This window comes from Chelmon rostratus, chromosome 20 (assembly GCF_017976325.1).
Source record: "Chelmon rostratus isolate fCheRos1 chromosome 20, fCheRos1.pri, whole genome shotgun sequence".
In the NCBI taxonomy this organism is placed as follows: Eukaryota; Metazoa; Chordata; class Actinopteri; order Chaetodontiformes; family Chaetodontidae; genus Chelmon; species Chelmon rostratus.
In genome coordinates this window covers 16,517,571-16,589,659 of record NC_055677.1, presented here as the reverse complement: position 1 = coordinate 16,589,659, position 72,089 = coordinate 16,517,571, and the positions used below count along the sequence as shown (strand labels likewise).

The 72,089-nt window shown below is 43.6% G+C and overlaps 1 protein-coding gene across 7 annotated transcripts; it reads left to right on the top strand.

Annotated features, from left to right (window-relative positions):
* Positions 1–17,140: 17,140 nt before the first annotated feature.
* Positions 17,141–37,577, top strand: pfkpa (phosphofructokinase, platelet a). 7 transcript variants are annotated; one of them, XM_041960927.1, is made up of 24 exons: positions 17,308–17,369; positions 18,975–19,062; positions 20,396–20,469; positions 21,249–21,326; positions 21,649–21,838; positions 22,395–22,560; positions 23,095–23,139; positions 23,260–23,368; positions 24,132–24,227; positions 25,020–25,112; positions 25,850–25,975; positions 26,639–26,703; positions 26,999–27,068; positions 28,040–28,186; positions 29,513–29,583; positions 29,780–29,867; positions 31,983–32,135; positions 33,281–33,445; positions 33,644–33,705; positions 34,067–34,178; positions 34,701–34,800; positions 35,182–35,187; positions 35,798–35,903; positions 36,727–37,577. In XM_041960927.1, the coding sequence occupies exons 3-24, from the start codon at positions 20,398–20,400 to the stop codon at positions 36,881–36,883; spliced, it is 2,277 nt and encodes a 758-aa protein (XP_041816861.1). In that variant the 5' UTR covers positions 17,308–17,369; positions 18,975–19,062; positions 20,396–20,397; the 3' UTR covers positions 36,884–37,577. The 7 variants fall into 7 exon arrangements, with proteins under 7 accessions (XP_041816857.1, XP_041816858.1, XP_041816859.1 ...); XM_041960923.1 differs by lacking the exon at positions 18,975–19,062 and having other exon boundaries at positions 17,141–17,369; XM_041960924.1 differs by lacking the exons at positions 18,975–19,062; positions 31,983–32,135 and adding an exon at positions 30,717–30,869 and having other exon boundaries at positions 17,141–17,369.
* Positions 37,578–72,089: the final 34,512 nt, after the last annotated feature.

Below are 72,089 nucleotides of genomic sequence, written 5' to 3'. Positions count from 1 at the left end.
CAGCAGGCTATGCATTAATGGTCACAGTGACCTTCGTTTATGTGATTTATAATGCACGTCCCTGCAGTCGTTTTTTTATGTTATTGACGATGAAAATCTAATATTGAAGTAATCATCTGCATCACTTTCTCATGAATCAATGTTTGTGTGATGATCTTTTAGATGACCCGGACATCTTTCTCAAAAGAAGCTCGTGACAAATGTGGTGACTTTTGACTTTTCCGTTTTCAGTGTGTTGACCTCATGCGTTTGGACACAGCACATTATGCTGTATGCTTCTGTTTGTCCGCCACAGAGATGTCTTACAAAGTCTTACAGGTTGGTTGAACGTACAGTGCAGACATTTGTATTAAGTCCAATATTCTTGTGTGTGTATTATTTGCATGATTAGTTTACAAAACCAACATGTATTCACATGTTAACTCTTTGTTTTATTTATACTATAATTTATTGTGCACTCTGTTGGGGTTGAGCGTCATTTAAAGGCATAAATCCCTGCAGGGGTCCACGGCAGCAACCAGTCGGCTGCAACACATCTACTGTCGCTGTTAACAGCAGTATGACAGTGCCGTTACACCACAGGACAAAACCAAGAAGGGAATGACAGAGTTGGGAAGCATGAAACCACAGGCGAGGACCGGGAGCGTGTGATACTGGCGGCCTTATGTGTGTCTCTCTCATTTCTTTGTTCCTGAAGCTGCTTCACAGGGATCCGAAGGATAAGCAGTGCTGCCATACAGCGGCAAGGAGAAACTGTAGGCTGGATGTCATTTCCCCGCAATATGCAGGTGGAGAGAGTGGGACGGACAAGAGGACTGGTCTAATGAGGGAGATACTGGGGTGAGTGAAGGAGGTCGACGCCAGAACCGACACCTGCCCTCCAACACACAGAATGTAGAGTGTTACCAGTCGTAAAGCCAACTAACTATGATGCTGCAGACTGCAGAATGTAACTTACAAAGCTGGAAGTAAAGACACACTTGCACGAGCGGTGTGAATGCAGCGTTGGGATCGTAGCGTTTCCCATCTAGAGCATGAATGTATAGCATGCGATCATACAACACTTCTAGTGACTTGCAACAGGCATGGTGTTGGAAACACGCTTGGAATAAATGGGTGAAGACATGCTGTTAGCGCGAGCGGTGAAAACACCTTGTACGAACAGAGGAGGAGGAAAAAAAAGGACCAATTTGCAGAAAATTGGTAGAGAACCCGAGAAAAAGAGGTCACAGAGCCGCCCACGCTGATTGACTGACTTCAGAGAAGACACACCGCAGCGTCTTTGGCTGCTTAACTCCAAAGACGGAGCCAAAAGAAGACACACACAGACACACAGAAAAACAGATTGTGTGGATTACCACTACTTTGCTGCTACATTACCACTCAAAAAGCCACTGAGACCAGAAAACCCTCTGCAGGGGCACCCCGGTGCAGAAAGTTCTGCAGCACGGAGTGTGTACACCGGGATGATGGCGTCCTTCCCTCTTCTATATCTGAGGACCTAAAGACTGCTGTCCCTGGCTAATAATTGCTGACACACCAAAGCCAACATAGCCCAGCGAGCCTTTAATAGTTTTCATTTTTCTTCCTTACAGGAAGGCCTCTAAGGTGCCATCATGAATGATCAGCACACAGCCGCCACTGCAGCTCCCTGTGCAGGCTGCACACACACACATGCACACGCTCCCTCTCTGATCCTATAGCCATCCCAGACATCTCCCAGCTCTCTGGCCATTACTCCCTCTGTGTCTTCCTCACCTCTCATCTTCACCCCATACAGACAATTTATAGAAAAGATTTTCCTGCCCACACCTTTCATCACAGGGCCTATTTTCATCACAGAGCCCATTTCACAACATTAATAGTCTCTCTCTCCCACCAAAACCATCAAAACATTAATTCATAAACTATTTCGGGGGCGTAATTCATCAGGTCAGGGCAGAGGATTTTGCACAAACATAAAGACAGGACGGTGGCTGTTATTTTACACTGACCTGAGCTCCTCGAGCTCCTCAGCAGTGGTTACAAAATGACCATTATTTAGTCCGAAAGCCTAAAAAGTAATGAATAGAATGAATCACTGGAAAACTATGAACCCACAAGGCTGAAATAATCCACCTGAGTGGAAATGTCTGCGAGGGATTGTGCGCTCTAATGTTTGGCCGCGTGAGTCATTAGTGGAGTGGTATGCATGGGTGGAGAAGAAGCAGAGCATGGAGTCTCAGCAGCGGCATGTATTCCCCTCATCACTACTTGGTGCCCAGTGTGGAGGCAACCTGAAGCACTTCCCGGCAACGTCACCATCTGATGTTAGACCTATTATTACCCTGACTCCAAATCCTTTCACTGTAGTGAGTTATTAGCATCATCTGTATCTCTATTGTGAGACGTCTGCTGTACAGACGGAACATTAAACACAGTTATCTTGGTGGAAACTGCCTATCTTGACTTCGAAATGTGTACAGCGGTCCCTGAACTCCATGTCCTCTGGCGTCTGAATACATGCAGTGCTATCGGAAACTGCAAAACTTCGTACAGGAAATAATCTGAATGATTATTCACTTAGCTCATTCAAAGTAAGTTTACAAAGACACAACAGCAAATTAGCATACTTCCCAGCATGCACGTTTGGCGATAAAGTCTGCAGGGACCTTTTCTCTTGCTGTTTGTCCTTTAATACATGTTGAATTAAATATGCCCTGTTGAGTCTTCTTGTAAACAAAGTTGTTTACATCAGTGTTTCTCACCAAATGCATTGTGCGTAGGCTTGTCCTTATGACAAAAGTACAGAATACATTCCCTTCTCTATAAATCACTTGATTTAGAACATCTGGAGTAATTGTTTACAGCCATGTTTGCTGGCTAACATTTTTATTACCTTTGTTTGTACTTTACTATGTGTCATGGTGAACTAGTGCCACCCGCTGTTGATCAGCAGAATAGCACGAAACTGGTGGCAGGAACGCGTCCTCGTGCACCCACTCCGCTCCATAGCGCCGCTAGTGGTCAAAACCTCCACGTGATGCCTTTAAGTTGTGGTCTATAGTGATGAAGTAAGTGCTGGCCATGGTGAAGGCTAGTAACTGCTTAAACTGATAACCCTGTGTGCTTCTAATGGTAGTCAGTGGGAGCTTGTTTCCTCAGTTGGTTTTTTAGAAAAAACTCCATAATTCCATAAAAAGTTGGATTCTCACTAGCTAATGTCTCCTTGTGTGTGTTTGGGAAGTTATTATTCAGTTAAGACGACAGACTGACAGCTGTTTCAACCTGTAAATCTGAACTAAAGTCCAGCCTCTACCCGGTTACTAAACGTCCCTTCAGAAGACGATGTATGACCAACAGACGCTAAATACACCTGCTTCTGCAGTCCACTGTTTGATCTCACCCTCTTTTCCCCATATTCCCATCCCAAAATTTAACCATCCATGAGAAAGAGACTCATGTGAGTTTGTCTCCCTTCTGTTTCTGCTTTACTGCACTTTGTTTATCTGCCTCGCTGCTCTGTTGCTGTTGTCACGTCTGCGCCAATCAAAGAAGTTTCCCACTTTCCCCGCAGCTTTACACTCAAACAGCTCTGTTCCTAAACTTCTGACTCACTATCGCTATCAATCAAACATCTCCGACTGTCAGCTGTGAGGAACGTTTGATTGTTCGCGACGACAATTTGCATCTTGTTTGTCATGATTGCTTTGCATCAATTTTCCGCCCTCCAACCCTCCCAGAGCGCCGCCACTGACGTACTCCCCCCGTCGGCCCCAGTTATGTGTCTCCTTTCGGGCTTTCCTGAGCTCGCGCTGCCGCCGCTGCCGGCTCTGTCTGCTCGTGTGCTGGGGCTCCATCTGTCAGACGAGGGCAGGCTGGGAGACAAACACCAATCTTTTTCAACACTGCACGTTGGGCTTGTTTGGCTGTTTGTTGCCGGGAGGCTTCATGTCTGGCTGGAACAGAGCAGGGTGTGGGGTAAAGACGAATCAGCACTGAACGCTGAGATTACTTTGGTTTTTATGACATATTGTGCTGTTTCCAGACCGACACACACCTGCTGGTGTCAGCGCGTCAAAACAACCACAACGGCAGCTCATCTAAGCGAAGTCTGCGAACAAGCGCACGAAAACGGTGACTGAGTCGGCCTCGTGCTCTGTCAGCCGTGGTCCAACTAATGGGACAGGCAGCAGTGCACCTATGATAATTGCTCAGATGAAGTTTGACGTCGCTCTACATTCTCAGAAACCCATCTCGGAGAATACTGGGGCGTTTCATGCCGGAGCACATACTCCTCCGTGATTGATCACTCTGCTTAGAATTTCCTAATTTCCAATCCACTGGGGGACTTAACTGGAAGTAGCCATTTTTCCTGAGCACCGACCAGCTTCCTTTTATTTCTGCACAGGGCTAAATGGGAAGAATCTTCCAGGTCATTAAGCAGACTTTCTGTGTCATAAAAGTTTGGTGGCAGGGTCTCTCTCTCCCTCTCTCCCTCTCAGCAGCAGCATGGAAGTGTCTGTTTGATCTGCAGGCTGCAGGTTAATAGAAATCAGCCTGCTCATCAGCAATAGTGGATTGAACTTAACCACCCACCTCCGCCCTGTCAATTCACATTTGGAAAAAACCCGCTAACAATGGCTGTAGTCTCATTTCCCTCTGTCAGGTAATCAGTATTTCACTATAATCCTTTTAGGAGTAAAATTACAATGACCTGTCCCTGGTTGCTGGACCAGGATGAGGAGCTGGATATTGGGAGTTCCAGCCTATGCTGCTGATGTATAGATACTAGCCGATCGCAATCAGTTTTCTGGGATTTAAGGAAAAAAGGACGTTTTGGGAAGATGCTTATTTACTTTTTTGTTGAGAGTTACAAGAGAAGATCAACACTACCCTCGCGCGTGCGATAAATATGAAGGTAGCGTGAGCGAGATCCTCCGTTACGGATGGTGTGCCGTATTTATGCCCTCTACAGGGTGTCGCTGTGGCAGCTAGATTGAGTCACAGTGTGCGGCAAATCACGCCAACTCCTCCCTGTGACGAGATAGTGAACTGGGCAGACTGGGCTGGTGCCCAACGGGCCTCAAGGTGTTTTTCCACAAAAAAAACACAGATTGAACAGGCAGCGTGGAGGAGAGAATGAATCACATAAACTCACAGCACGCACACTTCTTATTGTGTTCCAGTGACTGTTCAGCCTGTTTTTCAGGTTGGGACGCCTGTAGAATGTACGGAAGCCATGTTTTTTTAAAATAAAGTTCATCATTTTGTTATCTTAAGGAAATGAGATAATCAACCCATTATCACAGAAAAACAGAAGGCTGTTTCCTCTTATTATGATGATTTTTAGAGGTCAGGAGTGACATGCTAGCATAGATGGCGCCGAAAAATGCCAGATCAAGGACAAGCCCACCCGTTACTGATCAGCACACGACAAGTCAACTAGCCGAAATATCTGTCTTTAGGAAAAGTCTCTTCACTGAGTGTGGGTGTGAGCTAATTTCATTTGAGTACACTGACATGAAATTCGCCATAAATTGGCAGATCAAAGTCCGGGATCACGGTCACCAGGCGTGTGAGGTACTGTTTGGGTCACTTTGGGACGAGGTTGAAAGCCTCACAGTAAACCAGATGGCCTTAATAATGTCTTTACCACCGCCATTATAACAGGCTTTATCTGAGCAGCTGCTGGCTGAAGCAGAGGAAATAACGTTTTCTTGATAATTCTCGAAAAATGTGTTTTGTTAACTTGAGATAACAAAACAATAACTTGAGATCTCGAGATGACGGATTAAAAAAAAAGAAAAAAAACAAAACAGGGCCTTTCTCGATTTCCATAAGAATGAACTGAGAACCACGATAACCAAGAAAACGTCCAGGTCTGTCACGTGGACAGATCAGCCTAGTCTGTTACTACGTATTTATGGTGAAGTACATGTACATGTGTATATGCATCGAAATAACTGCATATATATATATATATATATATATATATATATATATAGTAGTATGTGTGTGTAGTATGAAATGACTGCAACTTACATTTCATTGTGCAACATTGTGTTATAAGATGACAAATAAATGACCTTCATTCCTTGCTTTATTTATTTTTACCTTGATCGCCAGGCTACCGCTAACTGTCTTCTTCATGCTAAGCTAAACTAGTCTCTTACTGGCTCAGGCTTCGCACTGAAGGTGCCCAACAAACAGCGGTATTGATCGTCTCATCTCACCCTCTGCAAGAAAGCGTATAAGCGTATTTCCCAAAATGTCAAACTCTTTCTTCACGCTGTATTCAATAGGATGTGATTAAGGCTGTTTTCACGCTGTGCGCAGCCCTTCATGCACGACTCCTGCACAATTCCTGCTCATAACTGGCTCCTTTTGGATGTGTGCTCATATCTATTATAAGATATAACACTTTCTTTGTAACCAATACGAACAGACGCCATTGTCAGAAAGTACACAGAGCCAATAATAAAAAGTGCCAGATTCATTTTTGTACCTGTGCTTCTTCTGCCTGTTTGAAGACTTTTCAATCATGCTTTGCGCTCACAACTTTTGACTGAATTTAGGCGCCTTTTCAAGTACCAGTCAAGTCTTCTGTTTGGTTTTCATTCTTGGGGATTAAACACAAATCTGAAGTCGCTCATTTGCATGTCCCAGAATCTGATTTTATGCCACATCTTCAAGTGATTCAGGAGTTGAGAAAGGGCTCACTGTGCGCAGCTTTTTGTTGTTCACAGTGATAAGGAAGCATCAGATCTGTGTCAAATGTGAGGAAAAAAATTGGGACACGGTCTTGGCTGTAGTGTCAGTTTATCTGAGACCTTAACAGCCTCCCCGCTCTCTGACTGGCAATCCATCACTGAGAACACATGAAGACCAAGAATATCAGTCTCTTACTTGCTTTAATGTGTTGCTTGATGGAGTGATGGAGCGGCGCTGGGTTTGTTCAGGCTGTGGAGAAAAAGAGTGAGTGTAAACAAAGAGGGGATGTGATAGGTAGCAGATTTACTGACCTTAACACCATTAACTGATTAATTGAAATAAATGAAAGATGCTTTTAGGATGGAGGAGAATAAGACAGAGGGGGCACAAGGACCACTGTATGTTGGCATGTTATAATCAGGTGCTGATTACAGACCTCACCGCTGATTGAGAGACTTCAATCAGCTAACTGAATACATCTCCATAAGCAGCCAGGTGAAGGAACTTTCAATCATCGTTTAATCATTAATTAATAGTGATGAGGAGAGATGCAACGCCATAGTACCTCACTTCAGCTACTGGGTGAAAAACAAAAAGGAGTAACTGTCTGCGCGGCAGCGTGAATTATGAAGAGGTTAAAAATATCTCCAGAGTTTGGAATCTGAAGCAAAAAGTTGAGTGGAGGAATTTGAACTTTTTCTTCTTCGCTTCTCGTTTCCCATTTTAAGTGTTCGGATACGTCTGCGAGCTGCTGAATTAAAACTCGGCCGAAATGGCAAAGAGGAGGGGAACGTGTTTGCTTAACGGCGTATATTCACTCTGAAGGGAAGCGGGAGCCCGGATCGGCCCTGCACGGAATGGATCGCATATCTTTTATTTTCTTGTTTATCGTCTTTTCTTCTACATCAGTGTTTCAGAGCAGCTCCACAGGGGATTTTTTTTGGGGGGGGTGAGCCAATGTAATTGTCCTCCTGTACACTGAAAACAATCAATAAAGAAAAATCTCGCTCATTACCTCACTCATTAGCGATTTGAACTTAAAATGTCTCAGTATTTACATTAAACCTTTTCACAGCAGACACTCTACAGTGTCATAGCTGGCGGTAAATACTCAAAGCAGCCATCTAACATGAGGTTTTACACACATCTAGCACATCTGGCAGATAGTGTTCAGTATATTTAAACAGCAGGTTTTTCATACATGCTAACATAATTAAGATCTGATCAGTACAGTTGTTATGCAGTAGACAAAAAGCGGTAATTTCATATCTAACTATGCTAATGCTAGTTTTTTTAATGCTAATGTTAGCTTTTTTAAAAAAATGTTAATGTTAGCTTTTTTAAGCTGACATTACTGGTGTTAGGTACTTTTATCCAATGCTGCTGATGGTTTGGGATCTACTCGTGCTGCATTTGTCACTACCTGCAAGCGCTAACTTGATGCAGTCTGGGTTAGCATTATCACCGCTAGTTAGCTGCCCGGCATTCCACGTGTCACGTTAGCTAGCTAGTGCCGACGCATGTCCGACGCAGTGCGGCACGCGAGGAAAAGGCTTGTTCACGTACCTGTAAGCAGGAATCAGACTGATTTCTGACAGGCTGTTATAAAAGTTTCCTACGCCTGCTGTGTTTGACCCTGAAATGAAACAGAGCCCTTGTTAGCAGTATTAGCTCCACCTGTGCTTCTCCTGCTGTGACAAGCTAAAATGTCTGTTGTTGAAAACTGTGCCAGTAAATCTAAAACTACTGTATGCATTTCATCGTCCAACCTCTACGTCCTGGAAACAGTTTTATGGACAAACCTAATAAATGCATTAGTGTATTTTATAAAGAAAAAAAAACATGCAGCTGATTTCACAGTTGTAAACTTCGATTTGCTTCCTGTAGGCCTACTGTAACACAAGCCCTTTACTCACAGCAGCTGGGTGAAATTATCATTGTAGTCTAACAGTATTAAAATTACAGTGATGATTTATTCCACCTCCACATCATAAATCAGTACCAAATGAAATACTCTGAAGCGATGTCTTCTGTTTTTCTATTGGCTGTGATTTTCTTCATTCTCACGAATTGTCAGCAGAGAGCAAAATAACAGTCTCTGTACATGTTATACAATCACCACTTAAACACAAACTGTGGTATTGATTAGCGCCTGTGTTTTCTGGGTCAGAGTGTGACCCCAAAGAACATGGCTGAATCTGCCTTTTGGAATATCTTGGGTTGGGGTTGCATTTTAGGAATGAATTTAACCCTGTCCAGAATTATAACACAGAGAACATGAACCCAGGCCTGAATCATGCCAGTGGCCAGCTTTGAGCTTTAGTAAAGGTTGTTATTGCCAACAATAGGCATGGAACAAAGTAATGAAACTGAGTTATTATACATGGAGATGGACAACAACATGTTTGTGTCTGGAATATAAGTAGTTAAATGTGTGTGTGTGAGTGTGTGTGAGTGACACGTTGCAGGGAAGCAGACAGGAACACCAGGTGCTGACAAGCAGAGAACTGTGATTGTTCCAGAAGCTTCTCCAACAAGAAGTCACAGCAGATGCTGGAGATGACAGAGCGGCCTGGGAGCGCAGTGACAGACTTCGGCGCACGTCAAGTCCCAGCTGCAGCACACTGCACCCGACGTCGTGTCTGCAAGCTGTGCCGCTCAGCACCAGGCGAGCACAAATCTGTACTGACTGCCCAGCAGAGTCCTTGCTGAGAACTTCTTGTACCTAAAGACGCCCTCCAGAAGTGTTGAAAACATATGAAAAATACTCTGCTCTGAAGAATAATTCTGTTTGATGTGATTTTCAGCAAAAAAGTTCAATTACCTTGATAGAAATAATTGAAATTACATCTAGTTTTTCTCCCTTATTAGAAAAAAGGCAGACTCTATAAACATGCAAATATAGTTAATTTCAAAGGTTTATCTGCTGGACACAAGATGTCTCCTACTTCACCGAAAGGTCCGTCATCAGTGTGTGTGCACTGGTTCTTTCAAGCTTCCGACTGGCTTTCAGACTGGTGATGTCACAAAATCCCAGAGGGACGTATACATGAACATAAAAGCAGCTTCCTAGTGAAACTCTGCAGAGGTGAAACATCTAAGTGAAGTAAGAGTGTGTAAAAACACATTTTCAAGTGGAGCGGGCCTTGAAATAAAAGCTTTTCTTGTTTTCATGCAAACCTGTAGATTTAGATTTACTTTCTTTTTCATCCTTATTTGTGTAATTACATTTCTAATCAAGTTCGACACAGAGTGTATCTAATAAACGGAAAAGCCATCAAAAACATGTTTTTTTTTATCTTTAAGATCAAAAAACACTTCTGGGATTTGGAGGAATCGGTAATCTGTAACCTTCAATGAGGTTATACTACTCTCTAGTGGTTATATGACGCTATTGCAGCAACACAGAAGTGCAGTCACACTATAATCTGCACTGAAAACCTTTATGCCTTTCACATAATTTCTTCATATATCCCACAAATTACCATTTTTTGCCACCAAAAAATATAATTTCAAATATATTTGAGCTCTACAGAATGCCATGACTGCCCTAAAATATACTTTTCATCACTGTGGAGTGAAAATATTGAGATTTTACTCAAATAAAGAAGTCATCTGAAATTCATCAGTGAATTTTCCCTGTTTTCCTTCAACTGCACTTGTGCGAACCTTGAAGGAAGCGAGGCTGCATTCGGCATCCGGCAGCTTCGCCCATTATCGTGTCCTAATAGCTTGCTCAATGGTGCAGTGTGTTATGTGGGTTCACTGGTCAACCAAGACACACGCCATTAGCCCAAGCAAACGTTGCCTTGCAATGCTACACAAAGCACACCTTATTTGTATCACATTAGCTCTTTGATGTGGCATAGCATATTATATCAACAGCTGCAATTTATCAAACAATTTTGGCAGTGATTTGCTTCACTGCCAGCACCACAGCCGCAGCAACGCCACCGCCACCCATCTCCACTTCTTGCCTCTGTTCTTCTACGAGAAGCTGCAGCGGCAAATAAATTAAACATGTGTCATTGAGCATGCTAAATGGCTTGCAACACATAATCATCTAAATAATTATGAGGCTGCCATTAAAGTGAGCTAGATGGATGACACATGAGGCGTTATGGAAAAACTGGAGGTAATGGTGCAAGATTTGATGTGGAAGAAAGGGGAGATGTGGGGGGATAAAAAGGAAACGCAGTTTTCTGTGCGATTCCTTCCGTCAGTCCTTTCTTCTTGCCGTTAAAATCCCAGACTCAAAGTGCTGAGGGACAATAGGGTGATTAGCCCAATCAGAAAAAGCAGTGAGGGATTGTGGGTAGGCTGTGGCACCGCTCACAGCCGTCTTTTTGTCCTCCCACATTTCATTAATCAGCAACCTGAGGCCCGCCGAAATCAGTTCAGCAGATTGGCAGCTCGCTCATTTGTTCCCATGTGGCAATCAGAGAGGAGAAAGGAATCAGTTCACAACCTTTTTGCCATTACCTGACATTATAAACCATCTCTTTGTATTCTTTTTGTTACTTTTCTCGTCATTTTTTTTTTCCTTCACTGCGATTCGCTGCTGAAAATATGTACGTCTCGGATGCCAAACGTGACCCCTATTAACCCACAGACAAGCTATTTTTTGTGCCTGTTGGAAACGATGCTCTCAACTCAATCAGCCTGACAGAGGACAAAAAGAAATCAAACCTAAGTAATGCTTATTTTTAATAATCAACACGGTTAAATACACATGTGCAGTACGCAGCTCCCTGCATTTAAAATCAGATGAAAATACAGTTTACCATTCGGCATCTCAAATTACACTGTTTTAATGAGCCTCATGTATCAGCCTAAATGATGCATCACGTCAGCAGACATGCACGACAAGCACAGTGATATTCTGCTCGTGGAGGATATTGTTCACGGCTCTTCACTTTTTACACGCCATTAAGTCACAATGTCTGTGCGGTGTGTACTTGGCATGATCCCGCTTTGATGCAGGAGACAGAAAAACTGAACATGGTCTAGACTGAAGAAGATGACGAACACAAACAAAGTGTCACCATTTCATCTTCTTCGTTTAGACTTTAACAGAACAAAAGCCAATGAGGGCAAGGATTACAGAACTGCTTGCAGCAATCATTTGATTTTATTAGCAGTATAATTGTTTTAGGTAACACAGCCTGCAAATTATAGTTTAATTACTCACTACATATGGTGTATCAATATATGACTTACTGGGGAGCTATTAGAGAAATATGACAGCAGGGGGAGAGGTAGGGAGAGAATAATTGTCAGTATGCTACATAAATAGTTTCAAAATAAAGATTATTTTAATTTTTTTAAAGCTTCCTGTTGAAATAAATGTCTAAAATTATTTGATGTGTTTTTGCTTTGGACAACAAGCCCTTTGGCGCTTTAAGACTAATTTCATTGTGGGAAAGGCCAACCTCCCAAAACATACAGACATTATTTCAGTACTTTTATATGGAATATTCTGGTGTCATATGTTGTTAATTTCGGCAGCTTCAAACTCACTGATTGTACTGCTTTTGTCATTTCAAGCATGCTGAGGCTGGGTATCTTTCCTTCCCCTTATAGACATGTTTAATGACTGCCTCTGTCCTGACATGATAGCACATAAGAATCCAGTTAAATTAGTTAGTTCAGGACAGGACTCCTCTGTTATGGGAATATCACTAAAGCCGAGCCACCTACAACTTGGTGGTGGACTTCCTCTGTGTTAATGGTGAGACTACTGGCAAAAGTGGGTATAGATTAGAAAATAGATGTTACTGCGAAAACATAAATTGCTCAACATAACATTTGTTATGTTCTTTATCAATATCTTTGAAATCCCTGAGTAACTCCTTAATAATCGAAAGGGTACAATAATAGTATTTCTAGTTAATAAGATGGGAAAATGGGTAAAGACGGTAAATGTTTAAAAAAAGTTCTGATATAATTATATATGTATGAATATACAGTATATAAATATCGTTAGAATATGCACTTTGGGAATTATATTGTTAGTAGTTCATACAGAGTACTTACAGTATTTAGATGATTGTTTCAGGATAACAAAACATTAAGCTAAGCCTGGGAAGAAGCATGTCCCTCTATATGAAATCATTATGTGTACGCTTTATAAATAATTATTACATGCTGGAGACCAGTCATGTAGTTTTGGGCTCTAATATTGGATCTAAAACTGACGTTAGAGTAGATCATAGAGCAGCTCGTTTGTCCTGTCACATCATTAGATCATAAACAGCTATGAAGGTGAAAACACATACCACTCAGAAACAACCGATATTGTGCTTAACCAATGTTATATTGGATAATAGTAACAACGGTAATTTATCATTTATCCATTAACATGTTTTTTCAGTGGTACTGATGAGCAGTTTGAAAAACTTCTGTGCTTGACATTAACTCGCGCTCTGTGGTTCAGCTATGAGGCAGCAGTTCTTCTCCTGGGATGGATAAAGATTGAGCTTCCTCCCTTAAGGACACAACTTCTGCTAAAACCTTATCCCAACAAAAAGGGCCAATCTGAATGACAGCCTCCAGCCAATAAACAAACAATCAATGTGAGCCTGTATTGCACAAACCCGCTCAAATTGGGACCAGATTTCCTCTGGGACACAGCTCGCAACTGAGCAGCGCAATAAGTTTCTGGTGTAAAATTACAAGCAGGAAATGTGATTTGACAGAGAGTGAGGTCGTCCTTAAGGGATGGATCAACTCTGAGATGTTCGATGGTGTCATGGGATGGTGGGTGACCTCTGCTGGCAGGGATGGGATACAATCAGCCTCACCGGTTTCACTAATGTATGACAATTTAGTAGGATTAGATGCTATACTGGTATTTCTGTTGCTGATCAGCATCATTCAGCATGTTAGTGGCAAGGCTGCATGGATGGTCACTCAATCCACCACAACTATTGGATGCATTTTCATGAAATTTAATGCAATTAAAATATAATACATTCATGGCCACATTCTTGACCTTTCCTCCAGCGCCACCACAAGGTTGAGGTTAAGTCTGAAATATCTGGACAACTGTTAGATAGATTATGAAGTTAATGAGACGTTCATGTTCCCCTTTAGGATGAATTGTGATACCTTCTGTGATCCTTCGACTTTTCATTACAGGCCTGTGAAAACAGTTCCCATCGGCCTCAGCTGTTCTTCATGTTTAAAGCTAGTTAGCAAATGCTAGCATGCAAACATGCTAAACTAACACCTGCTAAACATTAGCATGTTAGCTTTTTCACTGTGGACATGTTAGAAGGCTGACGTCTGCGTTGGTTCATAGCACGTCTGCAGCACAATCCCTGAGCTGCTAGCCTGCCTGCAGACTCTCATTGACTCATCATTAACACGGCACATTTGATTCATTTGTTTACTGCTCAGTCCTCCACATCAATGAATGGGAATGATTGAGAGGCGTCTTCAGCCTGTCAGAAACACCGCTCTTGAAACAATTCATTCAACAGAAACTTTATGGAATGAAAAAGGTCCATTTTAAAGATGAATTTCAGCAGAAAACGCTGCCTATTAGCAATTAGTGTAAACATATTGTTTTGCCTTTCATATACATTGAGGCTTATAAATTCAGAAGTCATTATTAGCTGCCCCACGCTTGACAAAACACATGTGTGATCACATGAGAGCTTTAGCTTTATGTGGAAGGGCTCATCTGTCTATGTTCAATGGGTATTTTATTCTGCCACCAACTGATACAGCAACATGATAATTCAACATAAAAACAGTGAATGAAAATGTTCCATTTGCTTTTATTGATACCCCGTGTGTAGTAGGTCCTTCTTGGAAAAATATATATGTTTTTAGACTAGGAAATATCTTAAAATGAAAAGGGAGGAGTGGGTCCTACATCATCTCATCTTAAGGAGAAGTGCAGAACAAAAACACCTCAGCAATGGCTGCTTAGCAACAATGATGGAGACAAAATAGGTCTTCCACTACATATAGACACAATAGTTCTACTTTAAAATAACAACTTGACAGAAAGGTCAAGGTTTGCTTTTCTTCTGTCCTTTCTGGTGGCTTTCCAACACACCTGTCTCTCAGGACGTCAGTGCAACAGCACAGAAAAGCACTGCCTGTTGAGAGGCAGCCTGTCACAGAGCCGGATGCTTGGCGAGTTTTACCTGCAGGCTACCACGGCGGTACAACTCAGACGTCACGTTTGTACCCTTTGCACCAGGTTGTTTCACAACAGACTATTAAATCTCACAAACAACAGGACCACAGACATGAACACATTCATTTCCCTTCAATGCAGTTTTTCAACCATTCTCTTCCATTACAGCCGTCTAGGATGAAGCTACCAGAGTGTAACAGGCGGAGACAAAGGCTCCGTTTCCTGTGTGAGCCAGCTCTTTAAATCCACAGCTCTATTTACTGTACAGGTACCGTGTGAAAACAGCGCTCATGGCAGCTCGCCAGCCCGTGGAGCTCTCTCTGGGCTCTTTACATCTCTATACAAGAAAGATAACACTGGTGTATCTCACGCTTGTCTGAGTGGTTGGTTTAATTGGAAGCTTAAAAACTCTACCTGTCATTTGCTGTAATGGATTCTTACACTGTACGACAAGCATGTAAACTTGCATGCAGTATGTCGCCGCTGGATGAATTAAACTGAAACACTGTACACACACTGTGTTAACTTACAACCATTTGTCACATTAAAATTTCTTCTGCATGTTGCTTCTTTTGAAGCCGTTCTGATGACATGCCGTACCACAACAAATGACATAATTAAACAGATACAGAGCCTGCCCCTCATGTTATGTGAAGCAAAAAGCTAAAGGCGAAAATTGACGAGTACAGATTAAATGCAAAATGAAGAGGCTTTGCTCGAGTTTCCAGCTGGCAGCGCCATTTCTGCAGTCTCCAGCAAAGCCATCTTCTCAGCAACCCCATGGAGTGAAACCATACGTTTGCTGTAAATGCCTGAGGGGAAGGAGGCTCGCTAATGTAAAGGAAGCAATTCCTTCTCCCAGAAGAAAGAGCTGAAATAAAAGGATGATAATGGAGGACTTACTAGTTGTGATGTGGATTTTTATTATAACAATGCACAAATGTTAGTTTTGGCACAAATAAATTATATTTGGTGACTATGCAATGATTCCATCACACATAAACTACCTCTCAGATGCATACCTGGTCATTCCTGCACAACATACTGCACACATTCATTACTGTGAAATACCAAGGTGACATGTGACAATCCTGATATTCACGATCACTGTTACTGCAGAGCTGAGACGCTCCGACGTGCCTGTCTGACTGATTTCCAGCCATGATTCAGGTAGATATGCTGAATTTATCGTATGTGAAATGTCAGTCTGTGACAGTTATAGCACAGGTGTACTGAACTCCCATTTTTACAAGTTTCATTCTGAGGAAAATGATGATTTAACAGTAAATTTAACTAATGCACCATGAAAGTTATTAAAACTTTATTGAATGTGCAATCCAGTGAATAAAGAATGTGGGAACTGTGTTTAAGACGAGGCAGAAGGAAAAGGACAAGGGGAAAAAACAACCAGAAAACCATGGACAGTGACATACATGTGAGTTAATTTTTGTTAAAATAGTGAGGGAGAGGAGGAAGAATGATGTTGACGATGACGATGGAGTTCATTCTTGGTTAAGTTCTTTGTGCATGTAATTTCTTCTTCTTGACACTTGATGGAGACAAAATCTAAATTGAATACTGATGTCCGAGTTCATTGCATGCTTCTGTTTAGATGTTGAAGGGGTTTTGCAAATTGAGCAGGTTGCTTCAGTAATGTCGTCCTAAGTAAAGGTTGGCGGATTCTCAGGCAATAACCGCAATATAATATATAAAATTTAAAAAGAAAATTATTTTAAACACAAATTTTATGTGCATTCATAGCAACATTATTAATAATAATCTTTTTATATACAGTGGCTCTTTTCTAAACAAAACGACAAGCAAAAAACAGAAGTGAAGGAATCGTGTGCCTTCCATCAGTCCGCTGTGAAAGAGTTAGTGCAGATCATTTATTTACTTTGACAGTATGCATATTTTTGATTTTGTTGCCACTTATTCTCGACATTGCAACACTGTCATGTCAACAACGCAACCCTGCTAATACTGTTTCGGTGTAAAACTATTTAACCTTTGTCAGTGTGCTGTGCAAGCTGCTTCCGATAGTCGTATTTTTAACAGTACCTAAAATGCATTTAGTGAAATAAAGTTGAAGTCTGTTTATCCCTGAACATCATATGTGCATCCTCCTGTCGTCTGCCCCGCCCACATATAATCTATGTTTCTTCCCATTGGCTTAAAATCAAAAGAAGTTTACGTGAACGGAGATCTGGTTGGCTCACGGCAACGTCAATCACCCCCCCTCGTCGTCAGTCTATGCAAGCCGACGAATAGATGCGGAACAGGGACACTGAGAGAGCGGAGCGGTAGCGCATAGGTAGAGGGGGCGGTCGACTGTTGCCCTTCATCATTTTAGCACGATTTTATACTGTGACGGGCCGGTTGTATTATTTTATCGAATTGGACCGGGATATACACTAAACCGCCGTGAAAATGGCGCAGCCAGACAGCAAGAAGATATTTTTTGAGAACCTGTCGGGAGCGGGGAAAGCTATCGCAGTGCTGACGAGCGGAGGGGATGCTCAAGGTAAACTGTCGACTGTCAGTTTCACAGATAGTTATCACTGTGTCGGTGTGAACAGGCCCGCAGAGGGCGAAAACACACGTCCTCTACTGTGTGGTACTGGACTGCTAGGGAAGTGATGAGGCTGTTCTTACCACAGCACACAAAGCACTGCTCAGCAGCTACATGTAGACGAGGTTTTCCTCCTCTTGGGTAAAGCGCATTCTGGCAGGAAGCCCGCCAGTTAGCATGCTAACGTGACATATCCTGCTAACTCGCTAACAGCAGCATCCCTTGTCATTGATTAGATGGCGCGTGTGTCGCAACGCACAGTGAGAGCAGTTCAGCGAGCTGTCAAGGTCGAGACGTGGCATCTTTTCCTACTCACAGACCAGAAACTCTTTGTTCATTTCCCCCCGCGAGTTTATGTTACCATTCAATCAAGTCTCATGGTATTTAACTTTGATGAAGAGGTGGCAGCCACAATCGCACAGGCCACTGCATTGCGGGTTGTATTGGTGGACGTGTGGGCTGATGACAAGCAGAAAGTGGCCAGGAGAGTAGAGACTGCAAACAGCTTTCTTAGCATGCTCACTGTCGGTGAGATGAGACTTGAATATGCGGTTAGCAGTCACAGTGCGGGCCAGGGGTCGGGATGCCTCTATATCCTGTGTACGTGATGAGCTGCATTCTGTCCCAGCCGGCCTTGCGTCACATAGGAAACCCTGGTCATGTGTCCGCCCGCTCGCCTCTTCGTTTAATTAAAACACTAGTTCAACACACCCACTACCACCATGTCAAGCACTAATTATAAGAAGTGCTCTTAGTTCAGCAAAGCTACGTTTATAAGACACAGACCAAGCCAAAGTAGCTGTTCAGTTCAAGCCCTGAGTTTTGACATGCACTTTGAAGGCAGGAACTTGGAGTTATAAGAGCTGCAACAATCAATCGATAAATTGTCAGCTTTTAAATTAATCGCCAATTATTTGGACGATCGGTTAATTGTTTTGAGTAGTTTTCTAAAGAAAAACATTGAGGATGTCATCTTTTGCTTTTGCTCTGATTAATTTTTTTTGTATTGACCAATCAATGATCGAGAAAATAATCAACAGATTAATTGACAATGAAAATAATCATTAGTTGCAGCCCTAAAAGTTATTATTCATTAAATATTAGTAGTACCCAGTAACTAACAGGAATATGTTTTAATAATAAAACAAGTTTCTGGACAAATTACATAGTTTACTGAAGATGTTATGGTATATGTTTTTGGTTAGACAGCTAGTACCATTCTGATAAGTTACACTTTGATCAATTAATAGAATAAACTTAACTAAATCCATCATGAGACTGCTTTTTATGAAATGTTCCTGTACTATGGATAACCACTTATTATCTTATGTAGTTGATGTAATAGTAATAGTCCCTGTTCACAGCAGACATGTTGACTTGTCATAGTAGGAAAAGGGCAGGTGTTACTAATAGCATTGATGTTGTTGATGTTGTTATATTCCTGTTAAGCCTTAACAGTGAACCAGCATGCACAACGCAAACCAAAGCAGCTAAATGGAATTCAGCCATTGTTAATTTATTATTTACCCATCATGTGCTTTTCTGACATGTCAAAAGGTCCTACTGTGAAAAAGGCCAGTGGGAGGTCAACCTGGAGTTGCATTCTCTACTTTCTGCACTTCTCCATCAACAACGAGCAGCACTGGTATTTTCTGCGTGTTAGTTGCCAGCCAAGTTATGTATAATATGGCTCTCCTTGGCTCAACAGAAATGAATCGATGTTTGGTGGGTGGTTTTAGAATTAGAGTTCATGGTTGGCGCACACATGAACACACACAGAAAGACACACATGGAGTTGGCCCCAGAGCAAACCAATGAGCCTGTGGCATGCATGACAGGAGCTGAATGTCGGTGTCAGAGGGCATTGTGTAGCCTTGGCTTAGTCTTTTCACTCACTCTGCACGAAAAAGTGTCAGTCCTACGGAATGAGATGGCCAAACTTTATGACTTTCAGCTTTGATAAAGACATCTAAACTTGACAAGAAACATGAAACATACAGTTCTTGGATAATCTTTAATCTTTCTATGGCTGTCTTTCAATGCCTGAGTCCCTCTTTGTCTGTTTCTCAGTCTCTGAACCTATTCTGTCTTCTCTGACTGTTCATTTGAACAGTTATGTAACGAGACAATAAGTCATGGGCTGTTAACGCTGGACAGCATGGTGAATTGTTGGTCCCTTTCTCCTGCTTGTGGATGCTTTGTTGGTTCCGTGGAGTAAAAAGCACTCATTTCTGAAGGATCTTTACTTCCCAGTATTGTTTAACATACAATATTCACTGTCTTTTCACTTTCACTGCTGTCTTCCACACTGCCCTAACTGCCTAAACCTCTGTGTTGCTTAGTAACAGCACTGCTTGGCTGTCATTGGAGCTGTAGTGTCCACCAGTTTGTGCAGAGAAAGGAAACCCAGCCCTTTCTTCTGTTTATATCTCCTCCAGTCAGCCAAGTTCCTCACTGCCCGCTAAAGCATTATCCATTATTCCCACTGTCACTATTTAAGCTGCCCTGCCATTGACATTCAAGTCACAGAGCTGTACCTTATTGCTTGCTGAGTTCACTTTGGCTAAGCATGAAGTAACTTGGAGGCTGTAGGAGGAGCTGGGAAACCTTTTAGCCAAATATGGCCGTGTGCGATAGTGGGAAGAGATTTTGTCCAATGCCACAGAAAGACAGTATAAACATGGGAAACATGGATAGGCTGCACTTCCACAAACATTAACACACATGGTCTCACACATTCAAGGCACATAAATACTTAAAAAAGATGAAAATATGCAGTTATTTAATGTCACAGATTAAATAAATATCCAAGCAGCAACTTGTGGAACAGCCATGCAGGCTTTTCAGGATTTGCAATGTTTTGCTACAGTTGAAACACACCCTCTTTTGTGCCTGACTGTTTAACCTGCTCATCACTGCAGTGTTGCACAAAGTTTGTTTTATTGTTTACACTTTCGTATTCTTTTGCCCCCCCCCAGGAATGAATGCTGCTGTACGTGCTGTGGTTCGAATGGGATTATATGTGGGAGCAAAAGTTTATTTCATTCATGAGGTGAGCCCATACATTGTGATGATCATTTTTAAGGCCTTTTTGCCACTGTTCGTAGTTTATTTTATCCTATAGCAGTGGGCCTGAAGTAGGAAAACATGACTTGTAGTCACACCATCTCTTTAATATCTGAACATTTTTCTAACCCTAACCCAATTATGACAGAATTTTGCACAAACGTCTAATGGGATAAAATTATGAAGTGATGACATGTGCAATGTGCAAATCTTGTAACTTTTTTTAACAACTTGTGAAAGATATCTGGAGCAGTGAAAAGTATTTTAAATTAACACATAACAGCAGGATCCCGATCTACATTATAGAGCACAGGGATGTTTATTCTCACATAGCAGATGTTAGGAGCTTTGGCGAGGGACGTGCTCTGCTTGCTCATCCTGTGATCTCTGCGCATCTGTGCATGTCATGGACCTCCTCGCTCTGTGTGTCGTTACATAACAGCAGATGCCTGTATGCCTCTAGTATGAAACTCCCCACCCACTCAGGTACCACAGTACTCTGGGTGTTCTGCTACAAACTTCTGCAGGTCCTTGTATAAGGACGGAGCAAGTTTAAACCATCCATCTTAAATTCTTGAGTCTCACAATTACATATTTGTACTGTTCTGTGGTATTGCATTAGGTTGAAATATGTATTTTTTTCTGAACGGTGAAAACCTAATCATGTAGTTCACATGGCTCCATCTGTTAGCCTATTGTTGTTCAGAGTATCTGTTTTGAACTGTATTGCATTCATTTACTAGGAAGCGTCATCTATTTTCTCAGGGATATCAGGGTATGGTGGATGGTGGTGAGAACATAAAAGAAGCCTCATGGGAAAGTGTCTCCAGCATGCTACAAGTGGTGAGTGACTATCATGGGCTGCATTTCATACATCTAATGTAACTAATGTATGAGCTCTAGAAGCTGCTCTGTCATCTGTCGGTTTGTGTTTGAACATTCTAGAATAAATTAACTTTCATAGTTCTCAGACTTTTCATATTGCAGTACTTCAAATAAAAGGTGTGTGTCATCAGCAGTATTTACTCTTGTCAAAGTGGCCCACCTAGCACTATACTGCACCAAGTACACAGAACTGAGGTGCGAAGAGAAGCTGAGTGTCTGAAAGTCACAGGAAAAAGAGTGTATAGTGAGCTGAAGAAGTCTTTACACCTGTCATCATCAGGGCGGGACTGTTATCGGCAGTGCCCGCTGTAAAGAGTTTCGCACCCATGAGGGACGGCTGAAGGCAGCTCACAACCTGGTGCAGCACGGCATCACCAACCTGTGTGTGATCGGTGGAGATGGCAGCCTGACGGGCGCCAACCTCTTCAGGGAGGAGTGGAGTGGGCTGCTGGGGGAGCTGGTGGAGCAAGGTACTGAGGGAGGATGAAGCTCCTCCTTGCTTTAACTGACTCACTCTGTCGACACACTGTAGTCATGCAACGTCCTTCTGTACTGTCTAAATTAGACCACAGTCTGTTAGCTTTTCTGCCCTATTGTTTTTTCCCCATTCTCATTCTGGATGTTACAAAAAACAGTCCGATTTCTATATGAGACCTGTATGAAACACATCTTCATCACCAGCAGATGCTCCTCATTAACACTGACATTATATTTATAAAAGGCACTCAGTTTTGGTTAAAGTGCACTTGCTAAAAAAAACAATCTGTAAACTTGGGATATGTATCTTGACAGTGGAACAGGTGTAGTTCTAAGCTGAATAGGTTTGCATTGTAATCTTTATTTATTTATTTATTTTTTTGAGTAAAGAACTGCTAAGGTCTTTCACTTAGCTCAGCATTTTCCATTGCTCGGCTTGTCATATTTTGACAACAAGCTGAGAGTAACCTGTTTGAATTACTGTAGAAATACACTGGTCAACACAGACAACACCGCAGTGGTTCAACCTTAACTTACCAATCCTTTCAGGCTCAATCGAAGCTGATGCCATTCAGAAGTACTCGGCCCTTCACATCGTGGGGATGGTCGGCTCCATTGATAACGACTTCTGCGGAACTGACATGACAATCGGCACCGACTCTGCTCTGCACAGAATCATCGAGGTGGTGGACGCAATCATGACAACTGCACAGAGGTGAGGGGGAGATAGAGCAGCTGTTTCTTGATTTATATTTATATCTGTATTTTTTTTTTTTGGTAAGGCTCTGAGCAGTAGTGCATGCAAAACTGGTTTTGAAATATGTTATATACTTTGTAATTTCTCTGACCAAACATCCTGTTGCCCTAGCAACAAAATGTCAGTGTAAAAAATGTCTGTATAATTACTTAACACACTCGATTTTTAACAAATTTAAAGTCATGCAGTACTGGAAATGGAATGTCAATGTATCCTGAGGAATCCAAAAAATGTAAAATAAAACACACCCCCTTGTTGACCTGTCAGGCATGTTTCCCACCAGCCATGTCCAAGTATAGGAACAGAAACTATTTCTGACTTTTGCATTTCTACAGTGCAGTTTGAGTTCAAATCGCACACCAAGCATATCACCACATTTAGGCTAATTTCACCTCCGTTCAGATTCACCTTTCAAATGTCTGCTCTTGAATCCATCAGTCTAGCGCTGTATTGCTCCAATGCTGATTCATATTTTCTGTTCTGATCTTTCAGTCACCAGAGAACGTTTGTGTTAGAGGTCATGGGCAGACACTGTGGGTAAGACTGCATTTGATAAACATAATAGCAGATGCAATAACATAATCCCAAAGGCAGACACAGAGACCATTATCACCTCTGTTTATATACACAGTATTCTGTCTGTGTGTCTTGTCTCAGCTACCTGGCCTTGGTGAGCGCCCTGGCTTGTGGGGCAGACTGGGTGTTGATTCCTGAGATGCCCCCAGAGGATGGCTGGGAGGATAAGATGTGTCAAAAACTGTCTGCGGTAACACAATCTTATTTGTTCCCTACAGTAAACCCATATTGTACAAGTGTCTAGATGCAATATAATGTTTCCTCGCTGTCTTGTCGAACATGACAGTGCTGTTGTTATTATTCTGCTCAACTTTTCAGTTTTTCTACAGAGAGTGAATCCAGACTGTTTTTTAATCTGAGAAGGCTGATGTAAAGCAAAGTGTGTAGTCGCAGGCGTCCGGTGTCTCATTGTGTTTTTTCTGCTTTGAAAATATGCCGTTGTGTGATTCAGACCCGCTCCAGGGGCACAAGGCTGAACATAATAATAGTTGCAGAGGGAGCCATTGACAGGCACGGGAAGCCTATAACCTCTAGTTTTGTCAAAGATGTGAGTACCTGAGTGTAAGGAAAGGGGAAGCCAGAAGCATGGAGACCAGACTGATGGAAATCAGTCTTCTGAGCCACAAATATTCTGTATTAGTGTTTTCTCAGTTTGTCTGCCATGATCATTTGCATCAGAATATTTAACAGAATGTTAATGTGAGTGGAAAAACGATCCATCTCGCTCCTGATAATGTAATCACGATGCCGCATGCTCGGGCCACAAAAATGCTGGCAAGGTCGGCAGGATATCGCTGATTACAAAGTGCAAACGCAATCTTTCATTATGGAAGAATCTGTCCCCGGCTCCCCGGCTGTTGTTGTCATCTGGCCCCCGTGCTTCTGAAAGACCATGTCACAGCCAAAGTCTGAGTTTTTCTGTCATGTTGTTTCTCCACCACCCCTCCTTATAGAACCGAGCAGGGATGAAAAGGCTGAATATCATAATTGTAGCCGAAGGGGCGATTGATCGTAGCAACATGCCCATTACCACTGACTATATCAAGAATGTAAGTACAGAGTTTGTGTAAAAGTGTGGCAAGTTCCAGCTTCGACTGCCTCCTGTATGATCTCTACTACTGTACTGCTGCCCTGGTGTGGCTTTGACTCTGTTGCTGTGTTTCTGGAGTGCTCTGTCAGGCACAATCTGTAGTTTGGTAAGATGGCTTTCACCATGTTCTACTACTGCTGTAAAACAGATACCCTCACTAAACCTCACATCAGGACATTTGCAAAATCAAATGTCATTTATTCATAACTGCCTCACATAGTCGTGTGCACTGTTTTTTTTCTAGAATATGTTTTGACACTTTCACACAGTAAAGTTGCTCACAGAGAGTATCACTGTATGCCGTGACCCTGCACTAACTGTTCCTTATTTGAAGACAAACATGTGAAGCATTTTGTTTTCTTGTAAAGTACCCGGGTGTCACCAGTTAATTTAGCACTTCCTGCTTGGGGTCTTCTGTGGTGTTCAGTATAAGCTAAGAGCTCCCTGCTAACATGACTGAAAAATTAGAATGGCTTGCTTGTGCTTTGCTGTTTCCCCTTCTCTTCAGCTTTTCTACTCTCTTTGTCCTTCGGTGTGTGACGTGTCTGTCCTTGTATGTATGCACTGTTGCACATAAAGTTGTTTCACACTATAGTTCTATTGCAGACATATTTTCACATTTAGCTGTTTTACTAACATGCATGAGACACATTTAGGATCCATTTGTTCAATATGTATTGTTTACCATTAGAGAAATAGCAAAATATGTTGCCACAATATTTGCTAAGACCTGTGCGTTATAACCTCCTAGCTTGTTGTCAAATGCTTGGGCTTCGACACGCGAGTGACAATCCTGGGGCACGTGCAGAGAGGAGGGACCCCTTCTGCTTTTGACCGCATTCTGGTAGGTCCACCACTTTTTGATAATTGATGAATGAATTTGGTCATTTTCCAAGCAAAATAACAAACATTTGCTGGATGCAGCTTCTCAAATATCAGGATTTGATGCTTTTCTTTGTCACATAATAGTAAACTGAATATATTTGGGTTGTGGACTGTCGGTCGAATAAAACATGCTGTTTATACTTTATACGGGCCTATTTCCCTATTTTAATCTATCAATCGAAAAAATATTCATTAGTTGCCCCTCAAATAGGAAAAAAATCGGATTATATGCTGATTTTATAACCCATAGCATTGTCATGTGATTGATCTGTGTTGCTTTGACTACATGTTATACCTTTTACTCAATGCAGCATTTCTAATGGAAATTCTCCGCAAAAATGTGCACATAGATTCGCTATGTGCTCTATTTGAGGTATTTTGGTAGGAATAGTCCACTCGTTCAGAGCATTTCCTGTTAATAGCCCCAGGTTTTAGGTTAAGCACATTAACAGATTTGTGGCTCAGCATGTGAAGCACTGCATCACAGACAGTGTGTGTGAGTGTGTGTGACAGATCTCTCCATGTTTACGACAGGCCAACTACAAACTGAAGCAGAGAAAAAGATGATGTGGAGAATTTACTCCAATTTTGTGTCCAGTGTGTAAAAGAAATCACTCTGTGTCGGTAAAGAAACCAAGTGTACAGCAGAAACCAACAGTGCGGATGTGATGCAGTTTTTTCTGTTTGCCCACACAGGCCAGTCGTATGGGTGTGGAGGCTGTCCTTGCCCTTCTGGAAACCACAGCCAACACGCCAGCCTGCGTGGTCTCTCTGTGTGGCAACCAATCGGTGCGCCTGCCTCTGATGGAGTGTGTACAGATGGTAGGCACTGGACGGGGCTGGAAACAGGCCAAGACTGCAACACATTCAATACACACACACATACTCAACGCACCAAGTTGAAGAGAGGGGGAAACTGCAAAGCACATACAAACACAAACACTGGGAAATGAATCCACTGGACGCAGAGAGGCAGAGTCAATGTGAATTAGATAAAGGAGCATTAGTAGAAATGACAAACAGCACAGCCTATTGGGCCTGGAGTGCCACTAATGTTCACAAGAGAGCTGATTGTTTGACAGGCAGTTGTGTCTGGTTAATGATTATCTAAAGCATTTGGCAGTGTTGGCAATGACTGCCTTCATGCTGGTGATGTAATAGCAAGCCATCTCCATAGAAACACACACAAGAAAAGCTTTATTGTTCTGTTACAGGTCAAAACAAGGTTACATAGTAGTAATGTTTTGGCTGGAACAGATGATGGCATGTTTACTCTTGCATTGTTTGCTCTCTTTACTCCAGAAAGGCAGCTTGTCTTACATGCAGCAATTGACACATCAAAGAATTATAGTACGAATGCCTACAGATATTTAATCTTAGCTGGTATAAAAGAAATACAGTGCCTCTGCTTGTGTGCATACAGGATGTACAGTGCATGAAATATTACTGAATTCAAGCAGTGAAAATACTCCCTCTTTCCCTCAGACTCAAGAGGTCCAGAAGGCCATGGACGAGAAACGGTTTGAGGAGGCAGTAAAGCTTCGGGGCAGGTATGACTGACGGCCCGCTGGGACCAATCCGATATACTGTGTCACAGACTTCACTTCACTCAAGATCAAGAGCATCAGTTTGATGTTGCTTACTGGAGACAGGTGTAGTAGGGAAAGTGGATCATGGTGCTATTTTAGAACACCACCAGCCTGTTGTTCATACACAGGGTACAGTCGACCATGAGTTGGAAAATATGATTATGCAGATAATTAAAATAGCCTTATGTCGTGCATTTTCATGTTCATGAAAATGTACCGCAGCATTGTTTTAATGACACTCCACGTTTTACTGCAGGAGTTTTGAAAACAACCTGAAGACATACAAACTGCTGGCTCATCGTAAACCAGAATCCGAACTGCCAACTGTAAGTCACCTCACGACATCTTGACATTCCCGCCGGGGACTTTTCACAGTGACAGTGCTGTCAGCTTTGTTCGCTCAGAGTTGTTTTTTATTTCACACATACAGCAGCAGTGCTCACCATGGCTGAAGTGCAGGTTGTTTTTTAGAGAGCCGAGTTGGCCTCCCCAAGGTGCTTAATTTTTTATTACACAGTCCTGAGGATTTGCCTACAAATAATGACTCAGCTACTGCAGTCATGATGCAGCGTGCTGCTGCTATTTTCAGACGGATCCTTGGCTCACAATCTGAGCGAAGTGTTCCTGTTAATGTGTGGTTGTGGTTTAGCCAAATTGAATGAATTAATGTGAGTATTGCTCTGAAAACAGGTGCATTATAGCGTTTTTATTATGCTGGCATCCATTAGCTGTGGTGTCAGTTTTTAATGCTGTTAAGTGGAAAATAAGGTGACTTGTAATTGTGGTGACCAGTTAATAATAAGCAGTTTTTACCTGCTTGCTGTTTTGCTTTTATTTGCTGTGTAGCCTGTAATTATAGTGAAAGGCTTCACACGAGGCCCAGGTGGCTCAGTGCTGCTCGGTTGTGCAGTTATATCAGATGACACCTGGCTCCCCGCTGAGGGATGACTTGTTCAACCCTGCCAGGAGCTGTGGCTGCCTGCTGCTGTGACTCCAAAGGAGTCAGTTCAGACCGAAGATCAGTGAAGCGTAGAGGCAGCGTGGCAGACTTGCATGCTGTGGAGCTCGCCTCAGGGTTTGGCTCCCCTCTGCATCTGTGATAATGACCACTGTAGGCCCAGCAGCATGTAGCCGAGAGCAGACCAGAAACCGCTTATTGATTCACTCTGCAGAGCTTGATCAACAACTGCAGCATTCTCTCTCTATGGTGTGTGTGGCAATTAACAATTAAAATTGTGGTTGATATCCATTTTTCTGTGTGTTTTATGTCAACTATGCCCATTTTATGGCCCCTCAGAGCAACTTCAATGTGGCAGTGTTGAATGTTGGTGCCCCTGCAGCGGGCATGAATGCTGCCGTCCGTTCAGCCGTCAGGGTGGGCATCTCTGAGGGCCACAAGATGTTTGCTGTCAGTGATGGCTTTGAGGGATTATGCAAAGGACAGGTGGGTACTATAGCGCACATATACTGGTACGTGTCCTGTTACTATTGCATGTAAACAAGAGCTGACAATGAATATTTGAAATTCTAACTTATTACATTACATTGTTTTATTGTTTATTTTGTCATATGTAGGTGCATAGATCTTTGTTAATGTTTAAGATGTTCATGTTGAAATAATATATAAGTAGTATGTCTCTCGTATTGGTTTTCCTTCTTTTGGACATGCATGTGCAAGAATAGATATTCAAATGAATCGAACCTATGTGGTGTTTTTAGAGGGAATAGTCATTTTTGGCCAGTTGTGACAGCCCTATGCACCACATTGCATTCTTGAAGGAAAATCATTGCACTGGGGAGATTTCATGTTATAAATTTAAGGTTACTAAAATGTTGTGTGAACTGTTTTAATCATGCTTTCCTCAATAACTCCTGGCGAGTCAGACAGTACACAATCACTGTTCGCTCCCTGACTGAAGAATAATCAGGGAAACCCTGGGGATAATCTGTCCAGATTAATGTAAACCAATTTACCACACCGACTGTCCCTCCTCTACCCTGCTCAGCCAAAGTTGATGCAGTACCACAACAAACCGATAGAGAGCAACAGACTGTAAAACACTGCTTCAGTGTACTCGACCATGTTCCTCACCTGATCTAACTGTGGAGCAAGTCTTTTTTGAATTTTGAAAGAAAGGTAAAAGTGGGCAACCTGATATCTGAGTCTCTAGTGAAGCCTGTTTTATGTGCTGTAATTTGAGAAATGTTTTCCTGCTCCATGACCAGTAAAACTGGTTTCACACTCCTCTCTCCTGTTCTCCTCTGACCTTTTCCTGGTGCAACACCTTAAATCCGGTCAGTCCATAGTAGTCAAAGGACAGCACTTAACAAACCTTGACCATTTATCTTTAGTCTAAATGTGTCTAATGTGACTGCTTAGTTAAACACTCTGTGTGTGCTCTAGCCAGTTGAAATCAGGCTGTGCCAACTGACCCTATCAAGATTACACCAGCAGGAGTACTAAACTTATATACTTGAGTGGTGTAGGACCCTCTGCTACACGCCTCTGTGTTTTCACTGCTCCAGTTCCTTTGTTAGATATAAGAGAGTGTGTCCAGGAAATTAACAATCCCTGCACCAAGACCCCAGGAGGATGTGTCAGAGGTTGTGGGTGTATTAAGGTGTGTGGTAAATCGACCAAAAGCAGCATATAAACAATCGTAGGTATAGGATTCATAGATATAAATGATAAAGGAAGGAAAGATTTAAAACGTGATGGAGTGCTCCAGTAATATATTTAAGATTGCATGTGTTGTTGTCCTCCCCTCAGATTAAGGAGATTAAATGGGCTGATGTGGGAGGCTGGACGGGACAGGGTGGATCTCTGTTAGGAACCAAAAGGTAAAGTTTTGATCCCTTATCTCTAATTTACCAGCAACTGTTCTGCATTAAAGCTGGGATCCCTAATGGTTTGGTAATGATTCAGTCATCCCTTGGAGCGGTGGAGTGACTGTAAACATTACTATCTCATAAATGTGTGCATCGTGTTTTACAAATAACAACACTGTTCTTTCCCTTCCTTCCTTCCTTTCTTCAGAACACTTCCTGCAAAGCATGTTGACAAAATTGCTGAACAGATGCGAAAGCACAACATTAATGCTCTGCTAATTGTTGGTGGATTTGAGGTATGTTTAAAACGCTTTCCTCCCTGCTAGCTAATTTTGCTAATTAGGCTACATTCTCATCTTTGATTTCCATAAGACTTTTAGCTCTTCTAATTCATGGCTAATGCTATATTTCATGTTTAGGAACAGTCAGAGAATAACAAAAGTTCCATTTTGCTCATATATTGCTAAAGTATTACAAAATATATTGTCACAAGTCCATATGTACAGTGTATAATAGTCAACACTGTAATGTTGATCCCTTCCATCAGACTTATCCCATTTTATGTCAGCACACCATCATATGGCTCCATGCATAATCATGCACATAATCATGCTTCAGAGTCATTCCTGCCAAAACCTGGAATAGCATAAAGTTAGTTCACTTTTGTTTTTTACTACTTTGGATATATTCGTAGAGAGAAAGTAGGATTCTTAATTTGAAGACATTTGAATTAGAGAACTAAAAAGTGAAGCAACACAGTAAGTGAAATAAAAATAATGTGATGATTTGGTTTTTGTTGGAAACAGAGAACACCTGCTATTTTCCAGCCATTTCACGCACTCCCGTTTAGATGCTCACCAGCTTTATTTTCCTGTGATGTATGCAAGGAAATGAGTGTGTGTGTGTGTGTGTGTGTGTGTGCGCGCGCGTGTGTGTGTGTGCGTGTGTGTGTGAGGTAATGTTTAGAGTATGTGGAGTGGTACCTGTCTGTTTCGCTGCTGTCCGTTGTGATAGACCTGGCTCCTCCCCTTGGCACCCTCCACTTTTGTCTGTCCTTTCCTTGTGGCAAGTAGCACCTCTCAACCAACCCAACCTGCCAAAGTTCCACCCCTGCAGACTCTAAAGCCCTTGGCTCTGCCCTGCAGGCCTTCCTGTCACTGCTGGAATTGTTAACGGCGCGCGGGAAATATGACGAGTTCTGTGTGCCCATGGTCATGGTCCCAGCCACTGTCTCCAACAATGTGCCGGGCTCAGACCTCAGCATTGGCGCTGACACGGCTCTGAACGCCATCACTACTGTAAGTGATGGGGCTGGCAGCCAGAATAGCTCATCTCAGCAACACGCAGACAGATACAAAAACACACATGCAAGCAGAGAAACACTGAAACACGCTTTTGCTCACATAGCCAGCTGGCCAGCCAATAATGTTTCAAGAAGGGGGAAGTCGCTCTCTCAGTCATTTTACCAGTCATTCAACATATCTCCCAGCCTGCCAATGAATGATTTGAAGGACATTTGGAATAAAAATTAACAGTAAAACATCAGAAATTCAGCCAAAATTGACAGACAAATTGAGCCACGTCTGTACTGTGAGGAAAGACTGGTAAATGGAAAACCACGTTACAGAGCAGCGCCCCTCCCTTCCCTATCAGGTAAGTGAGCGGCAACATGGAGGCATGCTGTGAGGTGCACGAGTGTCGTGACCGCCATGTTTGCTCTGCCTGCCCTTCTCCCTGACTGTGTGTTTGTGTCATCCCACGTCATTAACAATAAGATGAGTGGCTAACAGCTACAGAGCACAAACTAACACCTGGCAGTGCAGGTAACACGCATTGTATTGCGTGTTTCTGCTTAAATTGATGAATGAAGCTCCTACATTAACTTCATCCTATGTAAGACTAAGGAAAACATCTCTGAGCCTGAGTCTCAGCTGTGCCCCCATCTTCTTCATTCCTCCTCCTCCTCCTGTGTGTGCAGACTCGGTCGGTGCTCGTCTTGCCTGCGAATAACCTTCCACAGCAGATGTGGCCGTGTCGTGAGGTTGTCCTATGCAGCGTCACTGCATTGAGCTGCTAAGGCTCACAAACACACAGATCTCTGTCCCGACTCTTCCTCTTTCTTCCCTCTGTTCTATCTGTACCATCATCTTTCCTTCTGCGTTTTGTGTTGCCCTCTGTTTCTCCATCATTGTCCTTTCCTCCTTTCATTCTCCTCATTTCCCCTCTCCTCCATCTCTGTTCACACCTCTGTCCTCCCGTCCTTTCTGCCAAAGGGAAGCCATTGGCTGCTATCACACGGAAAGAGCCGGAATGGCAGGGTACGCTCTAGCAAACCTGAGAGAGACCCACCTCTCTCTCTCAGTGGCCGGCCTTCTGTGGCTCTAATGCGTTTTCATGTACTGCCGCTTTAGGCGTTTGAGAGTCTGCTGCAGCTGTATGAGGCTCGCGCTACCTATGAGGAGTTTTGCATCCCGATGTGTATGCTGCCTGCCACCATAAGTAACAATGTACCAGGCACAGATCTAAGTATCGGGGCAGACACGGCCCTCAATGCCATCGTGGAGGTAAGACAGTCGAACCGCCGCCGGCACAACTATGAGCGCTTTGTTTAAGATGCTAATGCAAAGAGGATGAAAATGTCACAATATAAGGAATCAGTGGAGTTTATGGTCCAGTGCTTATACTCAACAAATTCTCAGGTTCCAAAAACCGACATGCAGTGAAGTGTTGCATGGGTATTTGCTGCAGTTCTGTTGATTTCTGTAGTCATGAACATGATCTTAACCTAACTTTAGTCCCAACTCAAAGCTCACCCTGACTGTAGTTTTAACATTAACCTCAGGTAGAAGACTAACCCAGTGAATACCTGCACAGTTTTAAAGGGGCACTCCACAGATTTTACACATCAAGTTGGTCATGAGTAGTACGACTCAGACTGTGAAATCATTTTCACAAAAAAACTGATTTCAAACGGCAGACGTGAGGTTTTAGAGACATGGGCATATAGAGGGCAATTAAGATGAAAGATGCTATCAGGTTGCCTATGGGAATTGTAAGACCCAGTGCTTTTGGAGCTTGACCCACAATAGGGACTAAAGGTCTTAAAATCTTGGCCTCTGTTGACCAGATTTTGACCATTCTGTCTCTTGTGAGTCCTCCAACTTCATGAGGTACAATGCTAAATCACATAAATGCCCCTTTAACACTGTTGTGGTGTCTGAAGCTCTGGACTTTTTACTGACGTTACAGTCACCTGATGTTCTGCTGATTATCAGCATTGGACTGTCAAAATAAAATTGTACTGCCAGATCAAGTAGGAAAGAGGTTTTCCTCTCTAAATATGATTGTGACCAAGTGTATACCATTTAAACTGTAAGTGATTTCTGCAGTTTACCGTTTGATGTGCTCTCTCATCCTTGTGCAGGACTCCAGTCTAACTGGTGAAAGGCCTGAATCTGCCTGAATTGTTTAAACGTAGCAAGAAATAAGCATGCTGGCCTTGAGAAGAGTGTTTTGTTGTTTTTCAATGTGGAATGTATTATTCTGGCAGCATATGACCTCTAATCATCACACTTCTAATCTTGTTTGGATTGACACTTAAATATGTTAAACATAACATTTAACTGGAGATATCACAGAAACACTGTTTCATACTGCTTATGTGTAACACACAGAGTACTGACATTGTGAGCCTGTATGCATGTGTCAGACTTGTGACCGCATCAAGCAGTCGGCCAGTGGGACAAAGAGACGCGTGTTCATCATTGAGACCATGGGAGGCTACTGTGGCTATCTGGCCAGCGTGGGAGGCCTGGCTGCTGGAGCTGATGCTGCCTACATCTACGAGGAGCCATTTGACATCAGAGACCTGCAGGTAACACGTGAGATTTTTGGGCCGTACGACATGTAGCACGATTCCTTCCCCAACTCTCTGTTTTAATCATGCAGTCCCCAACACGTCATCTCTCCCTTCATCCACTAGAGGGCATTCATGCTTAATTCAGGGACGGCCTCTGAGGCACAATTCCATCTACTGATCAAAATGACTCACATTCGCTATTTGTCCCCACAGGCCAATGTGGAACATTTGACAGAGAAAATGAAGACCAGCATTCAAAGAGGACTGGTCCTCAGGTAACTTAATGACTGCATAGATTACCCCAGTCCACACATCCACAGTAGCTTTTTAGGGATGCAACCCGCAGTGATTATGTAATGGGGAAAAGAATTCAGGCACCTAACTGGTGTGCTGCTGGTGCAGTGCTCGTGATCCAGTATTTCCAGCCCTCAGTCTTTGATTTTAAGATGCTTGTGTAGTAAACAGTTCCAGTGCTGATGTCATCAGTTTAACAGCTGACATTTTACAGTGCTGCTCCCCTTTTGATGTCACTAAAACATGAAGTCAGTGAGGAAAGAAACTGATAATACTATAATAAGCATCTGTTTTCTTTTACTGTGTGTGTGTGTGTGTGTGTGTGTGTGTGTGTGTGTGTAGGAATGAGAACTGTAATGAAAACTACACAACAGATTTTATCTACCAGCTGTACTCTGAAGAGGGGAAGGGAGTGTTTGACTCCCGGAAGAATGTGCTGGGACACATGCAGCAGGTGGGCACGGCTCATCATTTCATACAGACGAAGCAAGATTTTGTAAACAATTTTCTATATTTGTTACCACAAATACCAACATCTCCCATTTCACACGGATGGGCTTTGTTGTATTCTGGCTTTGTGTGTCTTGAGATTAGCGCAGATAAAACTGGATCAAACAAAACTTTGATGATCCCCAAAGGGGAAATTGGTTTGTATCTGAAGCAAGTAATGGATTACAGAGAAGGAGTCTTAAACATTTAATAACAACTACATACCTTTAAATATGGACAAATACGATTGGTGGGTGTCCTGGTGGCTCTGACCTTGAATCCGGTCAGTGCAAGCGATACGGAGATGAATGCAAAACACTAAAATATTACGACATACAGTCTGAAACAAATGAGAGAAATGATTCAACCAGGATTGAGTCAGGCACCGCAAAAAGAGAGAAAAGGTGAAATTTCATGCACAGCATAATTTTGCCAAACTGCTGTTCTGTGTTAAAAAAGATGCGGTCCATCTTGATTCTTTTGAAAGGGAGGAGCACCGTCTCCGTTTGACCGTAACTTTGGGACCAAGATCTCTGCCAAGGCGATGCAGTGGATCACCAAGAAGCTGGTGGAGACCTTCAGACAGGGTAAGGTTAATGTCCCACTTCTGCATCAGTGAAATGACCCGTGGTAGCCGATCCTCCCTCCCTGCAGAGGCGTGACCATTGTGAAGCAGACCTTTACCTAGATCTGTCATGGAGTCGCTCTGACATTCTGATGTATTTTCATCCTCTCAAAGGAAATTATTTATTGATCATTTACATTCATCAGCATAACAGTTTAATGAGAAATTGACTTGAACGTGCGTAGACTTTTTGACGAATTACACTAACAACTGTGAGTGATGAGCACCTCTGAGTAATAGTTTGTCTTAAAACCACACTGCGTTTGTATAAAGGCTACAATTAAAGTTAAAACTAAAGTTTGTTTTTTTTTTGTCTATTTCCTGTACACATGGATGACATAAGACGAAGGTAAATCGTTTTTTGTTTTTTTTTTAAATGCTGGCTCCATGACCATCTACATCCTTATATTTAGCTCCATGTCCATGTCTGCCTTTTCCACTACTCTGCCATATTATCGATCCACACAGCCTGTCTAGGCACTTGTGGGGCATAGCTATGATGTGTCCATGCCTTACAAATGCATTAGCAGCCACCATGCTTCACCATCTCCAGTTCATGAGTCATCTGAAACGGTTGGATTGGAAATCTGTGAGCATGGGCTGAATGAATAACCCACACATTTCTTTTTTCCGCTTTGCCCCACATTTCTTTGTGTGTCTGTAGCGCTTTATGTTGCTTTTATAAGTGATGGTTTCTGTATCATCACCTCTTAGTGTTTTTATTTTTTTAGATTTTCTGTTTGTATCAGTTCCATCGCCCCATTGTAGTCCTCCTGCAGATCAGTACAACGTTTACTTCAAGTTAGCTAGAAAGAGTCACCATCCTGCTATTCACTACAACCTCCCACACCCTCTGCCAAATATCTGCTCTGTGCTGCTGTATGTTTGCAACCTGCAAAAATGACAGCTAAAGTGGATTCCTGTGTTCCCACCTCTGACTCCACGGTGTTTCCCTGCAGGCCGAGTGTTTGCTAACAGTGAGGACTCCTGCTGTCTGCTGGGGATGCGTCGCAGGGCTCTGGTCTTCCAGCCTGTTGTACAACTCAAAGATGAGACTGACTTTGTGTACGTATCACGCTACTATACTTTTACTACAATTCTACACATGAAGATCAGTTAACTCAGCACAGGACGTACTAGTTAGCCTATAGAAACAGCCCGAGAGAAAGACATGGTCATTTAGAAGGCAGGGACGGTCGCTTGACACCATGTTGAGTTGCATTATGGGAAATGTAGGTCCAAGCAATTTGGAGCTCGACCCCTATTGAGAACTAAAAAGCTGCATATCTCAGTTTCTGCTCCATTGAGTTTGACCATTCTTTTTTAATCTGTCTCTTGTGAGTTCCCCCGTCTTTACCCCGTTAACATGCACAGGACTGCTGACAGCAGCCTAAAACTGTGTAATCCACATTAATGCCGAGCACACTAGATTTGATTAGATCAGACTCGAATGAATTCTGCGGGTAAATTGGCAGTTACAGTTTAGCAGATACAGTTAAGAATAAGCCAGTTAGTGAGTGCTTAAGATGATAAAATTGATAAGAAACAAAGAAATAACCACACTAGCAGTTCTGCTTTTCTAATTGTTCTCAGCGTTCATGCTGGCTCACCAAACTAATGTGGCTAAAATGAACCGTGAAAATGAGTGATGCTAAATATTCCTATATTTATGTAAGAACTGATCTATCATCAGAAATACCAGTTTTATCATTCAGAGTCACTCTTGCGTCGCACACCCATGTGGTCCAGATAGGAATTGATCTTTTCACTGCTCCCCATTCATTTGAACAAATTAGATTTCAGAGCATTATAATGAAGACATTTGTGTAAGTGTGTAAAAGAAAAGAAGCTGTAAGCACAGTGCTGAGGTTTCCTCGTCCGTCTGCAGTCACAGGATCCCTAAGGAGCAGTGGTGGCTGAAGCTGCGTCCTCTGATGAAGATCCTGGCTAAGTACAAGACGAGCTACGACGTCTCAGACGCCGGACAGCTGGAGCACGTCGTACGCAACCGGCCTAGAGAGTCGGACGCCTCCGTAGCCATGTGAAGGCCAGTACATGCGGTGGCCTGTTAAACTGTGTGTGAGACTGAGCGTTTGTGAGGAGTCAGTCCTTGTGTTGTAAGAGCTCCACTGACAACGTCAACAGCCGTCTCTGTTTGGCCACATTGTTAATTTTTGTCTGTCATTTCCTTCAGTGTCACTCCTCTTTCTTTCGTCTTGACAAAATCACAAACTTTAAGCTAGCCTCTGCAGTGATTCTAATATCAAACGCACACTTACTCTCGCACACACACAGCTGCCCTGCCATGCATCTGCGTGTCCTTGTCGCCCTGGATGTTAAGTGTCACCATTGTTTTTAAATTGCACTTTCTCTGTCTGCAGTTGCTTTGGCAGCCTCTGAGCCCAGAGCTGCACGAGGACAGAATAGACACTGCATCTGCCGTAAAAACCAGTGTGTGTATCTGCCTAGAACCAGTGTGAGGTTCAGCATATTTATGTGAGACTGATGCAATACAGTTCTACTGCTGCAAGTCAAGAAGAGAACTGCGTGCTGTGCTTTACACTGAAACTAATATTTATCTTTTTAACATTGTTTATTTTGCTTGTAAACATGGATATATTATTAACTGTAGGCACTGCTGTACTAAGTAGCTGTCTGTCATATTGCACCAACAAGTTAGATGTGTAAGAGACTCATGTTTCCCACGGAATAAAAATCAGACTTGAGAAGTGTACCCCATTGATTAGTGTTGCTGGATTTATTTATTTATTTAGCACCTTAACATCCACTTTTCATGTTTTATTTCCCTTTGAGTCACTTTAAAGTTGGAAAAATCACTACTATTTTGCTCTGTCTGACAGTATTATATATATTCTTTATAGCATCATTCAGCTCTTCATTGAAGCTGTTTGATGTTAACACTGAGTGAAACATTCAAACCCAAGTCTCCACATTTTTATGGCAGCAGCCTTCTATCTAATTGCAATACTCTAGACGTCTTGTGCGTCATTTCATACACATTTTCCAAAGATTCAGCCTTCAGATATTTACTATCTATGGAAGCTTTTGGATCCTCACCAGGATTTAAAATACATTTCATTGGGTTTCTTGGACAAATACCATAGATTTGTAGCGACTCACTGACCAGCAACAGGCCAACCAAGCCCGGGGGCCACTGGGTGCCACTGGGCCGGAGCATCAGTTTGAAGTGACTGTTGACATTTCCTCTTGGGAAGTCAACCAAAGAAAACTAGAGAGACAAAATGACCACAAAGAGACACAAACCTGCTACAAAGAGAAACAAAATGACTGAAGAGGCACAAAGCAGCCTCATCGTTTGTAGTCAGTTTATGTCTCCTTCAGTCTGAGTATCTTAGTGTTATGTATGAAGGGTGGGGGGGCTTTTGCATGTTTGTCTTATAATCTGTCCATGTTACAGTGGGTTTTTAAGAAAAATGCTCCTTAATGGCGGCTTGGTGACATTCAATTTGGAAACAATATAAACAGCAGAGAAATATATAAAGGCAGCCATTGAAAAACATTGTGTAATTTTATTTAGTATAAAGATTTGGAAATCAAAATGAGGGAAATTGCTGAATTTGTCGTGCAAAACAGGGCGCTGTTGTGACAGAAAATCAGCTCCAAACCACCTCAGATCCTGGAAAGACTGAAATACTGAGGAGAAAGTAATTATTAATATCCTCTTCAATTAATCCAAAGATGTCAGGGATGAAGTGCAGATATTATATTTAAAGAAGCATCTTCTGATAAACGTGGTCTTTTACACGTTTATCAGAAGATGCTACACACCTAGTAATATGAGTTTCCAAATTATTTGAAAGCAGGTTCACAAAGACACTCAGACTCGGCACTGGTGCTGGTGTGTTCATGTTTTGCCTAAAAGCCAGCAGATGGCGCCAGAGCACTGTCACGTCCCTGGTGCCCGGGTTCATCGGGTACATGATGACACGGATTCCCTCCATCGGTTGCTGTCCACTTCTGCTTTTCACAATTTCAGTATATGGTGGCTTAAATCCACTAAAGTAGATTAACTGTGTGAGGCCTTGTGTGAATGTGCACGTGTGTGTGTGTGTGTGTGTGTGTCTGTAGTCATAATTAGGAATTAATCTTATCATTTGAAAGAAAATTTCAATTTCCCATGGGTGTATTAATTGTGTATACATGTAATTGGGCTGCTTTTTCCTGCCTAAATGGACCTTTTTTCTGTCTTAACTGCAAGTAATTACATGCATATATGGCCGGGCTGAGGCCATTACTTAGCGACAGTGCAAGTGACGTGAAATGTAATTTGAAGAAAAAGCTACCTGAATCACCTTTACTCCCTTCAGACCCTCCTAGAATAATTATCATCCCTAACTTAAACTAGTGTTGTTAATTCAGCCTCACACCCACGCCGCGGCACAGAAAGACGCCTCGTTTCCCATCGCTATAATTTCCTCGGACCCCTATTGGCACATGGTTCATTGTGGAGGCATTTCCATGTTGCTGGCTACTTCTCTCTGAGCATGAAATTAGTAAATCCAATAATTTGGGTTGATTTAAGAATGCAAGGGCAGACTGCGGGGTCATATGCCCATAGGTAATCAATACTAATTACCATTTCATTTCTCCCCCCACTTTCTTTTCTTCTCGAATCACATGCGAATCTGATCTCACTGGACTGATTAAAGGTTGCAAATGAAGGGTCCTCACTCCCTGATTCTCATCAAAGGCCAACCACACGCTCTTTAACTTTGTCTTAATTTAATTCTACATTGTCTTCAGACAAGGCCCCAATTATAAGCTTGCAGTGAATCTCCAAAATAGCCTGAGCACATTGACCTTTTTAGATTAAAAGCACATTCTCTATCTCTCGTGGAGTCCCATACAGTCCAATTTCCCTACTAATGAACCACAGTGGTTGGGAGTTCTCGTCCTGTAATAACTAGTGAGGAGCAGCGATGCTAAAATAAATCACTATAAAGGTATTGTGATAACAATAGCAATGAGAGCCAATAACTGGCTGGCTAAGATTGAAAAGCATTTTTTTTCCTCCAAATGAATCATATATGTGACATTGAGAATGAATATTTATGAATGGATAAATCCATGCAAACATAAATAAGTACGTAATACATTCCAGGCGAGAGTGCAAGATGAAAAAGCACAGAACAGTAGAAGTTATGGATTTTAGATACGAGTCTGCTGCAGTCCCCGTTGGCTGCATTGAAAACGTATACTTTGCTGGAGCTGGTTGCCAAATAAACAAGAGTGAATCACAGGACCTGTTTCCAGACATTGGATAAGGGATTTGATCCACCTCGCAAACACTAGAGAAGCTCTGGCTTAAAACAAGCCCAGTGAGTCGCACTCCAATTTAGGCTTCCCACAATCCAGCAGGCGAGTGGCGAAATACTCCTGTGAGAATCTTCTTTTGACAATTAAGACACCCATGGAGGCATGGAAAGCTCTCAATTCCATTAGCCTCTGTGCTGTTTCACTCTATCTGTCCACTGAGCCTTAACTTACTTATTAGTACAAGTCTGCCGTATTTTGTTAGGGAAGCGATTAGTGAAATCTACATGAAAAGGCAATTTCCCTCTTCCTTTCTTTCCCTTCACTCTCTCACACTTCACTGAGATCAGACAGATCTAAAGAATGGCATTTGCCCGCTAATGAAATTCGCTCTGCATCATTTCGGATGTTATTCTTTGGACGGAAGTGACTTGTGTCTTTATTTACTCGTTTCCGTGTGACAAATGGTCAGAGTTGGCTAAAATTACATCGGCGCTGGTGTGCACCCCCTATTTAACTAAAGGCTGGGAGCATCGGCTGGCAGTCGGCTCAGAGACTGCAGCTCCGCTTTGATGTATTGGAGTTAATATCTTCCTGACATTTCTCAGGACAGATTTTCATCACTGGATTCATCTGTACTTTTGGAGCTATGTGATAAATGAGTCAGGACATTCATTTTCCTCCCCTCCTGTCTCGCTTCTGCAGAGAAAAGATGTGTGTGTGTGTGTGTGCATGTGTAAATATGTATCTACTGTTGAGAAGCAGGGGTGTGAATCTTTTCTTGAGGTAGGCTGTGTGTGTGTGTGTGTGTGTGTCTTCCTTTGTGCGTTGCCAAATCTAGCCTCAGCGCGCCTGAGCGAGCGGGAGTCTGACGCGAGCATACTTGTGACACAAAATAGACGGCGGCATTAATGGAACTGACATTAATTTGACAGAGCGCTCACTAACATGCGAAGTCACTCGCAGTTCATAATAATAATATTAACTCTGCATTAACATGCAAGGCTGTCTGTTGCGCCAGATGCCGAGCGCTTCTCCGGGAGCGGGTGCCGCAGCCTGTCTTTCTGGGCCGCGAGTGGATCATGGCTAGAGAATGCACAACAAGAAAAGCCTCATTCTTGGTGCCTGTGTATCGCGGCGGTGCTGACATACTGAAACTCCTCCACCGTGGCTGCAGGGAGACACTCTGCAGCTCAGCCGTCGTCCAGCAGCATTCACCAAATAGCTAAAACTAAGCAGGCGGTATAGAGGTTATAGCTTAGGGAGCAGGTTTGGACATAAAACCTGTTTGTCAGTGCACAGTGGGTATATCTTTTTCAACTTGATGAATTGCTAGCATGCCCTTGAGCAGAGCGGCACGCCAACACACATATATAACAGGTGTAGCCAGTGGAAAAGCTGCAGGCTATTTAGTCCCAGCCATTAACACTAATCAAAAACCACTTTACCTGATAAGAACTGCAGCAACTAGAGTCGCCCACATTCCTCTTTGCTGATACCGTGCGGGCTTAAACAAGGTGCCACCAGTAGGAAGCGTGAAGGTGATGAAGGGATTCGGGTGAGAGCGCTAATTCGTGGCGAACAGAAAGCTGGACCCCTCAATAGCTGACCTGGACGATACGTCTATGATGGATCAGGTGAGAACGCTCACGGCACACAAACACAACCCGCGGGTAGACAAAAAGACATTAATGCAGGACACAGTGAGACTAAACCAGCGGTGCTAAAGTGGAAATAACATGCAGGCCCACACACATTCACTTCAACACACACACACAGGCCTATACAGTATGGATTGGGCATTGACCAAACCTCATGAAAGATGCAGTTATGCAGATGGACTCTGTGTGAGTGAATGCAGGCCATAAGGGGGCTGCTGTGGAGCCGCCAAAAGCCTCCCCCTCGGCTGAACGGTCAGCTCCTCCGGGCGACGAAGACCTTCCAGTGTCGCACTGAATCGCTGAAATACAATAGTGCAGAGCGATAATGGCGTTAGCAAAAAAATTTAGAGGAAACACCTTCGTAAAGGAGGAGGAGGAGACCGAAGTGACCGAGTGGAACAATGACTTCGTCTTCGTGGGATTTTGTTGAGGAGCTGAAGCTGAAAATGAAAACTTTAAAGCTGATATAATCAATATTTTCATACGAACTCGTCATGAACCAAGTCAGCAACCAGCGAGTGAGCGCGATGGAGCATTTAGCTTGTAAACAGCCAGGTATTTCCCTCAAACATTAAAACTAGGACTAAAACGAGATTGAATGTTCGCCGTTACTGCAGATGAATGCTAACGTTGCTCCGTGCTCCAGCACATAATCCTTCAGGGGTCAATTTAGCATTTTCACGCCTCGGTTTTGGTACGGATTAATGATGACCAGATATAATGTGTTCATTAAGGAGCTTTAGAGGTGCTGGTAGGGGGGTCCTGCTACCTTTGGTCAGAGCTGGGTCAATAATTTACTTGTTTCTGCTGCTGGATCCAGCTACATACTTACCATACGGACACGAAAGTGGGACCAATCATTCTCCAAGTGTCTAACTCTTCCTTTAACATCATAGCAAAAGTAAAAGTTAGCTTACCCTAAAACTAAACTAAAGTGTTCATTGATATCACTGAAAGTTTGATTCAACTAAAACCAAGAAGGATGAAGCTGATCTCAGGACTTTAGATTAAGACTGAGTCTAAAAATGGATGAGAAAATTAAAACTAACAGCAGAAGATGGTTTCACTGTGGCGGCAACATCTCGGAAAGAAGAACATCTTTTCACTGCTGTGTGCTGCTTCTTAAAGCAGTTCTTGTTTTATCCTTCAGCTTGTGTTGGCTTCACCTCCCACACAACCTGCTCAACCCGCCTGTTTGTGTCTGCGATGGTTTTGATGTTTTCCATCCTCCACGCGCTCGCCACCGAGGAATACTGCGATTCAACCACGCGGCAGAATGGACGGCGGTGTAACGGCACCCACATACGTGCCTGAGTCTGGAGTCTGAAGGTCATCGGGGCTGCCTATCGTGAGCAGAAATGAGGGACGGGCTGCTGAGCAGATGTAGCACAAAAAGACGAAGAAAAACTGCAGTGTCCTACTGCAGATTTCCATCGCTACATACATGCATAATTCAATTTAATATTTTCACATTTTATGTCCCTAAATATTCATGAATGATAAGAGCTCAGGGCGAACTTGTTCAGAACTTGGCGGATCTCTGAAAACTCGCTTCCTGCGACGTGTGTTTCGGCCGGAGTTGTTTTCGTTGCCCCTTGCTTTAACGAGATCAATATCGCTGCACTGCCGTACCCCCGCATATTGTGTTGTTACGCCATCACGGGCAAATGAAATAATGAATTCGCGGCTTGACACAAAAGCAGATGAAGGCATATTTGAACATTCAAAGGGAGAGCGAGGGGAGAAAGAGGGAGAGAACATTCCCAAAATTAATTTTCATCTCCAGGGTTCATGCATATTTAATAGAGAGCGCTTGAATATCATAGGGTAATACTAGCCCGGCATGCATACAGAGGCCGGGCTGCGGAGAGAAAATAAACGACCGTGATCGTTGTCATGAGCAATAACTCTCTGTAGAGCTGGGAAACAAAATAGCCAGAAATGCTTTGATGAAGGAGAGAGGAGAGGAGGAAGAGGGAGAGAGAGAGAGAGAGAGAGAGAGAGACAGCACAGCAGAGGGAAGTGAGTGAGACAGAAAGAAGCTGTAGCAGAGGTTAAATAGTGGTGGAGTGATGGTCCCTTTGGATGCAGCTGCCGTCGCTGTCTTTGTTTTGCAGGGGGTCGGAGCAGGGGGAGTATGGGATATGAGGCTGGTGGGGAGGGTGGGATGTGACGACTGAGTGACAGTAGTTGACAAGCCCTGTGGACGGCATCCCAGGAGGCTCTGCGTTGCCCCCGCCCCTCTTTCAATGAGTAAACACATCACAGAATCAGCACATGCAAGCAGGCAGCGCAAGTGTACACACACACACACACACACACACACACACACACAAATCCTTGAAAACACGCTCTCGCGCACAAACACAAGTTTTCGGCAGTCAGCGAGGGACAGAGTGAATACAAAGCTGTAGCTTTTTTCCGAAGCACATTAGACATTAAAGCCATTAAGCGAACGGAACATATGCACCGGTGCTGCTGATAAGCTTGCGGGGGTTTGGGGTGTGTTCTCCACCTGTGTGCTGGGGGTAGCGCGGCGTGCACTTTAAGCACGGCGCTGCCTGCCTACCTATTAAAGTCTCCGCGCTTATCCCGCATTCATCCCACGTGTGACAAAAAATGAGGCATGAAACAGCGTTGTCATGCTGAACAGAATTTTAATTACCGACCCCTCTCCTCCCTTCCACGCGTGTGCGCTCCCAATTGGGCTGAAATAACGGAGGGGGAAAAAAAAGAGAGAGAGGGAGAGGGAGGCGAATGAAAGAAGAGGAGGCCGCTCTGAGGGGTGGACGGTGCCATTAACACGGCACTATCAGAGCGTGCTGGAAAAAGCCAATATCAGAGCACGATATTAACACTATATGGAGCAAGTCAGCCACCAGGAGAGTGTAACTGAGCAGGAGCAAAATGCTAAATATGTTGCATTTCCATGCTAAGTAAGGCCTATCTGTTTATTTGAGACGTCCCTGGTTTCCTCTGCTAACCGCTCAGGCTTCAAGTTGCTGACTTGTGAGGGGAAGTTAAAGACTGACGTTGATCTGAATAAACTTGCTTGATTAGGCCCCCGCTCCTCCTCATCCCTCCCTTCTCTCCCTCTGATCCCCAGCCCCCATGCGGCTGTGGCGAGCTCCCTGACAGCTCGGGGAGCCCCACTAACTCATCTCAGCCCCCGGAGCTCCGACACCCTGCTTGTTTTGTTCCTCATCCGCTAAATTGAGTCGTAAAGACTTGTAAAAATAACGACGGGAGCGGACGGGGGCCGCGTTCCGTTTTTTTTTTTTTTTTTTTTTTAGCTCCCCTCCCGCCCGCTCCCTTTCTCTTTCCCATGAGTCCCAGGTGGGCTGTTTGTCGATCCATTTAAAAGCCGTGACACGTTAACAAGAGTGAGGGGATATTTACGGAATGCTGACCCCCAGCGCGGCGGAGTCCGCCGGCTTCGTGCAGGTGTGTGCCAAACCTAAATTTATTCCCCCCGATCAAGTCACGGGGAGGAGGCCGAGGCAGATCTGAGACATGCAGACAGATGTGTGGGGGATCTGCTTATACGCCATCCTCCTGGGCCGCAGACTGAACATATGGATACAGTAACATGAACCAGACCTCCACACACAGAGTAGTGCAGAGCATGGGGTTAATCTTTAGGCCCAGCGTGAGAACACACACTATAAATCCCACTCAGGGCAAGAGCAAATCAATCTTTCATATTCTCTATCTCACACCGTTTACTCATTAACCGTTTCAGCATTGATTGGTATTCCTGTGGCAGTTAACCCGTGTTTGACAAAGGCAGTAAAATGGAGGGGGTGTTAATTTCAGGCAGAGGCAATACAATTCATTAGGTGCAATTTGGTGAGTGTGTACCTCATAAATCATACTCTGGTGGGTGGTAGCACTGCACCACTGTACAGTATGGGGTGGCACGGGCAGAATAATGTAACCCAATCTGCAAAGCCCTTTCTCCCTTGATGCATGCTATTGCTCTCAGCGACCGAGTACAACGGAGCCACAAAGAAGGAGGCTGGAAGTTATACAATCCTGTTAACATGCATAAAAAATGTATGCATTAAAAAATGTATAAGTCCTGCAGCATTTAATCGCACCCTTATTGAAGATTTTCCGCACGGCTATGATTTCGGCTCTTGGAGGGGGGGAAAAATTGAGCGTCCATTAAACTTATTGTTCAGGGAAGAAGAACTCCACCGGAGCAGGCTGACAAGTTTGACGAAAAGTAAGGCAGACTGCCTCTACTCAAATGGTCCCCTTGTGGACTGATGGAGCGTGCTTTCTGTTGTAAAGACTGATGTCCAGACTCCAACTTCTCTCCCGGGATTAAGCCACCATCTTCCTCTGTGTGTGTGTGTGTGTCTGTACGTGCGTGCACACGCGTGTCCTTGTACATGCATACATGCCTGCCCCCAGTCAGGTATAACTCGCACTTCCATCTCCTTCAGGACCCGGCCATGTGTGAAGGAGAGACACGCTCGGTCTGCTGCTGGTAAAAGCTTTACGTGCTACCGCTGTCACTATGGATCTCTTGTCACTCATCTGCACTGAGCAAAATGGACAACTGACAGTCGTTTCCATGGAGAGGCTCGAAGTGACGCACTAAAGTGCTCTGCAGCCAGGTTGGAGGTCAGCTCCTGGAAACAACAGCTGCGATTAGCTGATTGTGGGTCTAAATATACAGCTCTACGCTCCCATTCAATCCTGTTTCCGACGCTCAAAGTCAAACTGAAATAATTTTTTTTTCATATTGCTTCAATTCCAAATGCCTAGCTAATTGGCAAGCTTTTGCATGATGTTGGAAGAACACAACGAGCTGCCGCTTGCTCAGCAGGTGTTGTTAGAAGATGACCAGAAAGTAAGCTAACCTAGCTTGCTAACGCTAGCAAGCTAGGTTAGCTTGCAAAGATGAGTCCCTGAGCCAGAGGTGACTGTCCAGAAATGGCTTTAATTGTCTTACGAAAAGGGGAAACATTTGCAGAAGCTGTAGCTGTTTCTATTTCTTTACACAATAAATAAGGAAGGCTCAAATTTTGGTTTGACTTTAACCAAAGCTATAGCTACGTCTTTTGCATTTGCTGTCTGACCATGTAACTGTCGTTATCTTTGTATCACGCCGGTGTTGGTGGCGAGCAGCAGGTTGAGTCATTTGCTTTTCTCATTTGCCTGCTGGCTAGTAAACTCGGCGGCGAAGCAGAAAGCTACTGTTTACTTAAGCTAAGCGAGCCAATGCTTCCAGCTACACATTGTAGTGCACTGGAGTGGTAATCAGGATCAAAGCGGCAGCGGCTAAAGACAACACGGTTTACAGTCACCCACAGCATGTTGACTGCAGCATCCTACAGCAACATCACAAGAGCCTTTTCAGGTTTTTGTAGCCTGGATATTCAATTATGCACAAAATTCTCCTCCAGACCTCCACGATGGCGGCTGACAGCTCGGTTAAGCAGATTTGCGGGACACCTACAAAGCCTTGAAATAGAGAGAGAAAAGGAAAAAAAAAAAAGACAGGAAGAAAGAAAAACTGTCAACTCTCAAGCTATTCGTTGGTCCCGCAGAGACAGACAGGTCTTATGGTGAGTGGATGGGCTGTGCTGCTGTCTTTTCTCTTACAGTGAAGAAATGGGCACACATGCGCTATCTGGAAGGAGAAAATAGAGTATCATCCTGAACTCGAGGAACCCGATTCAAAAGAGCTTGTAATATTTGCGGCACTTCAAAATCTTTGATTTAATCTAGAAGTAACTCTTTTTATCCTGTGTTTCCATGGAAACGGGTGAAGTTGGGGCTGGGGAGAATAGGCAGGGGGCCTGATAAGGGGAGGAGGAGAGTGTGGAGGACTGATGAGGGAGGGGGTAGTTTCATTTAGGAATTGAGGAGAGGGATGAAGGGATGAGGATTAGCTGTCACGATGAAGAAAAGGTGTCCGTCCTGTAGCTTTCTCTCCCTCTTCCTCGCTCGCTCCGGCTCTCCGGCTCCCTCCCATCACCTCCGTGTCCTTGACAAGCCTGCTCACAAAGGTATTTATCGGCCTCCATTCCATTAATTACCATCCAATTAGCAACTCCCACAGTGGAACTGCTGCAATACTGCACAGTGTCAAGTCAGTTCACTTCGCGAGTCCTGACACCTCCGTGTTTGCCACTGTCTCCGAACTCACAGTGATGGAGCGAGGAAAGTTTTCACAAAGAATCCCTAAGCGTGCTAATGCGTCCATTAGAACTGCATTCATCTCCTCGCTTGTACATTAGACGTGGTTTCATTCGTGGGTTAGAAGATTTGTCACTAAATAGCTATTTTAGCTAATTGGCAAGGCAGCTTAGCCTTGTGTATTTGATGTTTCTTGCTAGACGTCTTTCATGTCAGTGATACAGGCTTATTAATGCGCGGCCCCTTTGCGGTCCCCACGGACCTCCTTCATTCAAAAGACTCCAAGGGAAGAGAGGAAAAAAAAAGTTTAGAGTGACTTTTCGGGAGGGGGGGTTGACAGACCCAGAGCGAGCCTGGCTAATTGGTTTGCTTTGAGACTGGCCCACTGGGCTGTGGGCAAGGACAAGCATGTGGCATCGCTGACTTGTTAGCATGGAATTAGCCTCTGAGAGTGAATTAGACCCGCCGCCTCAAGCCGCTAGCCATCACATAAGTGTATTACACTTCGAGAGAGCCCTCGCCTCTGACAAGTGCAAAACAAACACGCGTGCACTTGCACAAATGCTGACGCACACGCATGCATCACACACATGAATGCAGCGCATACAGCGTCCGCACACAAACTCATTAAGCCTATAGCCAGAGACTAAATACCCCAAGAGCTTTTTAGCTGTGTGCTTTGCATTCATAACAAATCAAATTCTAGCTCCTCATAACAAGCTCCTGCTACCGCTGAATTTGAACCCCTGTTAAAAAACCCTCATCCTCGTGGGTAACAAGCATATTTGCTGGATGATTGCAGACAGTAAGCATGTTAATGTGTGTACAGTTGGGTTCATCTGTGTGTGTGTGTGTGTGTGTGTGTATGGGGGGGTATGCTTGGATGAGAGGCTGAGTCTGCAGCACATCATCCCACACACCAAGCACAGAGCCTGGGGTTGTTGATGAGTTCTTTAGCCATGCTGTGTGGACCCCCAACCCCCCCCACCCCCGGACTGAGAGTATGCTGACAGAGCAGCTGCTGACATGGACTCACACACACACACACACACACACATACAGTGAAGTCTGCTGTTTTCCTCTTTGATCAGGCAGGCGTACGGTATGTGAGTTCAGGAAAGATAAGACGTTGATGTTTAAGGTGATTATGAGTGTGTGTACACTCGTGGGTGTATGAGAGGGAGCAGTCTGCCGGCTCTCATTCAGATGTAGGTCAATGCTGCGTGTGTGTGTCAGTTGTATTACACTTCAAATAAGTGTATTAGGCTGATTAGCCTCAACCCTATAACATAATAAAAACTTTTTTTAAGCTTCATTCTTTATTTGCTGCTGTGTGAAATAGCCTTGGAGTCAAATGCATTGTATTAATAGCTCATTAGATGTATATTTGCCATCCGTTTACTGAAGTTTGTAGAACTTGGCTCATAACCTGATGAGTCCCAGAACTGACTGGCAATGTGGTTGCGGGTGAACAACAGCTTTGATGTCATTGAGCAAGGAGTGTACGAAGGCGTTAGTTGGGTCTGTGGAGGATTTACTACATCACTTTGCTTACAGGGAGGATGATGCTGTTCTTACCTGTGTTAACTTAATTTTTAAACACCTTGTAGTCCCAGGTACACTTGCACGCTTGCCAGTCAATCCTGTAGATGTTGAGACATATCGCAGGATAAGTAAAACATCTGAGTTGCTGGCGGCACTGGAAGAAAAGCCAGAGGATCACCAAAGTAATTAGAATTAATCGTCTGGGAATTATGAACAAAGTGTTAAAAGCAAAGCAGTAGCTGTTGAGATGTTTCAGTCTGAACTAAAGTGGTGGACTGACTGACTGACTGACCACTAGCATGGGAAAAATGTCCTTCTGCTCAAAGTGAACAAAGTGAGTATGGATCTATCTAGATCTATCCAAATGTCTCTAGAACTGGCAAATCATGGCAGCAGCTGTGTAGTCTGCGCTAGGCTTCAGCTGCAGGACAGCATGGAAGTGGTGTGTGCCCAGGATTGGATAACCAATAGTTTAAACGCAATCTGACCCTACCTGAGCACAGCGAACAGCTGCAGATAGCAGTGTTGGTGTTTCAGTCTGTTTAAATTGCAGTGCAATTCAGCAGATACAGTACACAAGATAAAGCAACCATCACTGAGCGCATTAGCATGTACACCTAAATGTGCTGCAGCCTGGAGTGCTGACATGAGCTTGAATGTTGTGCATAATTTGCAGCAGGCTCGAGTCAGTTCAATCCATTTGTAAGACTGGGGAGTGCATTTTAACAAAACGCCAATCTCTGCATTTTCTCTTATTCTGTATGAACTTCTCCTCGTTGGAAAGGCTCGCAGCCCGGACACGTTTGTTGCTGCGGATACTGCGTTAGTTCAAAAGTTCAGGCGCCTGAGTCATCTTGGTCACGAAATGGGAAACCAAGGTCATTAACCACCCTTAGAGGTAACATCAGGCACACGGGAAAGGTGTGAAGAAAAAAAAATCATGCTCTCAAAGGACTGATTACAGCCGTGACCTTTTATCTGATGGCTCACTAATTGAATCATGTAGTAAATAGATGATGATGGTGGTGGCGGTGATGACGATGATAATGAAGAAAATGGCTTTTTTTCTTTCTTTTTTTTTTTTTAACCGGAGGAGTGTAGAGGTGGTAATAGTAGTAATTGCGGTTTAAATGGAGGGCGCTGTAGGAAAATTCAAAGACATGAGGATGATATGAATAATACAAGAAGTAGCAAGATAAAACCAGAAGCCCTGAGCTTGCACTAAAATAGAACTAACCTCGCAATTATTACTGACAGAGAGCGAAAATGATCATTATGGGGACCATATACAGGCCGTTAGTAATTTAGAATGAGCTACCGAGCTCAAAGGTAATAGCACTGGAGGGGAGTGGAGCATGAATTTTTAAAAAGTTTTTCTACTGTAAAAAGAGAGAATATACCTCAAACAGCCATCAGACACATGAGGGGAAATAAAAAGCGAGCGGCTCGAGCTGCCGCTATTTGATGCAACATGGAGCAGAGAGTGAAATGATTGACATAATCAGAATCATAATAATTGCCACGGAAATAACACTGCCAATCAGGCAATCATGTTGGTGTGCAGGCTATGGTAATTGGAAAACATGGTGACTGACAGTATCAGTGTGAGCCGTCCCCACCGACACCTGCTAAACTGCAATTGGGCACAACACAGACGTAGCATGAGTTGAGTCACGCAAGGCAGACGGACCAGCCTGCTCATCATCACGTGGAAGTGCTGCTTGTTTCTTTGGACTGAAAACATGTGGCGCAGATTGGACTGTGTGCAGAGCACAATGTCATGAGTCAGTGCAGACATGCTGATTCCCTTCCTCTCTAAATTAACCTCGTCTTCTCTGCAAATCTCAATTGTCCGACTGGCAGAGTTGCAGATTCTGTGGCTTCTCGGGCACTTCTGGCCGTAGAATGGAAGAATAGGACACAGCGGAGAGCAGGTGAAGCAGGAAGTGGCCGAACTGTGAGCAAAACCAGTCTGAGGTTGCCTATAGTGGCATAAAGTATTTTGCAACACCGTGTGAACTGCTGCTGTCTGACCAGATTAACCACATTAGATTTCAAACTGAGGCCCTTGTAGCCAGTATAACACATAGGTCCATTAACAACTAGATCTTTAGCAGACAAAACATCCAGGATTACCACTGAGCAGCCCCTGCCATGCCTTCTTGTGATACGCTCCATCTCTATGTGAGGTGAAGGCACAGAACATTTGCTGCTATATCTGAGGTGACTCTGCTTCATTAACATACAGAGACAAGAGGGAAAAAGGAGATAAAGTGGAGAAAAACAACAGGAGGAACTGGACTTCCTGGTAACTGTGAGATCATTTTGAGTGTGAGGTTTCACATGTTACTCACCAGCTGCAGCTAACATCTATGCATTAGGTAAAGAACACAATAAAACACAAAATGACTTAGTATTCAGTCTGGATGCACCTTTAGACGCCTTTGCTTACTGTCCTTTCTCGTATAAGAAGTGACAGTATTATTTTGTACTATTAAAAAAACGTGCTACGTTTGCACATTTTGATTGTTTTCTTAATGTGTATGTAGTGCATGACACTCTTTTAAGAGCCAGAGCAAACAAGAGTAGCATTTCATTTGCTGTCCTCTAGATCAATTATATGATTTTTGTACACTTCTCCATTTCCTGAATTCAATTCCTTTTTGTCCCCTGCCCCCCACCCTGCGAGCCTGGCTGGAAATCGTCTCTCCACAACAGCCCATTGTGGCCTCAGGTTGACTCAACCTTAAGTTCACCCCTCTTACACACCCCGATTTCCTCGCCACGCTAATCTCCCGGGTGCATTTTACTGCACACAGCTCGCTGTTTGTCTCGGGCCTCAACTTCCAACCCCGGGGCAGGTAGCAGTAATGGGCTATACAGGAAACAACACTGAAGCAGGGCCCTGTAGTGCAGATCCTAATGAGAACAGGAACGAACAGACACACACACACACACACAGGCACACATGTTTCTTACTCAAGCCACAGGGGAATTTGATTATTAAAAATGGTTCTTGTGCAGCAACATGCCAGTCACTGGATTCTCAGGGCTTTTATGTAAAGTGGTACTCTCAGCCCACCCTTCACGGAGGAAGATTCGGTCGACAGCACAGGTGCCTAAATATAAACGCACATATACACAGGACTGTACTTTTACTGTTTTGTCCAAATTGAAGTAGCTGCAAAAGGAGTAAAAAGATGAGAGTTGTTGAATAATTAATAACTGTACAGAAACATGTTTGCATATTTTTAAAGGATCGTTCCAGCTTTCTTGTCCAGGTAAAATGCCAGACCTCACCTGTTATAATCACTGCAAAATAATCTGAGAATGCAGCTACACTTCAATGCACCTACACTGACTACAAGATTGTATCACACATTTCAAACAGTTCTCATATTCCAGGCAGGTACTTGTAACAAAATTTAAGTGGCTCCATCTGCTGTGACAGCCTTCACCGAGTGTGCGCTTCTGAGTGTGTCTCTGTGCGTATGCGTGTGTGTGTGTGCTTGTGCATGTGTGTGGGCATGTGTGCCCACATGAGTGATGGAGTGTGTTCACCAGACTCTGTCATCACATGCTTTCATGGCTTTGTGAGCTCTTGAAGAAACCCACATTTTTCCAGTCAGCAGTTTCAAGCGCATGCATGCACGCACGCACGCATGCGCACGCACACACACACGTGCATACAGACGTGCACGCTCACACTTTGTTTCGGTTTTGTCTCCCCCACCGGTGGCTGGCAGGCTGTTCCACTACCTCACCAAGTCCACAAAAAGATCTGGCACATTTTTTCCCAAACATGTTGCCTTTTTCTTTTCCCATGTTGCCATGACAATCCGACACACTGCATGAAAATGCACCCTCTCCTGTTTCCAAATGAGCAGAAATGACTTGAAAGAGATGTGTAGGTCTCTGTTTCTCTTGTAAAAGCAGTCATTACTCTACACATCTTTGTTCCTCTTGTTACTGGCACCATCTTCACCATCAATATAATGTACAGTATGCTGGTTGTTGAATCATAATACCATTAATACTACTGACACCCTCATTTTTGAAATGTACGAGAATTGATAATAATAGAAATAACATTTGGTATTTAAGCTCTCAAGTCCTAACAAGCTATAACGTTGTGCTCACACTTGTCCATATTTGCCCAAGTTCCACATTTTCTGCAGCAATGTCAGGGAACCAGAACATGAGAATGTGTGACACTGTCAAAAGCCGAGGAAAAGAAAGTTTGAGGGGAGCTTTGTAAACTCTTTAACAGATGGGAACTGTGGGAATAGAATATTAATGCTAGCTTTGTTTGGGGGATGTGTTTCTAAGCGGGACAGTCAATTCTGGAGCAGGAAAAATACACCACAGACACTTTGTGTTTGTTTCCTCCATGATTAGCGGCCTAAATGTAATTTATGGGAATAATTACAGATAATCATATTCAATTATGCACTTAATGCTAATATGACTAATAATACAATTTAATGAAGACAACCTTGACAATTTATAATTTACCAAAGTAGACTGCTTTGCTTCATAATTGAAAATCTGCTTTTGCAGTAGAAGTGTGAAAAACTGTTGGTTTAATCTTTAATGCCGTCCAAATTCCCAAACTGCATTAATTCTGGTTGTTGACAGCACAGTAAAAATACAGGTGGTCTGCTTCAGATGGAGAGGGTAATAACACACTTAGATGTTATTATCATAAATATTGATGCTGCAATATAACCTAGACCTAGGGCTCATACATTTCAGGGTCTGTAAAGGTCATGTCATGCCACACTATCAAATTCACCATGAAACTGATTATCACCTCACCTCATCACACATCGAACGCATTATTATTTGTGGAATAGCCCAAACGCTACAAACCGTATTTTGATCCTCCATGGTTTGTTTCTTTCACGGGCAGACGCTTAATGCAATGAGCAGTGATTGGCTGAAATGTGGAATGTGACCTTTGTTAAGGAGCGCGAGCACCGTTAGCTAAAGGTCAAACTAGACGACATATTCAACATTAGCCACAGCTCCGCCGGGAGTGACATGTAACCACACAGGACCACAAACGCACCGCTGGTCATGGTTCAAGTGAATTGATCTGCCGGTGTAGCCCCTGTGGTTCGCTTCAATAAGGGACACTGACAGTGATGGACTGTCTCCCCAGCGACTGTGTTAGATGAGAGGCATATTTATAGAACCACATGAATGGGAATGTCTTATGAAAGACTGTTGTGGCTGTTGAACAAATGACTGTAGTCCATGGGTCGTTTCGTATCGTGAGCAACCGAGTGGAAAAAACTTTGTAATCTTTTGCGAGATTCTGGGTATTTCTAACAGCTGTAACACACACAAAAAACAGTAATTTCCTTGGCTACAAAGCTAGCAATGGGGCTAGCCAGTGCTAAAAGGCTAGCAAAGCGTAAACACTTGCAAGTTGGAATTGTTTTTTTTTTTTCTTTTTTTTTAACCATTCAGCTAACATTGCACAAACACAGCATGCACAAACCGGTGAAAGCTGCTAACGCGTGAAGCCCGTATCGTACAAACATCACAAATACACGCATTTAAGACTTCACGGCTCCATCTCCCAAATACAGTTTTACAAACAGGTATGTTTCGTATTCAAAAGGATGTTGTTTAACGTTTATTGCTCCATATTTCGAACATTAGTGCTAGTAGCTAGCTAGGTTGTAAGCTAGCTCGCTGCTCTATGTTAGCTCTACGATTGCTAGCAAATTCTGCAATTGTTTCTACTTAAGTCACCTAAATTGGACATGTATTATTATATGTCCGTTGCTGTCTGAAATCTCCCACCTACAGCGTGATGAGGTTTCAAAATGGCTAACATAAGAATAAGGTCAATGAAATGCTAATTTTTACCACTTATAATACAATTCTACCCCACTCTAGAATTAAATTTTTACAGCCCTCATTAATTAGGCACATATATGACTCCTTACCATTTCTGACAGGAAGAGGAGTCTGCGGAGTCCTCTGGAGTGTGTTCATCGGCGTCTGGGTGGTATTTGACCTGAAGGCCCCGTTAACACTCATGACATTGGCATGCTCAGACCGGTGTGGATAATGGAGCAAAGGGACGACCTTTATTATGAATTAATAATTGATAGAGTAATTGGGTTGGCCTCTTACTGGGCCGAAGGAGCCCAAGGTTTTGCCTCGCCCCGCTCAAAGAGAGCCATTATTCTGCACTGTGTGGCCGGCAAAGGGCAAACAGCAGATCAAATATTCACCGTGGAGAACACACACACACAATTATCCCCGACTTAATGGGGCTGACTTCACAAAAAGTCTTTGCTAAATGCAGCAGACTGGAGCTGACCACAGTTACTGGCGGTCACCTTGGAGGAGTTGGTCAACATTGCCGCTAATATGGCCGGTAGGAACAGCGGCGGTGGAAATGATGTTCATCTGGCTTTGTCAACAGAGTAGCAGGGGTATGATTAAATATAAAACGGTTGGGTGGTGGTGGTGGTGGTGGTGGTGGTGGTGGTGGTGGGGGGGGGGGGGGGGGGGGGGAGATATTTTTACTGCAATTAGACTCGATAGCACTTTGCACAGAATAGCTGGATGGGAGATGATCTTAGAGAGGGTGGTGCTATCTACATCTGAGCATGTCACTCCTCCATCTGTCCTCCCTCCCTCAGTCTCTCTTTGACGTGGAGATAAATGCGCTCTGCCGTCTCCCCTTAAACGCTGCCGAGGCCTGCATATCAATTTTTGACAACGTGGCTTCGCCATCCATTAAGGCGTAATTATGTTAAAGATCTTCTATCTATTATTTGGTGCTTAGCTGTGCACGCAAATCGCAGTGAGGTCAAGCTCCAATCGAAGTCTGCCGTTTAGTGACTCTGAGTGCCTTGTAGGATTTTGTAATTGGCCTTTTGAACACTAATGGTATGTCATGACTGATGAGTGCATCGGTTTGAGGCCGAACGTATGCTTTTTGCCTATCAAGGCCAGACATTAAAGGCAGGAGGCAGGGAAAGAGCGTTTCAGCTCGACTGTGAGCCCGTTCCCTGTCATGTCATAAAATATGTTGTGATTCTCATAATAAGATATTGTTTCTATGTATTTATTGCGAGAATGTGTGAGTGTGCCTGTCGAGGGGGTTGGAAGAAAGATGCAAAGGGATAGCTGAGGAGAGAGGTGGGTTCAGTGGGTTCTCTCGAGCACCAAAGGTGAGGTGCTCTGCCTGACTTATGGAAAACACTGCATATTAACTGGCTTGAGCTCGCTTGCTCGCTCACATATACTCAGTGAATAGAGCACGTATAATGAATAATTCCTATTTGTGTTGGCTGCCGTGTGCTCCCCCTCCGCTGGCCCCTCATACATTATTTGTTGTGGTATTGTTTTCCAGCTGTGAGAGCACTCAACACTTCGCTCTCCACTCACATCAGGACAGAGAGGAATTTTGGCTGTTTGCAGCTTCGCAAGAGGCGACTTAACTCACTGCTTTTGTTTTATTTATTTATATATTTCTATCATTGCCGTGGTAAAATAGCCCCCCCTCCCTGCTTCTGCATTAAGAAAACCTGGAATAATAGCTAAAAATGGATTTGCTTTTAACAAAAGTGTAACCAAACAGCGTCGCAGCTGAGACACATTCTTTGAAGTGCACTTCCTGCAGCTCAAAGCTCTGAAGCTGCTCAGCCGATCACCTCCCGAATATTCTCCTGACAACGTGACAACAGATGAGCAGAGATGAGCGCAGACGAGTCCACCATTTACAGAAAAAAAAAAACAAAAAACATTTTGTTGTCCCAGTCCAGCCCCCCTCCTCCCTGAGCGGGACCGCAGTTGAAAAGCGGGCGGTGCGCTGTGCACAGCAGGTGCCTGCAAACTCCAGCGAAACTCTGTTAAACAAACCAAACATGCTCCTCTCTCTCCTCTGTCTGGGCTGACGGGGGATCAAACGCGAGAATGCTGACACATAAAGAAAAACAGCGACGCTTGATGACGAGATCAAGTGGAATTTTTACTGTATTGGTTCGGCGTGAGTGTCCCATGCTGGATGTGCTGCCTAATTAGTTATTCCAGACCATCTCTGAGACAGCGCTCGGGGCAGGTGGGCTGCAAGGAGCCGTCTGGATCCCTGCTGTGATGAAAGGCGTGTGGTTGTCACGCAAATTTGATTGGATGGTGTTTAATTGCTGCACTCTGGTTGGATGGAGCATTGGTTAATTGCAACCAAAGCTGGTTTGCGAGCCGGGTACATATATAATGTATCAGAATAAAAGCATGTGGACATGTAACATATGGCGTGGGAGCAATAAAGGAGATTTGTGTGGGGCGCTTGGTGCATCCTCTGTTTACCCGGACTTGACAAGCCAGAGCTGCAGCCACCATGAGGCAAATGTCTCAGAGCACCATTTCGCAGCCTGCTTTTATTATTTTTAAAGTTCTGTTTCAGTACCTCTGCACTAAAGAAGCGAATGCAGCACACACTCAAATTGAGCTGAAGAGCAGAGAGGCGTGAACAATCAGAAAACAAAATCATAAAAAGGGGCCCAGAGACAATTGACTAATCTGGTGCAAACCCAGGATCTGGGTCTTATTGACTTACTGTCAGTGTAATCCATATCATAACCATCTGCTCCAGCGCTGTGAAACACCAAGGGCACATTAGCTGTATGTCTCCTGTGAGGGTTTCAGCTGACAGTAGCCTGAAGGGTTCCGCGGAGTCATTTGGAAGAGTACCTGTAAAGCCACGCTACATGAATCCTAATTCTGCTATTGTGTCTCTTTGCGGAAAGCTCAATACTTGTCTTCCCTCGGTTAACACGGGAGCTCTCCGCAGTTGGCGCCGCAGGAGTGTGCTGCCTGCAGATTGACACGGAGTAAAGTCTTTGGAGGCTGATCTTCATCTTTTGTAAGACATTTATTTGTGGAGGAATTATCACGGCACTGAGTAATGCACTAAAATAAACCTCTTTTGAAAATCGCCAAAGCACTCACATCAAAGTTGATCCAGAGTATTGTTTCCAGTGACAGTCGCCCAGGCATTATTTTGACTGGCGGTCTCGCTCTGTTTACATCAGCCCGGTTCATAATAAACAGAGCTGTCGTCCAGGCTGGCTTTTTGTGAGCCCTCACATATAATAACCTCTGTGGGCCAAAACACACAGAGGTCATTTTCTGTCAACCACCTCCAATAACCCTCTATTCAGCACCTCCCAGAATCCACCAACCAGTCCGCTGAACAGGCTCTGGGGTTTTAATGAAACCTGCTGAGTTCTCCCATTCCACTGTGACACGAGCTGGAATAATGACCAGTGTAACAAGTCTTTCTGTCTGCTGGCCCGCGAACCAATCGGGTCCCTTCCTCCTCCTCCTCTGCCGGCCTTGACTTTGACCCCGGCTACGACTTTGAAACCTTGAGCGATGCATAATTTCACCCGGTGCGTCTCACTTTCACCTGCTCGCGGCGGACGACGGAAGATCTCTGTGTGACTGCTTGTGTGCTGCAGGGCTGAGAGGGGACAGCATAGGTAGGCAGCCCTAATCTAGTCTTTGTCACTAAATATCAAGTAGACTGCCGGGATAACAGAGCGTGACAATGCAGGATAAAGCGCTCCGGAGGGGTGTTCATTCCACGTCGACTCCTGTTCCCCTGTCTTCCTCCCTCTCTCTCTTCCTATGTCTCAGTCCCCTCTCCTCATGCTCGCTTCCCCTTTCTTGTTACATTGTGTTATCCGAGGTCTGATCCCTGTTCTTAGTTTTAATATCTTTCTCTCCACCAGGTGAATCTCAGAAAATGAAACACTGTGAGCGAAAACCAAGACTGGGTGTGCATGTGTGTGTGTGTGTATGTGTGTGTGTGTGTGCCTCCCTGGGCTCAGTCTGAACTGTCCAACTGATGAGTCAATATGTGTGCAGCACAATCCGTAGCTTTTAGCAGAAAACCAATATGCTGCCTTATCGACTTGTCTAAAGATAAAACAACGCTATATTTTGGTGGCTTAAGCATCTGAAAAGCTGTAAATAGCGTCAGGTCCGGGGAGAGTGGGGACGGAGAAAGAGAATTAGGGTGTAAAGAGAGAAGGAAGATGCATTTGCTGGCACATTTAGGCCAAGGTTTCCTGATGATTTATAGACTCGCACAAGGCCTGGTTTTATTGAGTGCTACGGCAACATAACGATGTCGTGGACACTGCCCTTATAATTGGGCTCATCCTATTTGTTTGTTTACTGCAGCAGGTACCTGACAGCTAATCCTATGCAAAGCCAGATAATAGAAGGCTTTCTGGGCAACAGAGCTGTCAACTGCCCCTGAATCAAAAGCAAATACCTCACCTTTAAGTCGACGGGGAACACACGCACACACATTCACAGCCTGGCGAGTTTGTTCAGGGCTGAAGCCTCAGAGGGGAATTAATTTGTGTCTTTAAAGGGTCTGAGGAAAAAAAAAAAGAGCCTGTGGAGTTAAAGAGAGATGATCATCGAGCTGTCCAAAAGCATATGGAGACGGACCCGGAGAGACACGAAGAATGAAGATAAAGCTGTTTTCCAGCCGCCGCGAGGACTAATGTTATCGGGTTAGCTAGACAGATGAACAACACCTCTGGCGAGTGGCGAGCAGGGCCCCCCTTATAAATAAAAGTTAAGAGGGATCCTTCTTGTTGTGAGTCATTATAGATTGGCTCCCTAAACAGTCAACACCAGCCCTGAACCCATCCCCCACCCCCTCCATCAATCTCCCCCAACTCTCCATAAATGCCAGGAGCCGATAATTAATGATAGATTGCCGGTTAATGAAAGATTTATGCGGCAAAAAGGATGCTTGGCAATCAGGTGGCGTGTTGGAGGCTTTTGAGCTCTGACAGCCAACAGTGTATCAATTGCGCCCTGGAGACGGGCGCGCGTAATGGCCCGACAGACAAAGCAATGACAGTTGTAGGTGAGGTTGAAGAAAAAAAATGTATAAAAAAAAAAAAATCAGCCTGGCGTCCCTCGGTCACCAGTTGTGACACGCGGCAGAAGGCGGCCCGGTCGGCCGGGAGCATCCTCGTGACAATGCAGACAGCCGTTTAACCTCTAGCCCCGTCAGGCACATCAGAGAGGAAGGGGGGGGGGGGCAGCTCAGAGTCACACACACTCTGACAAAATATTTAATTCCGACTTAAAAGGTTATTTCACAATAACGCGCTCCCCCTCTGCCTCTTTTTTCTCTCTGTCTTCTTCCCCTCCACAGCATTCAATTTATTGCCTTCAGACGCACGCTTCACTGACTACTGTAGTTGACTCCCTCTCTCACTACAACTGCCGGCTTATTAAGTTTCCATGGCAACTTGCCGCATCCACTTGTGTTTTATTCCAGCCCGTTGGGACCCCACGGGGTAAAGCTTTAAGCCGGAACACCAGGAAGCGATGGGTTTAGAGGGGGAAGAACAACCTGCAGCACCGCGGAGAGGGATTGTTGGAGAATTGCTCATTGCCCTCCGCTCCATTTAACCCGCCATGAGGCAGTGGAGCTGAAGCACCGCTTTTTTATGTCACTGTGTCTCCTTGCATCAGGCAAAATATTCAAATATATCAACAAAACCACCAGGACTGGAGCTGTCTGCGGGAAGCAACCCATCTTTGTTTGATTATAAAAAAATGACTAATAAATAAACTTTGCATTTAAAATCTTTCATTTTTGATGGCACTGTGTCGGTACACCACTTTGGTCCAGACTAAAATATCACAACAGCTATGGGCTGGATCGCTGTAGAATTTTCTACAGACATTCATTGTTCCCAGAGGAGCAATCCGACTGACTGTGGTGGAGCCTTGGCTTTCCATTCACTGCACCCATAAGGTTGACATTTTTGGTTTTTAGTGACATATCTTGACAACTGCTGGATGGATTACCATGAAATTTGGTCCAAAAACCCATGATGCCCAGGGGATGAATCCTTGACTTTAGTGATCCCCTGAGTTTTCATCTATCACCACTCTAATTTCTCACTTATCCAGTAAAATATCTCAACATATTCTGGATGAGTTGTGAAAAAAATCTTATTTAACATGTAATGTTTCCCAGAAGATGAATCTTAATGACTTACTATTAAGTGAGTCCCTGAACTTTTCCTCTAGCACCATCAGTTTACACTTATTCAATTCCATCCATCCATTATCTATACACCGCTGAATCCTTTGCAGGGTCACGGGGGGGCTGGAGCCTATCCCAGCTGTCTCTCGGGCGAAGGCAGGGGACACCCTGGGCAGGTCGCCAGTCTATCACAAACAACCACGCACACCGCTCATTCACACCTACGGACAATTTAGAATTATCAATTAACCTCAGCATGTTTTTGGACTGTGGGAGGAAGCCGGAGAACCCGGTGAAAACCCACGCTGCACAGGGAGAACATGCAAACTCCACACAGAAAGATCCCAGGCGGGATCGAACCGGGGATCTTCTAGCTGTGAGGCAACGCAACAACCGAGCCACCGTGCAGCCCCTTATTCAATTCAATTAACCCAATACACATAGATGTATTGGCCCAAAATTGTGTGCAGACATTTATGAACCTAAGAGGATGATGCCTCTTTTCACCAACGACGAGTCAAAATATCACTTTGTGTGTAATGCTTTGGTTTATGACCAAATAACGACACTAGCATCATTCCCTTCAGCCTGAGCTGAACTCTGTGTTTTGTGCTGATTAGCAAATACTAGCATGCTAACAAACTGGTGAACCTGGTAAACATCATACCTGCTTAGCATCAGCATGTTAGCATTGCCATTGTGAGCATGTTAGGATGTGGGTGGTTGTGTTCAGCTCAAAGCACCGTAATGAAGTTTCACATTCATCGACAGCCACCATGAAGAAATCTGAGCATCAACAGAAGCTGTGAGGTTCAAACCGGCTTTGTCTGAGCTGCTTTGAGCTCATCACAATAGAACTCCATGCTAATAATTCGCCATTGTAGCTCAATTCTTCAGGGCTTCTGTCATTTTCCGGGGTTTGAGCCCCCTCCTCATCGCTGCCTGTAACCTTAGAGTGACTACTGCTGAGCTAATATGGACTACCATTGATTAGATCATAAATTTTCATTTCTTTGCTTAATTATCAATTCAACTCTGTGGGACCTTTTGAAAGAGAATAGATGTAATCTAACACACTATAAGTTAATAATGCTAATTTGATTTTACAATTCAAAATTTTACATGCATACTAAGTAGCCTTGTTATTTCTACCAAAGAGATAATTAATTATTTCATATGCCAAATGAGAAATTGTCTTATCTTTAAATTGCTCTTTAAGGTATTACACCGGATTTAGAATTTCAGCTCTAATTTGAGGCGGTCCTTTCAAGACATATGTGCCCACATTACAGTCTTTATTAGCTGTCAATTCTATGAAAGACCACAGATTTCATTAACATAGGCTGCACACAATCAAGGCCCCTTTGAAAATTATTCCTCTTGTAATATATGCTCTGGGCAGACAGGGGATCTTTACAAAAACTGCACACGTTTTGAGTCATTTCATTGACGAATCACCGTTAAATGTACTTTGACCACACTGAGCCACAATCAGTTCCCTGTCAATGGACTCAGTGTAAGGTCAAGCTCACTGGGAAATGGCTGTAAAAGGTGATTAGATGAGACACTAAATGCCCTGGTTAAATAATATTGATGGATCCAGTTCGCAGTGTATTGTGAGATGATTGCAACAGCAGTTAAGTGATTTTGTTTCAGAATGTGGACAGATGTAATGCCTGTCTACGGAGAGGATTTGGCTTGTTAGGAGCCAAACTTATGAAAACATTTAATCTGCGCTCAGAAAGGATAATTAGAGACAATGAATATGTCTCCTCCTAATTGTTTATGCCTCGACCAGCATGAAAGCATTAACAAACACGACTCAGAGCCATCAATTTCTCTTCTCTGTGACAGGGATATTAAATATGACCTCGCCACTTTGGAAAAGTTGTTGGACAGAAGTGAAAAGTCTATAATGAGTGGGACGGAAGAGATGACAGAAAACATCAAACACTATTAGGATAATAATTTATTTTTTCTTTCTCAGCACATAGTGCCATGGATTTGGGTGGAAAAAGGAAAACCCTGCAGGGATCTGAGCTCTGCAAGCAGGCGCTGATTTAAGAGTGAAGGCCACTGGGGGCCAGATAGTAGATCATGAATGGTTCCACTGTGTCTCAACCTAGAGCTATAGAGCTGAACTCCAAACCCATGCACACACATATACACACACTGGCACCCACTGCACACTCCGCTGGTCCAATCTTTTCATTGCCTTGGTGTCACTATGGAAACCCCCCCACCACCGGCACCATCACTCCCACAAATGTCCTCTCCTCAGTAATCCTCTGGGCTGTAAGGAAACGATACTGAAGCATGACTGAAAGGAATGGATTGTCGGGGTGGCTGGTGGAAAAAAGCCTTTAAAGGACTCGGACAAGTGTGTCGTGCCTCCAGTTATCCCTCCACACCTGGGTAAAGGTGCGCGTTTGTGCGTGAGGGGGGCAGGGGGGCAGGGCAAAGATCCAGGTGCAGAATCAATACGGAGCGTGAGCAGAAGTGCTGTCCGGCCCAGTCAGCCGGGGAAGCATGTTGACGTCTTTGGGCATGACTGCCTGCGTGTACCTTTAAGAAAATTGCCAGTGATTAGCCGCAGTTTATCAGCAGCCACGGTGTGATGCATTCACTGCCTACCACCAGGCTCGGGCACAAAGGGATCATTCTGTCAGCACAGTGATCTCATCACTGAGCTATCTCTCTCTGTATGGCCTTGGTAGGATTCTGGCCTCTATAAACAGAAGATTGTCCACTCCCACCTATTTTTTTACAACTTGAATGCTATATTTTATATATATGGATTCCTTTTGTCCAACTTACATGATAAGTGAATTCAAAGTCTTGTATTTGCTCTTTTTTCTGCACAGATTTCTCAGTGCTCTCAGTCCCAAGCCTTATATGGAGTTTCCACCGCTCTGTTTCTTTGCCACACGAGGGGGGTGCAGATGCAGGAGATATGATATGGGATCGACAGGATAGGGGAGGGGAGGATGAGGGGAAACGGGGAGTAGCAAAAGTCTGAGAGTGCAAGGGGGAGTAAAGGAAGTAAAGGATGAGACGATTGGGAGGGTAAGATAAAGAAGAGGGAGGAAAGGCCGAAGAGGGACAGAGGATGACAGGGGGTGAAAGACGGAGAGGGGAGGTAATAAGTCCCTCTTCCAATCTGGTGTTGTTGAGCAGGGGTAGTAGCAGAGCACACATTCCATTAGGCAGTAAATATTGACTCAGCAGCGAACAACTGGTTTCTATTGCATAGCAAACAAAGCTATTGTGTGCCTGGCAGCCCTGAAAGGCCTCTGTTTGCACATCACGCTCACGGCTGATAAGTAGGCAGCCTCATTCACTGTGGGGGTCTTATACATCTCTCTTTTCGTCTGCGGCATATTTTTTCCTCTTTGGCCTCTCCCCTGCATTTCTCTGTCTGTCTCCCACTCTTGGCCTCCGGCCACCGGGCCGACAACCTTGACTGTAATCCTCCTCCACACAGCGTTTCCAAGTGGCTGAATGTGTGACTGAAATAATCATGGGTGTTCCCATCGTAAACAATAGGCCCAGACATGATATTCAGCAGTAACTGCTGGTGTAATAGTCATCGACTGGCAGGTCATCAGCATTTATGACATGTCCATTCAAACAACACAGGCCGTGAAACGCCCGGCGAGACAAATGAGCGCAGCAATATTTACCTTGATGACTGTACCGAGGGCTGGGCTGTTTGTCTGCAGATTACATTGCGCATTTACATGCTGACCTCTGAACCCAGGCAGCGCTCTGAAGGATTTGTGGCCCATAGGAGGGGACCTGGACTTATCGCCCACCTGAGACTGTAAATGCGGGTCCACACCCTCTTCCTGTTCGTGAAGTGATGCATGGCCGCTATTGCACCATGTGGGCTGACTCAGGCTATTAGGGCAGTGAGTTGTGCAACATTAGCCAAGAGCTATTGTGTTTTGCCCCAGGCTTTTGTATCAACTGTACCACAACTGTACTGCAATGTACAGTGTCATCGGTGTGAGACAAACAGGACGATACTGCACACAGGTGTGCGGCATCCGTGGAAATTCAGTATTGCTTCATGTGGGATTGCTCAGCAGGAAGAGGTGCGGTTCTCATGAAAAAAATAATGACTTTTCACATGAACTTTATTACTTATATGTAGGATTTACTCCTTAATACAGCATGTCAGCGAGGAATTTACTGTTACTGTGGATGCATTATAAAAGCATGTCTTTTGTGATTCATGTATTACTGTGGTATTTTGTATAGCATGAGATATGGCATACTAAATAAGTTACTTAAGATAAACTTAAGTGATTACAGTATACTAAAATGTAATGCATATAGCTATTAATTTATATCTGATATGGGTTTTCCACAAAAACATCAATAAGCAAGTTAAAAGTTCCTAAATAGTTGCATAAAAATATGCAACAATTGCTCAAATGTTTGGCTTAATTGTCCATTGTGTCTTTGCACTGGAGGTTTCCACATCACATTTCCACAGTAGTTGTGATGTCACAACATCCTGCAGGACCGAGATTCTAAGGTGAGCCCACAGAAACTTTCCTCTTTCGGCAGATGAATGTGAAAGCAGCCGTTTCACGTCAAACTCTGCACATAAATCATTCTGCACAGTGAAGCTCAAACATCCAAACGGAGTAACAAAATACATTTTTGAGTGGCGGGCAGCTTTAAACTCGTGTTTAGGAGCTTGGCTACGAGCACTTTTCAATATTCCAAAGAGAGAGAGGCAGCAGATCTGTATATTTGTATGCTCAATTTGTATTTCACTCACCAACATATAATATTCATGTGGTACGAAGTGACACCAGAATCTCATTTTGCCGTATAGAACACACGTACAAAGATTCACTTAAAGAGGATGGGATTCTTCTCTCTATTGTAGATCCACTTTCTGATTCAGGCCGATCACCTTGTTTTAAAAAAGTCCAATATTGAAGTTATCAGCCTCAGTTTCCAACAGGGCAGTCTGGTAAAATGGTGCTTATGCTTTGTATTAATGTTCAGAGGGATAATGAAACTGTGCCCCAGAAACAGCTCATTACTGCAGGTGACTGTAGAATGTGATGCTTATCATACAAGTGTTATAAAACCTTGTGAGGTAAAATTCAGGGATGCTGAAGTCAGTCAGAGTTGGGGGCACTGAGAGAAAGTCAGTCTTTATGATGATAAAAAAATGCATTTTTTAAAAATGTTTTCCAATATAGACAGCAAACTGGAAGACAGACATATGCTGTGTCAACCTGTGCAAATACCACACAGGCAAGCACACTGAAGACAAGCATCTGCAACGAGATGGTGAGGGACTGAGACATGCACATGGGTGAGAGATGTAGTTATCATGCTGTAGGTTAGAATAATGCTTAAGTGAGGATGCAGCCGTTTCATGCAGGAGACATGTGTGTATGTGGGTCCAAATGTGCATTCAACCAGCGTTGGACCTGTTCATTAAAGGAATTATCTGACAAACTCATCACTACACTCTAGGTACCAGATCAGTTTCACTGTACATTCAAGAGCTATGACCAAATCATATATCCTGATGATATAATCACAGTAAACTCACACTCTCTGGCTCTCCACGTGTCTGTCTGACGTGATGATCAGTGTCCTGACTTCTTTGGTTACTTTGATTCACATGAACAACACCTCAATGTGTTGACGAGCAACAGAAAAACTGCGACCTGCTGCGACTTGCCTCACTTTGCTATTATAAATAGACTAATACGGGTTGATAATTAACACAAAAACAAGTAATCCACAAGTAAAGCCGCTTCACCACTGTGCAAGTGTACTACAATATGCAAGCTAAATTTACCTGTGTGGTAAAAATACACCTTTCTAAAGTTTCCTCCCTGATGCTATGATATGTAAAGCAACATGAGGCCCAGGTGTTGAAAAACCAGCATACGCTGTTGTGTAACATCCCCATGCATGTGTGTGAACATGATTCAGCCCACTTGAATGTGGAGGACAGTGCTGTAATGCGATGGTGCAACATGTAAAACCTGAATTGCGGTCACTTGGGATTTTTGAAGCTCCTAAAAACGCAGACACGCTGCTATGTGCGTCCTCCCATGCCCCCCCCCCTCCCACACACACTCCCAGCCTGACTGTACGTCTGCCAAAGTGACGCCCACTGTAAAAACGCCTCTGAGGTGCTGCGTGGTACACAGGTTTAGGTGGTACATTATAATTACATTGCTTTTGTCGCCGTGTGATGTTCCAACAGATGTTCAGAGAGGAAGTGCCCAGGAAGGCGCAGCGCTGTTTATCACAATCTGCCGTGAGTCCTGTAATATCAGCTAAAGATTGAAGACTTTAATACAGCTCCTCCACAGCAAAGAAAAACGGCAGTAAAAATGAAAGCCAACCCATCAAAGCACAATATGTCCAGGCGACAGCTTTGGAGAATGCTCCCCCCCCCCCCTCACCCACATACTCTCAACCTCCTCCCATCCCCCCATGTCTTACTCTCGCTCCTCTCCACATCCATTTTTCTCCCTTCATCCCTTCTCCTGTCTCCCCTCTCCCTCTCTCTCCTGTACCACCACCACCACCAGCACCTCCTGGGCTCAGCAGGCTGCAAGTGGGCAGGCGGCGTAGTCGCACTGATAAGCTGGATCCACCGTGACCTTTCAATTGTCGGGATGGTAGTTGGCAATGGCGAGGACAGGAGTCCTTCCAAATCAAATATTTGATTCATAAACACAGGGGCCCCTGAGTGGAGGGGGGCCGAGGTGCATGTAATTCCGCCGGAGGACTCGGGGACCTTCGATGCTAAAGAGCCAAAGACGAAGGAGGTGGAAAATCCTCATGAATTGTCTCAGCTCTCGCTCTCTCGCTGCGACTAAATGTCAGGTTTTAGTTTGCAGCTGGGGGAGAAAAAGCAAAAGGAGCATCATTTGAATAATGTTTCTGTCAGCTTCTCACCAACCCAACCAACCCCCCCCCCCCCCCCCCCCCCCCCCCACACACACACACACACACACACACACACACACACACTCCCCAATCTTACTTCACTCTCCCCTCGGTTCATCCTTATGTCCCCCTGGGAGGAATCTGCTATGATTTACTGCAACACACAGCGTGCTCTACATACACAATCCACACTTACACCACATGTATGTGCACACACACGCCAGATCACCATCACGACTGGTGAATTGAGGCAAAGTAGAAATTTTACTGGGTTGGATTTCAAAGTGAACATCGATTGAATTCCCCACTGTTTTCCTCTGTGATATAGTGTATCCTAATATAGTGAATTTGGAATGAAAAGGGATGGTCCTGCATGAGAAACGTAATTTCAAAGCCAACTCGTGCTATTTTGGCTGAATATCAATGTTGCTCTCAGATTTTGATCCCATCCAGCACTATTGTATGGGTTTGATTTCAGAGAACAAAGGTTATAGCCCAAGGCATGGTTTGATACTAGCCTGTATTCCCCAGTGCAGGCAAAGGGACATCCACAAGATGTGTCGGCACTACTATGTACTTTCTGCAGAGCTGAAAGTTTTTTCTTTTATTCCATCTTAGTTTGTTCTATATGGAAGAATATCTTCCTGTGCATTAACGAGAAGGGCTTTGGATGATTTGGTGCTTTTATTTCGATAAACCCAGATGTCCCATTTATAATGATTTGACCTAACATCCTTCTTTATTGCTGGGCAAGATGTTATAAGCAATAATGTATGCAATCATATGAGATCCTAACCTGATAAATAAAATTCAGCAAATGTAAATGGGAGACTTAGGTCCTCATTTTATTTACTTTTATGTTCCCTTGTCATCTTAAGGACCATGCGAGAAAGAATGGATACTTGAATGTCAAGATCGACAAATCCCTGGTGGAGAATGAACAAGATAGTCATATAAAGTGGAATAAAACTCAACAAGCAAGCATTTGCATAAACTTTAATATGCCATCAACAAACGCTGTTAAATGAACATCAGCATTATAGAGGGGTCAGTAAATATTTTTTATAGTTTAATCACAGCAACATAGTATGTATTTATTAAACATAAAACGAGCGGGCGGTGTTACTGTTTTACATCAGGGCAGTTCTGAATTGATTTAATTCATATTCTGAGGGGAACTTAAAGGGATATGTGTGGTTTTTGGATTATACATTGATAATCTTCCTTTTTCCCTGTAGATCTGGTCTATCTCATCCATAAAAAGAATATTGTCAACTCCTATTATTTATCATCTCAAAGATGTTTTGCTGTGTCTTGCTAGCTTACTTGTTACCTCCTGTGGTGTAGCTGCAAAATCATCCATATATTTCAGCTCCACTTTAGTATAGCCGCTAGCAGGCAACTAGCATGTGGCTTATCTCAAGAGTAACAACACAACAACAGCTTGTAGTAGCTCCGAGCTAAAAAAAAGGATTTCCAAAAGTCAATCTGTGCCAATCTTCTGTCAGTTTCAACTTCAATCAACGTTGAAACATGAACTTGCACCACTGATCAATACCAAACCGTCTTGAAAGTGCAGACTTTTACAAGAATGCGCACTGGAGAGTCCAGAACAGACAAGCTAGTGTAGTTCATTAGCTTCTAACACAAATCGATAAAAAAAATATCTTTTATCTCTCTAAACAGTGTGAACGTATTCTGCCATTAGCAGAGCAAGCTAGCTTGCCAGCTAGCCCAGCAAGCTATTGTGAGTGTTCAGCACATTCAAAGTTCTCAGCTGGCTAGCCTGTTAGCGGTTAGCTCACCAGCTACAGCATTTAAATAACTAGCCCTATGGGTAGCCTGTATGTTATGAAGCTTAAAAACAACAATATCTCAATATATGCAATATGAACTTTCACTTTCTAGTGAGACCAGACCTTTTAACTCCCACACATCCTTCCTGTGTCCGTAGGAGGTGTATTCATCTAGCTGTTAAGGTGAGTTTTTGTTAAACAAGTACTGGGTGAAATAACGTGTGTGTGTCTTTAAAGGGTTTATTCTAAATACTTTTAATGCATATGTGGTAAAAGTCAGGCCCTGACTTGCCAAGGGTCAAAGGGTTCTTCCTTTTGTCACGTCCACACCTTCTGTTATCAGTTTCTTTTTTCCCTTTCAGAGTCGTCATTCATCTTCTTCCTCCTTGGCCCTGATTTTCCTGTCAACAAGCCTTTGACACAAATATATAGGCTACATGACAGAAAGGCTGGTAAGGTTAATAACCATAAACTGCATACACAATGCAGTCTTTAGGCCTCAAATGATCAAACTAAACTCTGAGGGTGAATTGTGTAGTTTAAATCGTTCCTCCCGTGGAAAGGTAAAGCACCTTATATAACAAATCAGGTGAAAAAGGGGCAGACAGGCCGAGTTTATGTTGCTGCTAGAAAACTAACGATAGATAACATTATCAGGATATTGCCTGGTTAGAAGAAAAGGTCATAAAAGTTGCCAGGTGTGGAATCAAATCATCTGAGAAGACGTGAGAGGATTTAAGTGCCTGTTAAAGGAAAATAGCAGCAGTGGCTGCTGCTTATTGCCTCATCCACTTCATCATATTTCTTGCTTTTTCCCCCCTCTTTTGTAAGCATGATTTCCTGAAATGAATTTCAGTTGATATCAGATCAAGTTTTCCTCTTTCTGCCCGAAGCTTAAATTTGATGAACACATCATACAGTATTTACAGATATGTCTGACAAAAACACGCCTGGTGTTGAGGTACCACCTAACCACAATAAGAAAGGTGATGAACGTTATGCAACATTTTTTTCCACATCTTAAAGACTTCTCGACCAGAAATGTTGAAATGAAAGCCAACTTCTAGCTGATATGAACCTGAACGCCAAAAAGGCAGATTCTGTACGACTGAAGATCATCAAAGACCATCACATGTCACTCTCGCTATAATATCAAGCTTGTAAGCATCAACACATGTACACTCTTCAACGGCTGATGTTGAATCATGCACCATCTGCTATAAGCGATACGATGTGTAAGTTAAGAACATACTTCCCTTCATGCCCGTTATGTAATTTGTAGACAGAGAGGTCCAGGGTGCTTTAAATAGCTGCTGTGGGGCTGCAGCTCTGCGTGGGACAGATATAGACACTGGGCTGACCTGTGTCATCATTTAGGAAGGTGAAGAATGTCTACAGCGCACACATCTGAACACACACACACACACACTGTGACATTTACAGAAGGTAAGGTGAGGTCCAGTCATGCGAGCATTTTAACAGATTGTTAACACATTTTCAACACAACATGTGCTTGATGTTTATATAATTGTTGAATAAATCCTTCCTCGGTTGTAGATTCGATTAGATAGCATCATTACAGACGAAGAACTCTTTAATTAGCGAGGAGTTATATGTTAGATCCTTTCAGCCATGTTTGTGGATGAGCTGCAGGGATAGCAGTATTCGTCCGTCAGTCAGTCGATACACCAGTTTCATCCAGACTGACGCAGCTATTTGATGGATTGCCATGAAATGTGGTGCAGATACAATGCTCAGTAGATGACTTTTAATTCAAATCTGTCCAGTGTTTTGCTTTATA

Coding starts and splice junctions, on each gene's coding strand:
- pfkpa (XM_041960923.1), top strand. CDS start 17,276: ATGGCGCAGCCAGACAGCAAGAAGATATTTTTTGAGAACCTGTCGGGA. Junction 22,561..23,094: donor ATCATGACAACTGCACAGAG/GTGAGGGGGAGA, acceptor CTGATCTTTCAG/TCACCAGAGAACGTTTGTGT. Junction 25,113..25,849: donor CTGCTTTTGACCGCATTCTG/GTAGGTCCACCA, acceptor TTGCCCACACAG/GCCAGTCGTATGGGTGTGGA.